Genomic DNA, 71,149 nt, shown 5'->3' with positions numbered 1-71,149 from the left:
AACTAACACATTGTAAATCCACTATCCTTCAATTAGAATAAAATAAAATGAATGCGAAAAAAAGATAAGAAATATCTAAATAGACACTGTCCATAGAAATTCATTGAACTGTAGGAAAAAAAAGTATGACTAAAAATATGTGTGCCAATTTGGCAAGATTGAAAAAAAAAAGAGAAGAATCAAAAAGAGAAGCACAGAAGCATAGAAATGCACATAGCCGGGCAGGCTTGTCTGGGTCCCGCTTCTCTCACCTTCCCCTCCAAGAGCCGTGGGAAGAGCCTAGGTTCAAGTGGGGAGGATCTGTGTTCATGTCCTGCCCCACCACCAGCTGCAGTGTGATCTAGAGAAAGTTCCTCAACCGGTTTGTTTGTTTCTCATTGACAAAAGCCACCTGAAACCGCAGGGCAGTGGGCCAGGGCTCTGCTCTTTCTCTGTCCCCAGGTGTCCTTGTGCAAATGGCCCCCATCCTCACACCACTGTTGTCCAACTTAGAGTTGAGCTCCTCGGCCAGACCCTTTCCAAGGGCATTCCCATGTTCAAACTCCCTTACCTCCGTGTATACTTAGATTTTACCTCTGAAAGTTCAACCCAGCAACGAACCTCTCTCCCAGAGGAAGGAGGTGATGACTTTTCACCTGGCTGTCCTACACCCACAAGATGGCACAACCCTGCCCACCTGGAGGAGCAATTATAGAAGCTGTTTATGCAGATGGAACAGCCCGCACCATAGGGCTGCTTGGGAATTACGTTGACTCTGGGTGCCTAGACAGGAAGAGCTGATAGGACCCACAGCTGATAAAAAAAAAAAAAACAACAAACCACAATTTTCATGCAAAGCTTATCTCTTTCAGCTTCACAACAGCTCTGGGTTGGGGGTGGGGGGGATGGTCTTGAGTAGAGGGTGGGCTGCCAACCTGGAGCCACAGGAAGAGCTGATGCTGTGGATCAAGTTCAGAGGTTGCCTGCTGCAGAATGCCTTCTTGCTCAGAGAAGGGCAATCTTGCCTTCCACTCAGGTCTTCAACTGATTGAATGAGGGCCGTGTCCCTGCCATATTATGGAGGGCAGTCTGTTTCACTCAAGTCCATAGATTTAAGTGTAAATCTCATCCAAAAACAGCCCTATAGAAACACCCAGAATAATGTTTGTCTGCATGTCTGGGCACCAGGGTCTAAACACAGTGACATATCACATTAACCATCACAGGGGCTTTCTGTTTAATCCCTACAACCTGGGAGGTAGGTCTTGGGGTCTCCACTGATGGTAAGGTAAGGGAGGCTCAGAGCAGTGATGAGGTTGACTCAGGGCTGTAGTGCATGCCATCACCAATGGGCATCTTCCACAACTACACAGAGAGTGCTCCCTGGGTATTACTCAAAAACCAGCACCCAAGGGCCCAAAGCAGGGACTTATGAGGTTATGCTCAGAACTCGATAGAAACAGATAGCCATTTCAGTTTTTATTCATAGCTCTGTTACTTCTAGGATTCACAAGGGTCTGGGCTTGGGAATCATGAAGCATCTAGACAACATATTGATAAAGATAATCTCTCCACCTTACTTTGCTTTGATGCTTTATAGTGTTATAACTTCATAGTGCATTAAAGCTGAGCATCCTCAGTGAAGAGGGGAAAAGAGCGTTTTGTGTTGCAGGCTCCCCTGGTGGCTGAGTGGTAAAGAATCCACCTGTCAATGCGGGAGTCACAGGAGATGTGGGTTTGATCCCTGGGTCGGGAAGATTCCCCTGGGAAGGAGATGGCAACCCATTTTGGTATTCCTGACTGGAGAATCCCATGAACGGAGGAGCCTGGCGGGCTATAGTCTGTGGGGTCGCAAAGAGCAGAACATGGCTGAGCACACAGGGTTCGTGTTATCCTTCATCGGAAGGACTCTGCATATCAGAAAGCTAAGCACATCAAGACCACTTACACTGCTGGAAATATTCCTAGTGGAAATAACAATGAATCCTGCTTATTTATGTGTCAAGTTTTTCCAGGCTTCATTGGCTTGTGGGTACTAGAGACAGTCACAATTAAGTTAGTCACTAAAGAAAAAAAAAAAAAGAACAGAAGGGAGACGCTGGGCAGCTGGGAGCGCACAACTCTCACCATTTAGCTAAGATTGCCTCATTTCTTCATACTTCACTGTGGAAAGTCTAACATCTTCCTCCCCGTGCTTCTCTTGGTCAACTGGCCCTGACTTCCTGCTTCGGGCCAACAGCAATCTTATCACCACTCTCCGCGACGATCCTGTTTGCCAACCTAGCAAGCTTCTCCTTTACTTCAAAATCAACCTCCTCTCCCCCCACCGAGAGGCATCCGTGCTTGTGGCCGGCTTTCCAGGTGCCTGGCGGGGGTGATGGAGGGAATGCACAATGAGGGCTCCAGGCTGGACAGGTGCCCACCTGTTCTTTCCAAATGAACTTCTTGAGGTCTTTCTGCAGCCTGGTTCCAGCTCCCGGTTGCTTGTCCCTCCCTATTTCCTCACCTTCCTTCCTCTGCCTTCTCATCACTATCTTCTTTCTCTCAGAAAAGAACGTTAAGTTCCTCCCGGTTTCCTTGGTGGGGAAATTCCATCTTTTGTCACCCAGAGCATTTGTCTTGGCTCTGGGCCTCGCCCTGGCTGTCCTGGGAGTGGGCAGAGGCCTTCTGAGAATTCTTCATGAGAGAAGTGGGCCTCCTCCCTCCCCAGTCTGACTCCTGCCGCCGGCCAGTTGAGACCGACACAGATCCCCATCGATCCCAGCTGGAGGACCCCCAGCTCTGACCTACACGGCTTTGTGATTCATCCACCCCTGTGGCTTGTCCACAGTGATTGGGCACCCTGAGCTGATGGCAGAAGGGTCTGGTCTGGAAATCGCCCTTGACTTTCTGGTGTCTGGAAAACTCTGTGCTCAGGTGGACACCCGGCATGGTGTTCACAGGATCCACATCCCCCCACCTCTGCCCGCCTCATTGCAAATACTCCGGGCTCTGGTTTTCAGGGACCCTCCTCTGCCTCGCAGGAATCTACATACCCTGTTCTCTACTGTGGGTGTCGAAGGCTGGACATCCAGCTCCAGGGAGTTCTGATGCCCAGGCTCTGGAGTCCTCTGCAATCCTGAGATGTTCTATGTTGCTGAAGCAGTTCCCTGTTGCTCAGTTGAACCCTGGGGGTCCTGAAAGCTCATTCATGCAAATCAAGATGCTCTGTTTCCCTGAATAATGCCTCCAGATGACCCAACCTTGGGCTCACAGGGACACCCACTACTGTTCTCAGAGACTTCCTTTCTGTGTGACCTGGTAAATTGCATGCTGAGGTGGACAGCCTTTGTTTAAGTGAATTCTTGTGGTCTCTTAGCCAGAACTTGGACAGGAAAGGACTGAAAAAGGAAAAAAAAAGGTCAAGCTCAGTGTATTTTCACAATAATTTTTCGTGATCCCTTCTGTGTGTGAGGCAGTGTTACCTTTAGAACGGAGCTGGGTCCCCATTTTCCCACCCCTCGCTCAGTGGATCTCTGATCCTGTACCCTTTGCCTGAAGTTGACCCCAGGAGCTCTGGGCCCTGTGGCCTGGCCTCAGTTCCAGGAGTCAGCTTGTACTGCCGCCTGGTGTGGGATCACGGGAGACTGAGCTGTGGGAGTGACACTGACATGATGATTTAATGTGTCTGCAATCGTCCACCTAGACAGGAGACCAGAAAAAGAATATCTGGGCAGAGGCTTGGCCACCCTGGAGGTGGCCCTGGTGGCAGGACAACTGAACAATGTTTGGCCACCTGATGCGAAAGGCCAACTCAGTGGGAAAGACCCTGATGCTGGGAAAGGTTGAAGGTAGGAGAAGGAGATGACAGAGGATGAGACGGTTGGATGGCATCACTGACTCAATGGACATGAGTTTGAGCAAGCTCCGGGAGTTGGTGATGGACAGGGAAAGCTGGCATGCTGCAGTCCATGGGGTTGCAAAGGGTCGGACACGACTCAGCAACTGAACAACAACTGCCCTCCAGGAGCCTGTGTTCTCCTTGGGGGAGACAAATTGGGGTGATCTGGCTGGGAAAGAAGGCAAGCAGGTGAAGGGGGTAGACAGCAATGAGGAGGTCAGTTGGGGAGTCCTCACTGATAGGATGGCACCTTAAGAGCAGTAAGAAACATATCTGGGTGTATATGGGGGAGGGTTTCTCAGACAGGAGAACAGGAAGGTGGCTGCCTGCTTGGCCTCGGCCACAAGGAAAACCATGAGGACAGAGAGTTCATTGAGACCAGATCGGGCGGAGAGCTTGCAAGCCCTTGTAAAGACTGGCTTTCAGGGACTTCTCTGGTGGTCCCGTGGTTAAGAATCTGCTTGGCAATGCAGGAGACACGGGTTCGATCCCTGGTCCAGGAAGATTCCACATGCTTCAGAGCAACTAAGCCTCTGTGGCACAACTACTGAAGCCTGCGTGCTTTAGAGCCTGGGCACCGCATCTAGAGAGCTGCCCTGGCTCGCCGCAACTAAAGCCTGCACGTAGCAGTGAAGATCCGGCACAGCCGTAAATACATAAAAAATTTAAAAAGTAACATTAAAAAAAAAAAAGACTGGTTTTCCATCCAAGGAAGATACAAAGCCCTTGAGGGGGTTGAGCAGAGGAGTACATGATCTGACTTACCCTTTTACAAGGATGAAAGTGAAGGTGTTAGTTACTCAGTTGTGTCCAACTCTTGGCAGCCCCATGGACTATAGCCCATCAGGCTCCTCTGTCCATGGGATTCTCCAGGCAGGAACACTGAGTGGATTGCCATTTCCCAACCCGGGGATCCAATCTGGGTCTCCTGCATTGCAAGCAGATTCTTTACCATCTGAGCCACCAGGGAAGCCCTTTTAAAAACATGACTCAGACCTATATGTGTTCAGTGCTATATAGTACTTCATCGTGTGTGTGGGGTGGGGGGGAGGGGAATAAACAAAAATTTACTTGTCCACTCTCCTTCCATAAGCTCCTGGCATGCTGTTTGCAATAATAAGCTGTTATGAACAGCTGTTACAAACACAGTTTTCACATCTCCTAGTGTTCTTAGATAAGCATTTCCATTGGGTGGGGGTTTCCATTTCCATACCTACGAGATGAATCACTGGGATGAACATCATCTTAAACTTCTGACCACGTATTGGATTTCCACCTTCACTTGGATTTCTGACTGATGGATGTAAAATCTGACTTCTGATTTCCTCACTAGCAAAGTCTCTTCCTAAAGTCTCCACATATCAGTAAAAGGCAACTCCATACTTTCTGCTGCTCAGGCCAACAGCTTTGTTGACTCTGAACTGTCACCGAATCCTATTAGACTGACCTGACCCTTCCTAATTAGATCCTCCTTGCCTACTACCCCGGTCTAAAGCACCGTCATCTCTCACCAGGAATAATCCAATAGTCTCTTTTAAAAAGTTTTTATTTATTTATTTTTGGCTGCCCTGGGTCTTTGCTGTGCGAGGCCTTTCTCTAGTTGCAGAGAGCGGGGGCTACTCTTCAGTCACTGTGCTTGATCTTCTCGTTTTGGTGGCTTCTCTTGTTTTGGAGCACAGGTTCCAGAGCTGTGGCATGCAGGTTTCACTGCCCTGAAGCATGTGGAATCTTCCCGGAGCAGGGATTGAACCTGTGTCCCTTGCATGGGCAGGTAGGACTCCTACCACAGGACCACCAGGGAAGACTTAAACTGCATCCTCTTCCTTGGTTTCCCTACAGAGGGAGCTTTTGGAGACCCAAGTCAGGTCAGGACACTTCCTCTCCCCACACCCTGCAATGGCAGCACCTCCTTCAGAGGAAAACCCTTGGAACGTCCTTGGAATGGCCTATGAGACCATCTGTCTCTTGTTTCCTGTCTGACTCCCTCTCTGTGACTCTCTTGCTCTCACTGGCCTCTGCTCTGTCCCTGGGACCTGCCGACACCCTGCTGCCTCAGGCCTTTGCACTGGTTGCTATACTAAAATAGCTTCAGTGTTCGGCTTTATTCAGTGTTTATTGTCTGTTGCCCTTAATAAAAAGCGCTTCACAAGCAGGGCATTTGTATCTTCAGCACCTAGAATGGTGCTTGGCACAGTATGGGTCCTGGGTGGCTGTTTATTGGATGAATCAATGAGCGGATGAGCGTTCTGAGCTGTGTAACCTAAGCCAGACAAAGAGGAGGTGATGTCAGGAGGGGTGAGAAGCAGGGAGCAGATGGCGGGGTCAAGGGACAGAAGTCCCTGGGTAAGGTGGGAAGGTGGTTGGGTTTGGGGTTCTAGAGGAAGGAGAGACAGGAGGGGATGAGAGGGTGCATACCTGGGTCAAGTGATGCAGAGGCTTTCTGTTCTCCTGCCTCATTGGCTGCTTCTTCTCAGGCACCTTTGCTGGTTCCTCCTCTCTAGAACTGGAGTCATGAAGACTTGTAAAATTAAGTTAGTGAAAGTGTTATTTTCTCAGTCGTGTTTGACTCTTTGCGACCACACAGACTGCAGTCTGCCAGGCTCCTCTGTCCTTGGAATTCTCCAGGCAAGAGTACTGGAGTGGATAGCCATTCCTTTCTCCAGGGGATCTTCCCAACCAGGAGTTGGACCTGGGCCTCCCGCATTGCAGGCAGATTCTTTACCATCTGAGCCGCCAGGGAAGGTCCCAAACTAAGTTAGTACATCTATAAAAATGAAGTAGAACAGAATAGGAAATAGCAGAGTTCAACGTGTGTAGGAAGGGTAAGTGTCACGATAAAGCTTTATTTCATTGAAGGTTGTATACATGGTGCATGTGTGTCCTGAGTCATATACATGGTTGGGTCAAAGATAAACAAATTTAAAGCCACTGGTTCTGACTGTGGGTGAGGAGGTGGAAGAGCTCAGGGGCCAGGTGACTAGAAGGATTTTGTTGTGAATCTTGAAATCATCAATGCTTCCTAGGGGGGTAGTGCTGGAGAGAAGGATAGTTAACCCAGGTCAAAACTCTTCAAGAAATGCCCATGAGTCTGAAAGTGGTCTTTCCTCCTTGCCCAAGACTTCTTGTTCTAAATTTTTCAGTGGTCCTCCAGCCCAGAGCAGCTCGTGGCTCCTTGCCCACCAGTGATTCCAACCTGCCTCGGTATCCTAGCAACCTGCCTCCGATGCTGGGTCATGGTCCTGGGCTGGGTTTCCTCACTCATACTTCTCACTCTTTCCGAGTGTGCTTATCAGGAAAACAGCAGCACAATGTTGAAACGGAGCAGGATCCTACGGCTCTTACCAACCCCCCCACCCCATATCCTCTGCCTGCCTTTTGTCTATGGAAAAACTTTAGCCAAACAATAAGTTTAATCGGAGAAGTGAGAAGATGCAAACACAGGAAAACAATCAAAGGAGACCAAATAACAATAATTTAGTCATTGAGCGTAGTCAAAGGATCTTAGTTCCTCCTCCCGGTTTAAAGATAATATTCTGAGCCATATCCTGTGAGCTGTCTTGTAGACACTGAAATCCCCACGGGGTGGAATAATTTAACTACATGATGACCAGACTGTTGCCATGGACCTAAGCTGCCACAATTCTGAGAACTGGCCTCAAGGAAATGAAAACAAACTGACTATGGAACTGAAGATTGACTGTACTTAAAACAATCTAGATGACGCGGGTCGGACCACTGATGACCAATTTCAAGATGACGGTCAGAGCTGACTATGCTGTTTCTGCATGGAGTCCCCTCCCTCTGTCTATAAAAGCTCTAGCCCCTTGACTGTCAGAGTGGGGAGTCACCTTTACACAGGAGTCTGCTCTCCCCCAACTGCCTCAGGTTGCTGGCATCCAAAATAAAGCAAACTTCCCTTTTGCTTTTGAGTGGTGAGCGGGCCCCACCTTTGGTTACAGTGTCAGGGTCAGTCACCATCCTGGAGCCCTTCTATGTGCCCTTCTTGCAACCCCACAAGGCACACATTACCTCTTGTTTTATAGAGGAGAGGTAGGAGTCCAGAGGTTGAGAGCCTTGTCCAAGGTCACTTAGCATCAGAGGCAGGGTTTATACTCAGGTCCTTCTCACTCCCAGGTGTAGCCATTGCCAAGCACCTTCCAACCTCCCCTACCAGCTGACTGATGCACTCTCATGGACCATCCCCACAGCATGAGGTTCAGATTTCATGCTTCAGTACAACTACGAAGCACTCATTTCAGGGATGTTGTGTTCTATAGCTCTGACACCAGTTCTCCAGCAGCAGCTGGGTGTCCTACAGTTTAACTCTGTTCTGACACCACCTACTCAGAGATAGGGCCATATTTCACAGGTTGGTGGCTCAATCCCACGAGACGGCCCACCCCACTTCAGATGTCAGTGCATGTCCGGTGCTCTGACCAACTATACATGAGAGGTTCCCACGACCCCATCGTGGGTCCCATTAACTTGCTAGAGTGGCTCAGATAACTCAGGGAACCAGTTTACTTACTAGATTATGGGTTTATTACAAAAGGCATGAAAGGATATGAGTCAACGGCCAGATGAAGAGATACATGGAGTGAGGCCTCCAAGGCAGGAGCTTCTGCTCCTGGGGAGTCTTGAGGCCAGCACAGTACCCATGGATGTGTTATTCTGGTTCACCAGGCTGGAAGCCCTCCAAACCCCACCCTTTTTGGGTGTTTATGGAGGCTTCATTATGTAAACATAGTTGATTAAAACATTGGCTATTGGTAGATTCAACCTCTAAACCATTTCCTCTTCTCAGAGGTGAAGGGGTGGGGCTTAACTGTCCAAACTTCCAGTCATCTGGTTGGTTGCCCTGACAACCAGCCCCATCCTTAGGTACTTTCCAAAAGTCACTTCATTTTAACCTCAAGTGTGGCTGAAAGAAATAGGCTAAGATAGTGGCGCCTTTATTGTTCTTATCACTGAGGAAATTCCAAGGGTTTTCAGAGCTCTGTGCCAGAAACAGGATGAAAATCAAGTACATTTCTTATTATAATTCACAATATAATTCACAATATCACCAGTTCTCCCACAGTGCTGAGGCATAAACTTTAAAATTCTTGAATGACTGGTCATCCCTGGTGGTCCAGTGGCTAGGACTCCATGCTCCCAATGCAGGGGGTCCAGGTTCAAAATAACAATTCCACTTAGTGTGTGTCTACTGTGGGGCTGGCGCCTTAGGTTTGCACCTAGTAGGTGAACCAGGCCTGTGGGTGGCAGTGTCAAAGCTGTCTCAGGAAGGGGGACCCCTTCCAGGACCTGAAAGCAGACTCTCGTCTTAGCACTCAGAAATGAATTGTCCCAGGAGACACACATGCTGACCAAGCATGATACTTTATTGGGAAGGGGCGCTGGGGCGGAGAGCAGGAGGCTAAGGGAACCCAGAGGACTGCTCTGCCACGTGGCTCCGTCTCAAGTCTTATGGTGATGGGGTTAGTTTCTGGGTTGTCTCTGGCAAATTATTCTGACTCAGGGTCCTTCCTGGTGGCGCAAGCATTGCTCAGCCAAGATGGACTCAAGCAAGAAGGATTCTGGGAGGTGGAAGGACATGCGGTGTCTCCTTTTGACGTTTCCTGAATTTCTCCTGTTCGCGGTGGCTTGTTAGTTCCATGTTCCTTATCAGGACCTCCTGTCGTAAAATAACTCACGCAAATGGTGACCATGGTTCCTGGCCAGGGTGGATGGTTTCAGGCAGTGTGCTTCCCCTAACAAAGAGACCCTCTGTTGTTGGCCCTGTTCCTGACCTGTGCTCCGTGGGGCAGTTCTCCCTGGCCCTGCGGTGCTGGGTGGCAGCCCCTACACTTCCCTGGCGACTCTCAGGGGAAAGTCTACAGTAACTTCCAGGTATAGAAGGACCTTCATTCGAGAAGGATACGTTCAGTCTCAGATATTAGCCAAGGCTTCCAACTGCAAAGTTACAACCATTTTCCTTGTGCCTCGAGGGGCCTGCTCCTGGGAAGCTGTGTGGCCAGCTCACCTCTGCTCCCTCAAGTTCTGCCCCTGAGCTCCCACGTAGTGTAGGTTCAGGGATGCCATGCCGACAGTCACATGCATAGGATGAGGTTCTCACGGAACCAGCCTCTTGGCCGGGGGCAGAGGTGCCGGTGGCAGTGGGGATTCGGCCCCTCCTCTGAGCTTCCAGGGCCCGGGAACCCCACCTCCACCCTCTGTCTCCAGCTTTAGGACTGAGAGCTGTTTCCTGTGGTTATTATTTCTGCATTTCCTCGTTCTTCTGATTTTTCAGTCCTCCAAAATTTGTTTAACCAATTCCCTGTATTAAATTCTCTCTGGTGAATTACCTATTTTGGATTCTGTCTTCTTGACCAGATCATGGTTGTATATTGGTTATTTAACACTTTCCAACCTACCACAATTGGGAGCAGATGTAGTGGCTGTAGGTGTGGAGTGGTGGTGACTCAGTGCTAAAGAATCTGCCTGCCAATGCAGGGGACACGGGTTTGATCGCTGGTCTGGGAAGATTGCACGTGCTGTGGGGTAAAAAAGCCCATGTGCCACAACTACTGAGGCCTGAGCTCTAGAGCCTGAGAGCTGCAATAAGTAAAAGAAAGCGGATATAAAATATACTAAATATAACAGCCAGTGATTTATGAAGGAAATGATGAAATATTTGCTTATGTCAGCCAGGGTTGGATAAACTACTACTTTTCCTGGGAGAGAGATTTGTACTTAATTGAAGTGCCTTGACCATCCTTCTCTGCTTTTGCTTAAACCAAAATGTGCCCAGAATGTCATTCATGGGCCAAACTACTACTGGACAAGAGCTGACTCCAAGTATCAAAACATCCTAAGGCACCCACACTCTCACCCCATTACTAAAGCACCCCGCAGGTCAGAGGTGTTATCTGTAGGGGTGGTTAAGGAGTCAAAAGATAATTGAATGGGGGACTTCCCTGGTGGTCTAGTGGTTAACAAGCCACCTTGCAAGGCAAGGGACATGGGTTCCATCCGTGATCAGGGAAATAAGATCTTACATGCCACGGGGATCTTAGAGAACCCCAAACTAGGGAGTCTGTGTGCTACAACGAAGAGCCCAGGTTCCCCAACTAAGACCTGATGTGGCCAAAAAAAAAAAAAAAAGTAACTGAAGGCAAATTACAGCCTGAGAGCTTTTTTTTTTTAAACTATCTGTTCCCTTATCTGGTGTTCTGTAAGATAAGCTCAAGAATTTCTCTCTCTCTTTTTTTTCTTTCTTAAGAATTTCTCTTAGTTACCAGTTTCTGTTGACCCTGTGGGGCAATTTTCTTTTCCAGAACATCATGTAGTTGGAATTATATAATTGATAACCCTTTTTGGATTGGCTTCTTTCACTTGGTAATATGCATTTAAGTTTCCTCCAGGTCTTTCCGCAGCTTGATAAGCTTTCTTTCTCTCTCTTTTTAAATTTGGCTGCACCTTGTCTTAATTGCAACATTTGCGCTGTTTAGCTGCAGCATGTTGGATCTTTAGTTGAGCTATGTAGGATCTAGTTCCCTGACCTGGGACTGAACCCAGGGCACCTGCATTGGGAGGGCAGAGTCTTAACCACTGGAATACCAGGGAAGCCCCTCATTTCTTTTTAATTTTCAAAATTACTCTCTGAAATACATTTTATCATCTCCAACTTACACAGGAAGAAATTAAGACCCAGGGCCCTGTTAATCAAATGCCAGGGTCCGGCCTTTTTAATGTAGATCAGTTTCAAAGTCTCTGGCCAGTGGGGGACCAGAATTTGCCACCCTCAAATGTGTTTCATTGGCATGTTAATTATTTTAAGCTTGTTATTTTCTAAGAAACCGGAGACCTGAAAGAAATGCTGCAAACCAAAGGAAGGGTCATTCTTTTGTAAGAAACACTGACATTTGTAAGGGAAATCTCCATTTGTAAGGGTGTCTTTCTCATAATACCAGGAAGAGAATGACCAGATCTCTAGAAACTCTTTGGAGAAGCAAAGACTTTAATCTGCATCGCAACATTTAACCTTGTTTGCTGAGCTTTTTTCCTCTGGTTCCCTTCTACAACTGGCTCTCCCCGACCTTAGCACCCTGTTTTACCTTTCTGCTAAGGATGGTATTTGAGGCAAAGGTTAGTTAAGTTTCCTGGGTCTTTCCTGCATAGACAAGTTAGAAACTTTTGTTTGATTTTCTCCTGCTAACCTGTCTCATGCCAATTTAATTCTTATATCATCCAGATGAGCCTGGAGGGTAAGAACAAGGTTTTCCTCCCTGACACCCCCTCCCCATGGTTGTGGGGCTTCTCTAGGCCTGCCTGGACTTTGTGTCCTGGGCAAGTTCACACCTCTTTTCTTGGCCCGTTGAGTTCCCCATGTTGAGAATGTAGAATAATCTATGTGTCTCTTTGTAGACTGAAAAGAAAGAAAAAAAAAAACACAATGGGCTCAAGAGTGAGGGGATGTATGTATACTTATGACTGATCCATGTTGATGTATGGCAGAAACCAACACAATATTGTAATTATCCTTCAGTTAAAAATAAATAAATTAAGGGGAAAAAAAGCAAAACCAAAAAGTTGAGATTCATGTTTTATTTGGTGGATTTTCTGAGGACTTACACTCAGAAGGCAGCCTCTCAGGTAGCTCTGAGGGACTGCTCTGAAGGGGTGAGTGAGGAGACAGGATAGCTAAGCTTTTGCAAAAAAAAAAAAAAAAAACACCAACGAAAAACCCAGGTAGTCAGAACTTCAGGCTTCCCTTGTGGTAAAGAATCCACCTGCCAATGAAGGAGATGTGGATTTGGTCCCTGGTCTGAGAAGATCCCCTGGAAAGGAAATGGCAACCCACTCCAGTATTCTTGCGTGGGAAATCCTACAGACAGAAGAGCCTAGAGGGTTACAGTCCATGTGGTCACAAAGAGTCGGACACGACTTAGCTACCAAAAAACAACAAAGTTGGACTATCAAAGGATCACTGTTCATTAAAGAAAAACCAGTCATCTCAAGTTAATGAATTTAGCACTTTTCTACGTCTGGGAAGATGCAAGAGTCTGGGCTTATTGAAATCATTGTTTTGACATGCACCTCAGCTATCTGGGGCCAAGATCCTGCTTTCTCCATCCTGAATTCCCTCAGGGTGCACAGTTTGGGGCATCTGCAGTGGCTGATGGCTTGTTAGCCTCAATTTTCTTTGTTTACTGATATAGCAGGCAGCATTTTTCATCCACAGCCCCAGATGAGAACTATAACTGGGAGACAGCCTCGCAGCTCAGAGGAACTGCTCTGAAGAGGCAGGGGGCAGGAGGCAGGAGATAAGATGGCCCCAGGCTAAACAGCTGTTTTCTCCCCTGTGGACAGAAAATCCAAGATAAAAGATCTTATCTGGGATTAAGGACCACATATTCCTCATTCTTGAAGTCACCTAGACCTTCCTGACTACACATGTGCAGAAAGGCTCCTTGGAGATCCAAAGGGGAGTGATGTCAACCTACCCATAAGCCTCTTTGCTAGAATCCATCTTGGCTAAGAGATGCGAGTGCATACTTGGTAGAACCCAGAGATAAAGCAAATACAGACTCAGAACCAGGCAAAGCAAGAGGACTGGTCAAAGGAAACCTGGAAGAAATGTCCCATAAAAGTGATTCAAACCACCACGAGGGCGTGACTCTCTTAGCCAGCCCATGAGTCTATCTACACATACTCTTTACCTCCTAATAAACACTTTACTGGTTTACTACTTTCCGTTTCTGTGTGGAAATTCACTTCTACACAGTTAGTGGGCCAGGGCATTGTCTTTGACCACTGGTTCCTGGCGGTCTAGTGGCCAGAATTTGGTACTCTCACTGTCTAGGCCTGACCTCAATCTCTGGTTGGGAATCAAAATCTTGCTTCAAGTCACTGCAGGCTGAGGCCACCCGAGATCAGGGAGGTCAGTACATTTAAGATTTTATTTATTTAGTGTGTAATTGCTTTACAATGTCATGTTAGTTCCTATTGTAAGATGAAGTGAATCAGCTATATGCATATAAATATGCCCTCCCTCTTGGAACAGCCTCCTATCTCCACCCTTCATCCCACCCGTCTAGGTCATCACAATGGGCTGGAACGGGTGAATTTAACTCAGATGACCATTATATCTACTACTGTGGGCAAGAATCCCTTAGAAGAAACGGAATAGCCATCATAGTCAACAAAAGAGTCCGAGATGCAGCACTTGGATGCAATCTCAAAAACGACAGAATGATCTGTTTGTTTCCAAGGCAAACCATTCAATAACACAGTAATTCAAGTCTATGCCTTGACCAGTACTATGCTGAAGAAGCTGAGGTTGGACAGTTCTATGAAGACCTACAAGACCTTCTAGAACTAGCACTCCAAAAAGATGTCCTTTTCATTATAGGGGACTGGAATGCAAAAGTAGGAAGTCAAGAAACACCTGGAATAATAGGCAAATTTGGCCTTGGAGTACAGAATGAAACTGGGCAAAGGCTAATAATAGAGCTTTGCCAAGAGAATGCACTGGTCATAGCAAACAACCTCGTCCAACAACACAAGAGAAGACTCTACACATGGACATCATCAGATGGTCAATACCAAAATCAGATTGATTATATTCTTTGCAGCCAAACATGGAGAAGCTCTATACAGTCAGCAAAAACAAGACTGGGAGCTGACTGTGGCTCAGATCATGAACTCCTTATTGCCAAGTTCAGGCTTAAATTGAAGAAAGTAGGGAAAACCACTAGATCATTCAGTTATGACCTAAATCAAATCCCTTACTGTTGCAGGAAGGGGGACCCCTTCCAGGGCCCGAAACTGCGCTCTTGTCTAACACTCGGAAATGAATTGTCCAAGGAGACACATGCTCACAAAGCAAGAGATTTTATTGGGAAAGGGCACCCGAGTGGAGAGCAGTGGGTAAGGGAACCCAGGAGAATTGTTCTGCCGCGTGGCTCTCAGTCTTGAGTTTTATGGTGATGGGATTAGTTTCCAGGTGGTCTTTGGCCAATCATTCTAATTCAGAGTCTTTCCTGGTGGCGCACGCATCGCTTAGCCAAGATGGATGCTAGCAAGAGGGATTCTGGGAGGTGGACGGACACGCAGTGTCTCCTCTAGACCTTTCCCGAACTCTTCCGGCTGGTGGTGGCTTATTAGTTCCGTATTCCTTATCAGGATCTCCTGTCATAAAACAACTCATGCAAATGGTTACTATGGTGCCTGGCCAGGGTGGGCGGTTTCAATCAGTGTGCTTCCCCTAATGTTATGATTATACAGTGGAAGTGAGAAATAGATTCAAGGGATTAGATCTGATAGAGTGCCTGAAGAAGTATGGATGGAGGTTTGTGACATTGTACAGGAGGCAGTGATCAAGACCATACCCAAGAAAAAGAAATGCAAAATGGCAAAATGGTTGTCTGAGGAGACCTTACAAATAGCTGTGAAAAGAAGAGAAGTGAAAGGCAAAGGAGAAAAAGAAAGATATACCCATCTGAATGCAGAGTTCCAAAGAATAGCAAGGACAGATAAGAAAGCCTTTCTCAGTGATCAGTGCAAAGAAATAGAGGAAAACAATAGAAGGGGAAAGACTAGAGATCTCTTCAAGAAAATTAGAGATACCAAGGGAATATTTCATGCAAAGATGGGCACAATAAAGGACAGAACCAAAAATGGACCTAACAGAAGCAATCCCTTGGACTGCAAGGAGATCCAACCAGTCCATCCTAAAGGAGATCAGTCCTGGGTGTTCATTGGAAGGACTGATGTTGAAGCTGAAACTCCAATACTTTGGCCACCTGATATGAAGAGCTGACTCATTTGAAAAGACCCTGATACTGGGAAAGATTGAAGGCAGGAGGAGAAGGGGACGACAGAGAATGAGATGGTTAAATGGCATCACTGACTCAATGGACATGAGTTTGAGTAAACTTTGGGAGTTGGTGATGGATAGGGTGGCCTGGCGTGCTTTGGTTCATGGGGTCACAAAGAGTTGGACACGACTGAGTGACTGAACTGAACTGAACTGAAGCAGAAATATTAAGCAGAGGTGGCAAGAATACACAGAAGAGCTATGCAAAAAAGATCTTCAAGACCCAGATAATCATAATGGTGTGATCACTCACCTAGAGCCAGACATCCTGGAATGCGAAGTCAAGTGGGCCTTAGGAAGCATCACTACAAACAAAGCTAGTGGAGGTGATGGAATTCCAGTTGAGCTATTTCAAATCCTAAAAGATGATGCTGTCAAAGTGCTGCACTAAATATGCCAGTAAATTTGGAAAACTTGGCAGTTGCCACAGGACTGGAAAAGGTCAGCTTTCATTCCAATCCCAAAGAAAGGCCATGCCAAAGAATGCTCAAACTACCACACAATTGCACTCATCTCACACGCTAGCAAAGTAATGCTCAAAATTCTCCAAGCCAGGCTTTAACAATATGTGAACCATGAACTTCCAGATATTCAAGCTGGATTTAGAAAAGGCAGAGGAACCAGAGGTCAAATTGCCAACATCCGTTGGATCATCAAAAAAACAAGAGAGCTCCAGAAAAACATCTATTTCTTCTTTATTGACTACGCCAAAGCCTTTGACTGTGTGGATCACAACAAACTGTGGAAAATTCTTAAAGAGATATGATTACCAGACCACCTGACCTGCTTCCTGAGAAATCTGTATGCAGGTGAGGAAGCAACAGTTAGAACTGGACATGGAACAACAGACTGGTTCTAAAGTGGGAAAGGAGTACGTCAAGGTTGTATATTGTCACCCTGCTTATTTAACTTATATGCAGAGTACATCACGAGAAATGCTGGCCTGGATGAAACACAAGCTGGAATCAAGATTGCCAGGAGAAATGTCAATAACCTCAGATATGCAGATGACACTACCCTTATGGCAGAAAGGGAAGAACTTAAAGAGTCTCTTGATGAAAATGAAAGAGGAGAGTGAAAATGTTGGCTTAAAACTCAACATTCAGAAAACTAAGATCATGGCCTCTGGTCCCATCACTTAATAGCAAATAGATGGGGAAACAGTGGAAACAATGACAGACTTTGTTTTCTTGGGCTCCAAAATCGCTGCAGATGGTGACTGCAGCCTTGAAATTAAAAGATGCTTACACCTTGGCTGAAAAGTTATGATCATCCTAGACAGCATTTTAAAAAGCGGGGACATTTGCCAACAAAGTTCCATCTAGTCAAAGCTATGGTTTTTCCAGTAGTCATGTATGGAGCTGAGTGCCAAAGAATTGATGCTTTTGAACTGTGGTGTTGGAGAAGACTCTTGAGAGTCTCTTGGACTGCAAGGAGATCCAACCAGTCCATCCTAAAGGAAATCAGTCATGAATATTCATTGGAAGGACTAATGCGGAAGCTTAAACTCCAATACTTTGGCCACCTAAGTGGCCAAAAAACTGACTCATTTGAAAAGACCCTGATATTGGGAAAGATTGAAGGTGGGAGGAGAAGGGGACGACAGAGAATGAGATGGTTGAATGGCATCACCGACTGAATGGACATGAGTTTGAGCAAACTCCGGGAGTTGGTGATGGACAGGGAGGTCTAGCGTGTTGCAGTCCATGGGGTCTCAAAGAGTTGGACCCGACTGAGTGACTGAACTGAACCGAACTGATCCTCTCCCTCTTGGACCTCCCTCCCATCTCCACCCCTCAAGGTCATCACAGAGTACAGAGCTGAGCTTCCTGTGCTTTATAGCCGGTCCCCACTAGCTATATATTTTAAACAGAGTAGTGTGTACATGTACACAATGTGATTTTGGTGGAGGGAGCTCTGTGCCATCAAGCACACATTTTGGCAGCGGGTTTTTTTTTTTTAAGGTTAAACTCTAAGAACACTTTATTATTAAGTACATTAACAAACTAATTCCCAACATTCACTTGTTTATTTGTAAACAAAAAGTTTTTTTTTTCCAAGATAAAAACAATTTTTGTTAAACTATGATACAGTGGAAGTAAAAAATAAACCAAGAATCTGTTTCTGCTGTGTCAGCAAAGGCAGCACCCACAAAAAACAATATTTGTTAATGATTTTAGTGCTTTTCTAGATATGAGAAGATGCAAGAAGTTGGGCTTATATCTTCTCCTGCAAATATCTGTCTGAAGTCCTGCTCTGCCAGTTTTGCCCCAGACCATGGAGTGCCTCATTCCTGATCTTCACCTTGTACCCTTTTTAAGATGTGTTGAAGGTCACCGACTGCAGTGGCTCGTGACTTCATCCTTGTAGAATCAGATGGTTAGTGACAGTTTTTGGCTGGAATCCCTGATTCTCAGGGCAGTCCTGGGGGCCAGTTGGACAGCCCAACCTCTGCCAAGATCTATGGGTCGTTAGATATCAGGGTGTATAGAACAGCTCTGGGTCCCTCACTGCCTGGCTTGGCCAACTCTGATTCCGTTAGGGCATTGCAGAGTGGTGGGGATTCTACTTTGGGATAAGTCCTGATCCTGTCTGCATCACCACAGGGGAAGCAGATGGTTTGGGGAAATCCAATTTAAAAGGAAAGAAATCAAATTAGTTCTCCAAGGGCCTGCCAGCCAATACTTGAGTGAAAACTATTGCATTAGCTGCTCAGGCTTCTCTAAGACACCATTAAAACTGAGGGTGAGGTGGGCTGAGCGGGAGAGTAGAGAACTTAGGTTGGTGGAATAAAGTCCTAAGATCCCGATGAGCCCTGGCTTGGGAACCATGAACCCGCAGCTGACTCTGACATTGACTTTGCATGGCTCTTAGACCCTCCCTGAACTTCCCTTTCCCAAACACCCACAGGAATAATCCCAGCCCTCTAGGAGTATGGTCACTTATTCAAGGAAATCACCCCTCCATAGCTTAGTTACTGAGATTTCCACTGCCGATCCCCATGGGGTGTGAACGTGATGAGGCAGGCTCGTCTAGGGAGGCTGTCCCAGGTGGTCCACGAGCCAGTCTGCTCTAACAGGGGAAGGTATCTCAGGAAGTTCTTTTTGCCTAATCTCCTGTGCTTGGAAGGCCATGGGGCCATGGGGTGCCCTGAACGGGGACACTGCCCCCTTTGCCATGACCCCTAGGACCAGGGGTCAGCATCCTGACAAGAGGTGCTGGTAGGGTTTTTTCTTATTGGACAGTGCCGGCCACCTGTTTAGACCCTTTCTGTAAAGAGATGCCCTTTCTGTAAAGAGATGCCACATGCAGAGCTGGGATGAGCCACTGTCTTGGGCCTCTGCCAGGTCTGTTGTGCAGTCCAGGGTACAAGTTCCAGTGTGGCTACTGAGATGCTGAATATCTGCTCCCAAATTCCATTGTTTAAGGGTGCTCTTTTCTTTGCATTTTTGTTACCCCCAAACTGGGTTGCCTTCTGGTGGGTGTCAAACCAGAGAGGGAGAAGTGAGGCAGGAGGTAGATGGGGCCCCCAGGGTAAAGTGATTGAAGATTCATGCCCTGTGCACTGAAACTCGAAGATGAGAATAGCAAGATAATCTGATGTTGAAGCTGAAGCTCCAGTACTTTGGCCACCTGATGTGAAAAGCTGACTCAGTGGGAAAGACCCTGTGCTGGGAAAAATTGAGAGCAGGAGGAGAAAGGGATGACAGAGGATGACATGGTTGGATGGCATGGCATCACCGACTCTATGGACGTGAGTTTGAGCAAGCTCTGGGAGATGGTGATGAACAGGGAAGCCTGGCATGCTGCAGCCCATGGGGTCGCAAAGAAGTGGACATGACTGAGCCACTGAACAGCACAAGGCGGGAAGGGGGCCCTGCCCAGAGTATATATTTCTTATTCTTAAAGTCTGGAGACCTCCCTGACCACATGTGTGCAGAAGGGGTCCTTGGAGGTCAAAGGGGAATGATGCTAACTAATGGCGGTCTACCCAGAGGCCTTTGTGGTAGAATCCAGCTTGACAGAGAGATGTGTGCATACATCCGGGAGGATCCTGAGATATACGAAATGTGGTCTGTGAACCAGGCAAATCAAAATGATTAGCCAAAGGAAACCTGGAAGAAATACACCAAAAAAGTGATTCAAACTGCCAGGAGGGTGCGACTCGGTGACTTGCTCTTCCGCCTGAGCCCGACTGTGCACCTATCCACACGTACTGTACACTTTGTCCTCTTAATACAATTTTACTTACTTCAAAACTTTCTGTCTTTGTGTAAATTCTTTTCTGCAAAGCCAAAGGGCCTGGGCCTTGTCACTGACCACTGGTCTAGTGGTTAGGATCGGGTGTGCTTACTGTCTAGACCTGGCCTCAGTCTCGGGCTGGGAATCCAAGCCCTGCTTCAAGGCATTGCAGGCCAAGGTCACCTAAGATCGTATCAAAGGATTTATTACTTGCTGAAACTAATGAGAACACTGGGGGTCTTTTTCAAAGTGGGGTCGTTTGGTCAGATGGTAAAGAATCTGTCTGCAATGCAGGGGACCTGGGTTTGATCCCTGAGCAGGGAAGATGCCCTGGAGCAGGGAATGGCAACCCACTCCAGTATTCTTGCCTGGGAAATCCCATGGACAGAGGAGCCTGGCGGATTATAGCCCATAGGGTCGCAAAGAGTTGGACACGGCTGAAGCGATTTAGCACATTCCCCAAAGAGCAAAATCAGGGAAGATTTAAACTAAGAGTCCATGCATATTGATGAAGAGGCTTGAGGAGAGGAGAGTTCAGCATAGAATTGGGGCAAAAGTTGACAGTATTTGTTCTTTCCTATCTGGCTTATTTTGCTTGGTAACACGTCTTCAACGCTCATCCTTATTGCACCCTGTGTTCAAACTTCATTTCTTTTGAAGGCGAAATAATATTCCATTTTAAGGATCTGCTATATTTTTGTGTATCCCTTCATCTGTTGACTGACATGTGGGTTGTTCCCACCTTTTGGTTATTGTGAATAATGTTGCTCATCGGTGTTCTGAATTCTTATTGTAATGGCTTTCAGGGCTATTTTGATTCTCTTCCTTTTTTTAAAAATGTGAAGATAGAGCCCAAACAGAATCAAGAAGTGGAAAATAAAGACAGGTTTCCTACGCTTCTGTACTCTCCCCTGCCCCCAACCTCATGTTGTTTATCTCACTCTGTCATAATTGCTGGCTTGATGCTCAACAGCTTGCTAGATTGCAGACTTTCTGAGTGAAGACTGTCTCCCACCTGGTGGCCTGGTGAGACCGAGTGACACCCCCAGCATCCCCTTACCCCTCCTTTCTGGTTAGCATGGAGCACCACTAAGGGTGGGGGTGGAGGAGCAGGGGTTGTTGGCTATCTCACACAAATTGCTACTGCTTTCCTGGCTCACTCAGCTTCTCCACGTCCCAGCCTGTGTGTATTTGGCTCCATCACATCAGATCCTGGCCTCTGTAGGACCCACACCACCAATATCAAGCACCAGAACGTGTGTGTGTGTGTGTGTGTGCGTGCGTGCGTGTGTGTGCGCACGCACTTCTGTGGTGGTGGTGGAGTGTGTGTGTGTGTGTGTGTGTGTGTGCGCGCGCGTGCGCGCGCACTTCTGTGGTGGTCCAGCGGCTAAGACTCTGTGCTCCCCATGCAGGGGGTCTGGGTTTGATTCCTGGTTGGGAAATTAGTCCCACATGCTGCAACTAAGAGTTCACATGCCATGACTAAGACCTGGCGCAGAAAAATTAATAAATAAAAGAACAAGAGGAGATTCAGATTTGTTGTCCTCATGGGCTCCACGAGTTCCCTTTCACCCACGTTACATCTATTTGTGTTTCCTGACTCTCTGCCCGTGGGCGTTGAGTTCCAACGATGGGGCAAAGACAATAGTCTTACAGAGGCTGCTTAACCAGCTCTTGTGGTTGGGTGAGGTCAAATCCCTTAGAAAAGTATTTAATATTCTGCATCTCTGTTTAAACCCTGGTGGGTATATCCTCATGTATTCAACCAACAAATTTTGAGTACCTACCATGGACTAGACAATGGGTCCTGAGGGTAGGGCGGGGAGTAAAACAAAGACTCTTGCCATCAGGGAGCTCATGTTTATAGTTGTATCCTCCAGACACATTGTGTTGCTGCAAGAAAAACCCTGGGCCAGGTTCCAGGGTTCATGTGTGAACAATGGTGAGATCTGGACCAAAATTCCTTCATCTCTCAGTGTCCTGATATCTTCACAAGTAAAACAGGGAGACCAGCCTTCTCACCTACTTCTCATCCAAGCACAGAGCCAGGACTTCCCTGATGGTTCAGTGGTTAAGAATCTGCCTTCCAATGCAGGAGACGTGGGTTTCATACCTGGCCGGGGAACTAAGATCCCATGTACCTTGGGACAACTAAGCCTGTGGTGAGCTGCAATGAAAGATCTGGCATGTGGAAATTAAGACCCAGTGCAGTCAAGTAAATAAACAAATATTGCAACAAAACAAGGGACTTCCCTGGTGGACCCGTGGCTTAGATTCTGTGCTCGAAATGCAGAGGGCTCAGGTTCAATCCCTGGTCCAGCAACTAGCTCCCACATGCCACAACTAACGCCTGGCACAGCCAAATAAATAAATAAATATTAAAACAAAACACAGAGCAAAGAGCAGGTGAAAGACGCCTGAAAAAATAAGCAGCTCTAAAAAATCATAAGAGGCAAAACTCCAAAACCAGTTTGGAATGTTGTCATCATCTTTTATTATGTATCAAATTGTCTTTAACATTAAGTTACAACCTGATTAAACTTGATAGACATTTTTATCTATTTAAAGACACACACAAAAAATCTCGCTATGTACAATATCTTTTGTCTAGAGTCTAGCAAACATAGTACCTTTCATTGCAGGATTTCTGCTTAATATAATAAGCAAAAACAAATGACCAAAAAATATATATATTTATATAAAACCAAAGCAAACCCAAATCCCCAAGTCCCTTAACTACAAACATTAAAGTTGAATAAAGCATTAAAAACACAAACATCGAATAACTTTCTTTGTTTAGAAATGCAGAATGAATACTAAAGTTAGTGGCAAAGGGTTAAAAAAAACAAAACACCCCATAAAAACAGAACCCCGGAAAAATAACCAGCGGTCTTCACGGGTGAACTTTCCTGCTCAGGGCACAAAGCTTGACTCTAGACCATGTCTCGGTTTCTGCGGATGGCACAACATAGAATCATGCTGAAAACCATGCCGAATATCTGAAAGACAGGAAGCGGTGTGAGGGACTGCCTGACTTTCTGAGGGAAGGTGGAGGGACGGGGGGAGACGGGAGCCACTGAGGCCATGACAAACGACAGGGAGGCAGGACATAGGGGGGTTCCGGTGCTCCAGTGGTTCAGACTCCGCACTTCCACTGCACAAGCCAGCTCTTGTGAACGCTCAGTGTGAGACGGACCCACAGCAAAATTTAATGCTCAAATTCCAACTATTCCAATATCCCTCACGAAACTTTCACTTTCCTCTTTGTGCCTGTGTTTCATATTCTAGTTTTACTTTTATTTTTTTTTTAAATTCTTAAAAAAAATTTTTTGGCTACATCACGTGACCTGTGGGATCTTAGTTCCCCGACCAGGGAAATGAACCCGTGACCCCAGCAATGGAAGTGTGGAGGAGTCTTAAACCACCAGACTACCAGGAAGCCCTTATATTTCAGTTTTAAAGATACTTTTGTGCTTTTTACTGAAAGTGGCTTCAAGGCTTTCCTAGATGCAGAGGAGGGATGCCAATTACCACTAAGAGAGGAAGTGGTTCTCTCTCTTGGAGAGTCTTTGCAACGGGCAGAGGAGGGCTGTGTTTCCTACTGAATCTCATCACTCCCTCGTGGGGGCTCCCCTGGGGAACCTGATTGGCCCCTGATGGCTTCTGGGGACTGACTGGCAAGAGAGAGATGGTTGGAAACTTTCAGGCCCTTTCTAGTTGTTCACCTTTGGGTGTCTTTCCGACCATAGCAGGACGTGAGACAGTTCACATCCACGTTGCTTTTACTGAAACTGCTTTCATAGGACAAAGAAAAGCAGGTGCTTTTTGTGAAAACATGTCCTGAAGATTATCTGGGGATCACTAACAGGGTGTCTGGGTGACCTACATCCTTGCTGCTCCAAGTGTGGCCCGTGGACCAAACACAATGGAATCACCTTGCATTTATTCCTGAAACCTTTCAGGTAGTGGGAATGGATTCTGGAGAAACACTGAGTTCAAGTCTCAGAAGCTTCGCTCCTGACCTCAGAGACTCTGATCAATGTACTTAACCTCTCTCTCTCTGGAATCTGTAAAATGGGAATATGAATAGTTCCCACCTCATGAGTATGGCAAGGGTTAAATACATTGATAAATTAATGGTGAGTGAAAACAGTGTCTGGTCAGAGTAAGAGCTTCATAAATTGTAATTACTAAGATGTTTTCCCAAAGCCCCTGACACTCACCATCACCACGGCGATCCCAATACCCACAGCGCCGATGATGTGGAATTTGCTTCGGAAGATCTCGTCGATGGCTTCAGGGCAGGGCTTAGTGGGGAAACGAAGACCCAGATAAACACACAGTCCTACTCCAGGCTCACCCCCTCCCTCCATGGCACTCATCTGACTCCTGGGGTGTTGTGATTCCAAAGCGAGGGATGGGGACTGGCTGATGGGTGGAAAGGAGAACCAGGAAAGGGTCCCTCAAGTTTGGGCAAGAAACCACGGAAGAAAGAGGGCTGAGCCCCTGCTTTGGGATCCGTGTCTTATCTGGCCATAGGGTTTTTATTATTGTTGGTCGTCAAGTTGTGTCCAACTTTTTTGCGAACCCATGGACTGTAGCCTGCCAGGCTCCTCTGTCCATGAAATCTTCCAGACAAGAATGCTGGAATGGGTTGCCATTTCCTTCTCCAGAGGATGTTCCCAACCCAGGGATTGAACCCGTGTCTCCCGCATTGGCAGGCAGATTCTTTACCACTGAGCCACCAGGGTAGCCTGGCCATAGAGTTACTTCCTATTACTATTATGGAAGTTTGTACATTTGCTCCAGCTCACACACACGAGCTGCTCACAAGTCTAGAAGGCAAGAGTCCAGGGCTGGGAGCACCCCCTGTGCACGAGGGCTGGATGGAGGCCCAGTGGCTGCAGGCAGGTAGAAGGCTTTGCCACTTCTCTGCTCTCTGATTTGCTGCCCTGGAGGAATCAGAGACCCAGGGCAGGGGAGAAAGGAGACAGCCACCCTGGGTGCTTCCCACGGGGAAGAGGTGTTTAGGAAGCACCACAGTGCTGTCCTCACAGATCAAGGGGGCTGAACGCATGTCCTCTTTGGTGGGATTTACCCAGCCAGCTGGGCAAGGCACAGGGTCTTGTGCTAAGCTTACCTTCATTTTCAAGCTGCCAACTAAATCCTTTGAGGGGCAGGTGTCGGTGAAAAATTGTTCTACCACCCCGGTCAAACCACAGCAGTCCAGCTGCAGAGAGAAGGACAGGGTTGGGGGTTAGAGAGACAGATAACGAGGACTGAGGCAGAGATGCACATGAGTTCGGAAGAAAGTCAGGCAGGACGGGAAGCTGGTGTACCGCAGTGTGGATGGCCCTCAGCGTCTCTCGCTGAGGCTCGTCCTTGTTCTTCAGCTTATTGTAGGTGTCCTCGTAAAATTTCTGGACTTCCTTGATCACCTGGGAAGCACAGACAAGAGATGAGCAGGGATGGATTCTTTATGAACAAATGTTACCTGTTCCATCTTGCTCACATGCAGCCACAAATTCTCTTGCTCTGAAATGTCACAGGGCAGAGGCACCACTGGGCTAGGACAGCCCCCTCAGGGTCTCTGGGGTCCCCCATCTCCTCCCACATCCTCTAGGAACCCCTCTGGCCATCTCCCTTTCTGCTTGAACCTTTGGTTGGCCCCTATAGCCCCACTTGGCTCTTTCCCTTCTACCGAGAAAAAGAAAATTAAATTGCCTCAATATAAGGAATTAAAAGCAAAAATCCTACTCCTGATCCAGCTAGTTCTTTTTCCTTCTAGCTTCCATCTTTTTCCTTCACTTTGAGACTGTGTGACTCTTGGTAAATTACCAAACCTCTCTGCACATGAGTTTCTGCGTATGTAGAATGGAGATCATAATGGTTCTAACCTCAGAGGTTATCTTGAAGAGTTACTGGCGATATTGCGTTAAGCCTGTAGCACAGTGTCTGGTGCAGAGTACATATGGGATAAGAACTGGCTATTATATTATAACATGATGGAGATACTCTTATCCTCCTGCACCTGGGCACATCTCCATTTAACAAATGCTTGTCCCTTGCTCCCCACCCCCAAAACCAGAATTGATCAACATCCAGCATTTCCCGTAGCAGCTTTCATAATTAGCCTTTCCTATTTCCATGGCCGTGGGCTTCATCATCCAGATAATTAAATCTTTTCCTCCCCCCCTTCCCCACCTCCACTGTCTCTCTTCTTTCGCCCCTCCTGCTAAATATGACATGACATCCCTCCCTAAAACACTGCTCTGATGGAGCCCCACCCTGGTCCCCCACCCAGCCCACACCCAGCTGTGCTCAGACCCTTTCTTTGCCAGGAAGCCCCTGCCTCCACCAACTTTCCTCCTGACATTCCCTTTCTCCATCAAGGTTTTGGTCAATGCCTCCCTCTCCACAAAGCCAGAAGAGACACCCCTCGCCTACCTACGCCAGCTTTTCAAATCCTAGGGGGTTTCTGGAATATAAAAATGACTTTTGTAACACCAGTCAGTCCTTATCCCACATGAAGTGGCAAACTTCCTTGAAACGGGGAGCACAGCTCATCCATCTCTGGACCCCGCAGAGAGTGTGGCCTAGCTCTTGGCTGCTGGTGGCATGTGTTTATAAACTAGGGGAGGGGGCTAGGCCACACAAAGCACTCTTTTCCCAAGCTGTGTACCAGGGAAGTTGCGGGAATGCTGCAGAGGTGTGAGAGGCAGACACCGACCCTACCATACTGCCCGAACCCTTCTCTACGACAGCGCCCGGGAGGCTGGTGCTCACTCCCATCCCCTGCTCTGGGGAGCCCCTGTTAGAGGCACGTTTGATGGCTGAAGGCTGACCCAAGTGACCAGCTGGGATACCCTTCTGCCGCCATCACCCCTATGCCCCCGACTCCTAAGAGGTCTTACGGGAAAACCTACCTCCTCCTTGTGGGAATATCCCCAGATGGCTGCAGCTACTTCAATGGCAAATATCACCAAGAGGAAGCCGAAGAACTGGAAGAGAAAGGGCTGGAGTTAGGCGCAGGCCCAGCCAGCTGGCCAAAACAAGCAGAGGGCATTTTGGAGACCAGGCTTCTGGGGACCTGGCATCGGGGGCTGGAAGGGGCAGGAGGAGGTTCAGAGCTGCCAGCGCTTGGCCAAGGTCAGAAGCAGGGAAAAGCCACAGGGGGAAAGCATCAGAGACCCCAGACTAGTATTTCTTTTTTTCTCACAAAGCAAGAGACTTGACTGGGAAGGGGCGCCGTGGGGGAGAGCAGGAGGGTAAGGGAACGCAGGAGGACTGCTCTGCCACGTGGCTGAAAGTCTTTGGTTTTAAGGTGATGGGATTAGTTTCTGGGTCAGAACCAGTATTTCTAAAGGTGTTAATGAAGAGGCAGGGATTAAAAAAAACACCTCACCCGCTCACAAAACCCACAGAGATTTGAGGAAAGAAGGAAGTGAATACACTCTGGAGTATGAGGAGAACTGTAACACAAACTTTGAAATAAGAAGAGGAGGTGAAGGTACCTGTGGATTCAGGGAAAAAAGGCAAACGTGGTCCTCGAAAAAGGGATAAACAAAGTCCTGGCATTTAGTTGCCTAAGGGAAGTGACAAGACAGTGGCTCCAGGAAGGAAGAGGGGCTAGCGTGTCACCACATAGGGGAGGAGACACTTGGGGTTAGGGCCCTGGGGACCCGCCCCACCCCTCCCCACCCCCTGGTCTATGGGACCCCGGGAGGGGGACCTGGGAGGCCAGGGGCGGTGGGCATGCAGGGGACACTCACCAATCCCAGCATGCACTGGGACTCCTGCACGGCTCCGCAGCAGCCCAGGAAGCCCACCAGCATCATGAGTGCACCGGCTCCGATCAGAATATAGACTCCTGGGGGACAGGGCAGGGTTAGCGGGGAGGCCCAGTTGCTTCTTAATGCCCTTCCTCTCCCGTGTCCTCGCGGGCCCTGCATCCAAGCCCATCAGCCTTCTCCACCTCTGTGGGCAGGTCTTCTCCCACCTCCATGACCCGCCCATCAAGCCCCCGCTCCCACCAGACCCTCAGCCCTCCTGCAAGGTGCCCACCGCCCCCCTGACCCAGGACAGACTGGTCCAGTCGATCAGCTGTTTCCAGTTGGGATGGATCCACTCCTGCTAAATTAGACCCTCCGAACTAGGGACTAACTTCCCGGGGACTCTGACAAGCGTCGTGCTGACCTCTCTACCTGACAGAGGAGGCTGTCAGAGCAAGCCTTCATCAGGAAGGGGCTGCACACACGCAGACAACCACGCTCTGGGAGGGCAGCTCGACCAGGTTCCCAGAGGGGATGCTTGATGGCAGGTGGGGGCCAGGCACGTGCAGTTAACAACGTCCAAGGGCAAGAGAACCCTGCTTCAGTACCAGCTCTGCTTCTAACTGCTGTGTGATCTTGGGTAAGACACTTTCCCTCCCTGGGTGTCAATCTCCTTACAAGTAAAATGAGAAGTTGGTTGCTAGGAAATTTCAAAAGATGCCTTATAGCACACCAATGGGATCTTACAGCTGCAATTCAGTCACCCCAGTTTAAGTGTGCAAAGGATCCTCCTTGGTAAAGGGAGGTTGAGTGACATGGTTTCTAAACACTCAGTTGGGTGTCTGATGGAGAAGGGTGGTGAGAGGCTGTTCTACAACTCTGGCCTGGGATGGGGAACACAGGCTCGGGCCTGGTCATTCCACACTCCCCCCAGGGAACACCCAGAGAGGGCCAGCATGCAGTTATCTTCTTGAGAAGCACAGCTGTCTTGCAGTGACCATCCTCTTAACCCAGCCCCCCCCCCATCCCCCATGGCCCTGTGGGAAAACTGGCAAAAATGTCCCAGGCCTCCCCAGCTTGCAGGCATGTTCTGTCCACTCCTGGGAGGGGCGATTGTCACATGTGAGAACACCAGCTCTGAAGACCAAATGCCTGGGTTTGAAAGCCGGCTCTGTGACCCAGGGAAATCCACTTCACTGTCTGTGCAATAGCTTTTCATCTGCAATCCAGAGGTGAGAAAAATGCCTGCCTCCAGGACTGCCTTGAGGGTCAGGGGATGTGCTCCAAGTGCACACGAGTGCTAGCTACTGTTGATTTTTCTAACTTAAATTTAAAAAGTTGGTATCGGGCCCCGCCCCGCCCCCGCCGGCCGGGGTGCTCTAGGTGCCGCGATGCGACCCTCTGCACCCGTGCGAACATGGCGCTGCAAGCGGTGCGGAGCGTGCGCGCCGCGGTCGGCAGCCTGCGCGCCATCTCGGCACCCAGCGCGCCCTGCTCGCCGCGGCCATGGGGACTGCGGGAGGTGCCGTCCGGGCACTGCGCACCGGCCCTGCTCTGCTGTCCGTGCGGAAATTCACAGAAAAACACGAATGGGTAACAACAGAAAACAGTGTTGGAACAGTGGGAATCAGCAATTTTGCACAGGAAGCTTTGGGAGATGTTGTTTACTGTAGTCTGCCTGAAGTTGGGACAAAGTTGAACAAACAAGAGGAGTTTGGTGCTTTGGAAAGTGTGAAAGCTGCTAGTGAACTCTATTCCCCTCTATCAGGAGAAGTAACTGAAATTAATACAGCTCTAGCAGAAAATCCAGGACTTGTCAACAAGTCTTGTTATGAAGATGGTTGGCTGATCAAGATGACATTCAGTAACCCTTCAGAACTAGATGAACTAATGAGTGAAGAAGCATATGAAAAATACATAAAATCTATTGAGGAATGAAAATGGAACCCCTAAATAAACTACTTTGAAACAACTTAAAAAAAAAATTGGTATCTTTTCATTAAGGTATAGATGTGGTACAATCAGGGCTTCCTTGGTGGCTCAGACAATAAAGAATCTGCCTGCAATGCAGGATACCTGGGTTTAATCCCTGGGTCAGGAAGATTCCCTGGAGAAGGGAATGGCAACCCACTCCAGTATTCTTGCCTGGAGAATCCCCATGGACAAAGGAGCCTGGTGGGCTACAGTCCACACGGTTGCAAGAGTCGGACAAAACTGAGCGACTAAATAACAGCAACAAAAGATGTACAATCAACAACTGTCAATCTTAACAATAGCAAGGGTGGACGACAATTGTGAATAATCACGATTGTGACGATGACTTTCACAGGCGTCCCTGGTGTCCTCTCCCTGGGATCAGGGAGACTGCCCCGAAGTGGGGATGTTCCCCACAATACACAACAGGATGCTGCGATGAGAACCCTCTCCTGCCGGCAGGTGTCACAGTGATTTCACCGCCCCCATCTGTGCCCTCCGCTTCGCCAGAGCTGTGCAGGCAGCAAACCACGCAGCAGGCCCGCAGCTGAGGCTCACCGGCAGCGCAGCGCGGAGTGCACACAAGGGAGCATTTGTCCTCCGCTCATCCCCCCACATCTGCTGTGATGTCAGGTCACGTGGGCTGGCTGGCAAACCCTGATGAATGTGGGTATTGTTCCCGTGCACGTCCAGCCAGACTGGGCAAGGGGACAAATGCAGCTTGTCCTCGAGTCAAGTCCACCCTTCTAGTCCTCCACTCCGAGGCCCACAGGCCAGACCGCCCCGCCCACACACAGGGCAGTGCTTTTGGGTCTGGACTCCAAGGTTGGGACCCCAGCAAGCGGGGGCAGTAAACTGGGCCTCTGTCTCTCCCCATGCCTTCTCTCTCCCCATCAGGGCATGACAACGAAGGATGAGGTCACCCCTTTGAGCCCTATTGCAGGGGCTGGAAAAATAGGGCATATTAAGAGATCAAACTAGTCAGTCCTAAAGGAAATCAACCCTGAATATTCATTGGAAGGACTGATGCTGAAGTTGAAGCTCCAGTACTTTGGCCACCTGATGCAAAGAGCTGATTTGTTGTTAAAGACCCTGATCCTGGGAAAGATTGAAGGCATGAGGAGGATGAGATGGTTGGATGGCATCATCGACTCACTGGACATAAATTTGAGCAAACTTTTGGAGATAGTGGAGAACAGAGGAGCCTGGCATGCTGTAGTCCATTGAGTTGCAAAGAGTCGGACATGACTTAGTGACTGATTTACTAGCCCATAATATAGAGTCGAGTGGGGATGATCAGACAATTTTCTTTCTGTCCAGCTCCCACTCCACAAGCCCGGGTGACCCTGGCAGAAGGTGGGGCGCTGGATTGGTGGCCTCAGAGAGCCACTAAAGGCAAAAGCATTTCCCATGCAGAGAGAACATTTCCCTAATGGGCCTGACGGTTAATATTAAATATTCATTTCTGGGCTCAGCAAAGATTTTAGGACCAAGTGTCCTGGTTTTCAATCTTGCTCAGACAGTTTGCAGATCTCAGGTGTCTTGGCTTTACCCTCTCCGGGTGGGGATGAAGAGGAGCAATTCCCTGGTAGCTATCTATGGGGGTTTTGGCAACGGCCATCCAGCCATAGAGGCTCAGTGGTTAAAAAAATCCACCTGCCAATGCAGGATACATAAGGGACACGGGTTCGATCCCTGGGTCAGGAAGGTCCCCTGGAAAAGGAAGTGGCAACCCACTCCAGTATTCTTGCCTGGAAAATCCCATGAAGAGAGGAGCCTGGTGGGCTACAGTCCATGGGGTTGCAAAGGACATGACTGAGCATACACAACATCAAGCCACAGGGCAGCTCAGATGTGAGCAGCAAGCCCTGAAACCCTTGATCCACTGCAGGGCAAGGCTGCTGCTCCAAAAGGCCATCTGGGGCTTCCCCTTTGGACAGGCTCCTCCTAGTCTGCACCCAGAGCTTGTTAGCAGAGGCTGCCGGTAATAAATGACAAAGCATTCCCCTTTATAAAGCAAGTGGATGTTAGCCTTCGGTCTGACTCATGGAAAGTTATTCGTCACGGAGCCTTCTCTAGGATTACTGTGTTCATTTGCTTAAGGGCTGTTTATTCTGCTTGTTTCAGGCTGACATAGGCCTAGTGCAAAAAAATAAATAAGTAAAAATAAAGCTTCTCATGAAGCTGTAGCATCTGCCAGAGGGTCCTTTAGACAAGAACCTTCTTTTTTCACCTGTTTACTGGGGCTCTGGGCCTAGGGAAGGGAGGGGACAATCAGCTTCCTGTCATCACCCCAACCCCATCATGAAAACAGCGCTCAGCACACCTGTTTGTGTGCAGGATAACACTGGGCAGAGCCTCTGACCTCCACCTGCTGGTAACACATTGTGAGTGTGTGTGTGTGTGTGTGTGTGCGCGCGCGAGTGTGCATGTGTTTGTTCAGTCGTATGCCACTCTTTGCGACCCCACGGACTGTTGCTCACCAGGCTCCTCTGTCCGTGGGATTTCCCACAGCAAGAATACTGGAGTGGGTTGCCATTCCCTTCTCCAGGGGATCTTCCCCATCCAGGGATGGAACCTAGGTCTCCTGCATTGCAGGTGGATTCTTTACCAACTGAGCTACCAGGGAAGCCTGAAGACACTTTATCATCTCCAATAATTCAAGCAGGGGTTCCGAGGAACCCTAAGTCGGCTCCTCAGTGGCTCTCTCTTCATCCCTCTCCATCCCACCAATGGCTTTTCCCATTCATGAGGCCATAGTGAACTCCGGTTGTCAAGCAGGTAGCTCTCTGCCTGGAGAGGTGTGTGTATAGGCCCTGCCAGTGTCAGGATGGGGAAACCAGGTGCAGAGTGACAAAACAAACCACCCCAGACCACGAGCTGGACTGGGGAAGCCAGCTCAGCCCATCTTGGGGACAGTCCTTGCAGGGTGGGCATGCCTAGCCTCTGGTTAGAGCCCCCCCAGATGCCCTCATTCAGTGATTCTGGTTCTGGAAGGGACACCAAGGAGTTAAGAAGGGCAGCTGGCCTGGGACCAAGAAAAAGCCATTCCCAAATTTGTCTGCAGCAGGGATTACAGGTCCTGCTGACAGGCTGATCTCCAGGGCCTGAACTGGAGAGAAGGCCCATATAAGGCCGTCAGCTGTTCGGGATCCACTAGAGACTGCTCTGAATGTGGCAAAGTCTCTTCTCTCGCTTCTCAGCCTCCTTCTGCATTCTTTCTCAACTTTGAGCACTGTGACTCTGCTGGAGAAAAGACATTCCTGGGTCCCTCAGGTTTCCTGAAGGGTGAGTTCCATGGCCAGGCTGGCCTGCGGGTTGCCCTGCAGATAGTCTGTGCCCCAGTGCAAGGATAGTCACCCCATGATGTCAGAAGAGTGGCTGGGTGGGGCTGGTGGTGCTCTAGGCTGGAAGAGGGGCTGTGGGTCAAGGCAAAGGCTGACATCACAGCCTGAGGGGGAAGGGGACACAGAGAATGGAGCCTCCTTGGCCATTTGCCCGGAGATGACAATTATTCAGTTGCCCACAGCGCTCAGTTAAGTACCGGGCCCGGGCAGACCCAGGTGGTTAGTCGCTGACTGTGTTCTATGTGATGTCACTTGTATCCCCTCCAGGTCCCAGGCTTCTGCCAGCAGAACGAAGTCTTCAGAGCTGAGTTCTGCCCAGAAGAGGATCCAGCGCAGGAGGTTCGTATTTGTCCATCAGAGCTCAGGGGACAGTGGCCGCTGGCCCCTGAGTGAGGACAACTATGTCTCTCTGGGATGTGCCTTCAGACCAGCTCCTGGTCACTTCAGCTAGGACACGGGTCATCAGAAGGGCCCTGCAATAACCTGGGGGACCCAAGCCCCGGGAGGTCCCCGGAGCAAGCCTGGCCCCTCCAGCTGTATGCTCAGCACTGTCCCACCACCTGCCTGACTTTCCCACCTGGCACCTGCCGGGGTGCTAGGGCTGGGGGCCTGCCTCCCGAGCACAGTTTGGGGTGAACTCAAAATGCCCAAAGAGGGACTTCTCTGGTCCAGTGGTTAGGACTCTGTTCTTTCACTGAGGAAGTTCAATTCTGGGTTGGGGAACAAAGATCCTGAAAGCCTTGCAGGCAGAAAAAAAAAAAAAATCAACTTAAAAGGAAAAAACAATTAAAAAGTTTTTTAAAAAAAGAGCAGATATATGTATATATGTAACTAATATACATATATCACTTTGTTATACCCCTGAAACTAACACAACATTGTAAATCAACTATACATTCCTCCCTCACCAAAAAAAAAAAAATACACAAAATGAGCCAGAGTCCTAAATAACAAGACAGAAACAATTGCTGGGCATGATGGTTTGTGCAGAGCACCGGGGTGGGGTTGGGGGGTCAGGGGGCTCCCTCGGTCCTTGCCAACTGCTTGCACATGTCTGTCCCAAGACCCGCTCTCCCCCCCCAGAGGGTCCCCAGCTCCCTGTTGTGACATGACATGCACAGCTCAAGACCTGCTCTCACCCTCCCACCCCCACTCCCACCCTGCAGCCCCACTGCCCCAGCTCAAGGGGTGGCATTCCAGGCCTGCCGCAGCCACCAAAAAACTTACCAAAAAACCCTGCTCTGGCGAAAACAAGTCAGGGCACTATGGAAATCTGCTTTCAAAAACTCTGCGTGTGTGTAATTTTTAAAAAAAACACATGTTGTGCTTTCTCTTCTCTCATTTTCTTTCTGACAACAGGGAGGCACGCCCTAAAAAACCCAACTAACGCCACCACCAAAAAAGCCAAGAAAGTAGGGAAACCAGGCGCCTGCTGGGCCATCAGCTCAAGGCTGGCGCTGGGAGACGGGTGGGGGTCATGGGCCTCCGGCCACCGCGTTCTTCCTGAAGGTCCGGGTGATAACGCTCTTTAGACTGCTTGCTCCGTCTTTTTTTTTTAAAAATAACTTCTTTGGTGGGTGGAAAGGAAGTGACCAAACTTACACTTTGAGACTGATGACATGACAGTATGCTCCTAAAATAGGGGGCTGCTTTTGTTTCTCGCAAATGAAGTGTTTGTTTCCTATCCCCCAGCCAGGTGAGGGGAGAGCTTCAGGTTCTATGAGGCAACTCAGAAACTGGGGAACTGCCGTGGACAGGCCGGGGCTCTCTCGCTCCTGTGAGAGGCGCTTTCACGGCAAACTGCAGGTGAAAGTGACAGAACAGTGCCAGAAAAAGATGCCAAAGGACCTATGTGCAGAAAGAAACCTGCTAAATCTATTCATGTTCCAACTGGATGCCTTTGCCCTGAAGCAAAAGCACTTTAGAAAACTAGTAAGACTTAACATGCATGGCCTGTGCCCCAGTGCAGGGGGTCGAAAAAGCTGGTGCCTCTTCTAGTCTCTCACGTTAATCTGACAATTGTGCAGGAGACAGGACCTCGGGCCTCTTGAGTCCCTGTCTGAACCATGGGGAGATGTTCCCTCTGCTTCTCCTGGCACCGTGGGTCCCCAGGACCAAGTTTTCTAAATTAAGGAGATGAATGAACCTTCTCAGACATGAAATTCAGAGAGAAATCCAGGGATGAGAACAGAAGCTCTGTAGCCCTCTGGGAGTGGCAGCAGCTTTGGCAGAGCCAATTTCACATCAGAGAACGGTCCAAGTGCCAGGCTCGGTCAGCTTGGAAAAAGAAACCACATCAGTCAAATGCAAATTCATGGGCGCAACTACACAAAAGCAGGGCTGGAAGTGGACCTGACTGGCAATGTGGGCCAGAGCAAAAGTCCTCCCCTGCCCAAGTCCCTGGATCAACACGGACTCTCTCTCTGATGCTGGATGGAGGGAACAGCAAGGCCCCCCACTCACCTGTGTAGAAGCTGGAATCATTAGTTTCTTGCTCGAAGATGCTCTTGGTCTGCGAGTCGAATCGGAGCCACAGGCCGACGGAAAGGACCGCGATCCCGGCAAGCTGCAAGACACACAGGACGTCGGTGTAAGCCTGGCTGCCGGGGACATGGTGGTATCCCGGGGAGCCGCCCTTGGCCTCTGCCCCTCACCAGGGACCTGGCAGCAGCAGCAGCCAGGCTGGGGTGGGGACAGGGGATCATGTCATTTGCTAAAAATAACAACCAGTGGGGAATAAACAGTTATCTACCAGCAGTACAGGGATGGTTATTGTGTGGACAGAATATTATAAAGCAGTGAACATGAGCCAGCTGTGACACTGTGAATGCATCTCACCATGTTAAACAGAAGCAGGGACTTCCCGGGCTGTCCAATGGTTCCAATGCAGGGGACACAGGTTTGATGTCTTGTCGGGGAACTAAGATCCCATGTGCCTCTGGGCAACTAAGCCCATGCATCACAACTACAGAGCCTACCAATGACAGAGCCTATGAGCTCTGGACCCTGAGTGCGACAACAAAGATTCCACATCCTACAACCAAGACCAGACACAGCCAACAATAAATAAATAAATAAACAAATATTAAAAAACAAAAACACAGAAGAAGCAAAAAGCAACAAACAAACACAATAGGATTCCAAACAGTTAAAAATGAATATTTAAGGGTGCATATAAATCATAACAGAAAAAGAAGAAAGTGACGATCGTAAAATCAAGTGAGTGGTGGTCAATAGGGAGGCGGGGTTTCTGATGAGGGAACAGCAGTGGGGGTGGGGTGGGGTGGATAGGTCTATAGCACTGGCAATGTTCTAGCTTTGACTTGAGCGGTGGTGGTCCAGATATTCACCTCACAATTATTCTTTAGTCTGTTTTCTGCACTCTTCTGTACATATACCATACAATAAAAAAACAAAGAAAAAAATCACCCAAAGAGCAGGCACATCCCCGGCTCTTCAGGCAGCTGTGATTCCTGAGCCAGGTCGCCCAGTGAAGCCTCCCCCATATCTGGTCCCATCCTGTTCACACAGGGAAGCCTCACAACCTGACCCACCCGACTCTAGGGTTAGCTGGACACTTCATTATGAGTGATCCTCATAAACATTAGACAAGAAGCCTTCAAGGGATCATTCGAACCTACAATTTAGTGAAAAGTTCCCTGCAGCAGGAAATGGCAACCCACTCAGGTATTCTTGCCTGGAAAATTCCATGGACAGAGGAGCCTGGTGGGCTACAGTCCATGGGGTCACAAAGGGTTGGACATGACTAACATGCACATGCCCATTTCAGAGGTGGGCAAGTTGAGATACTAGACCTGAAAGGGCAGATTTCCCCAATGAGGAAAGCCTGAGGCATCAGTCCTGGCCTCAGGCACTGCTGAACTCGGTGCCAGGAGGAGGCTCCCTGCCCAGCCCCCCAGCTGACTGGGCTCCCCTCCCCATAGCTGGCCTGTACCAGGGCTTGCCTGGGTGACTCACAGGCTGTGGGTGGTGGCCGGCTAGATGAGGGCGTGTGGGCTTGGGGCCAACACCCAGCCCCAAGTTTTACCGGCCCACCCTCTTCAACAGAGACAGGCGCCCTGTGTCAGAGCCCTACTCAGGGAGCTGGGTTCTCTGCCCCAGGGGCCAGGACACCCTGCGGTGTAGACAGGCTTCTTCTCTCTCTCTCTGCTTCTCTCTTTTTCAACATGACTTGGCAGCATTTGGGTATGTTCAGTGGAGCATGTAGATGGCTACAGTGGGAGGGGTGACCCAAGACTTCAGACTGCAGTAGAAACAAAACCTTGTCTATACCCACAGCGGTGTCCACAGTGAGGGTCTGGAATTCCTTAGAATTCTATCTCTTTGGTTCTCCCATCTGGCAAACAGGAGTAGTGAGCCCAGGTCCTTTGACTCAGTCTGGGTTCTCCCAACTCTCAGGACTGCCCAGAATAGGGGCCCAGCTAGAAAATGTCCATGTACTGGGGACTAAGGCCCAAGATCCTGGCCTTGGAGTTACAAGAAAGAAGGTAAGACTTTCCCCTTCTCCACTTCCAACACAAGGAGACCCAATTGGGCCCCTGGCTTCTTTTGGGATGTGAAAGCGTTAACCTGAAAAGCCTGGAGGCTGGAACTTTGAGTGCACTTGCAGGTAGTCCTAGACAGTGGTTAGCACTGAGAACAAACCCTGGCCTCCGTATCTCCTCTTGCCCTCATCCTGGCAGGGATGTTGCTGAGAACACCTGGGCCTGACAGGCCTGTCCTTTCCCGTCCTTTCTGCTCCAGGCTGCCTGCTCTCATCCAAGAATTATCCTCCAGTCATTCTCCCTGTGGATAAATGTACTCATCCACCCTTTATTCTGCCGGGAAAATTCTTAAATGAGTCAGCACACACACACACAAAATAAAAACAATCCCATTTGAAAGAACTAAGCTACAAAAGATGGTGATGGCTACACTCTGTCCAGAAGCTTCACAGGGCAGGAGCTGGGTCTCTTGGGGAATGATTCCATGCATGGGTAATGACACACAAATGAAACTCCCATTCTGTAATTTCAAGGACACACGCACAGGTGGCAAGGTGACAACTGGACCCAGAAGGTCCCAACCTGGCCAAGGACAAGGCCAGACACAGGAGACAGTCCAGGGTCCTGCCATATCTGGACCCCATCCCAAACCTAACATCAAGAGGAAGGAAAAGACTGGTTCTACAGAAGTGGAAAAAGCAGTAATAGATCTCAGTTTCTGATGCCTAAAAACTCACCATGAGCAAGGAAGAAGGCTCAGCCTTCCAGGAGGCAAGGATATCAGGGACAGGACTGAGAGGCTCAGTTCCCACTCACTCTTTTTTATGGCTGAGTAATATTCCATTGTATATATGCTCACCAAAATCACAGACAAATGAGCCCTGCTGCCTGCTTTGATTGAATTGTTGAGCTAACTGGCTTGAGGGGATGCTGCCAACAACTGCCTTGTTTTCTATAGTGCTGTTGGAGAAACAGCTGGAACTAGCTAGAGGTCACAGGGCCATCCATGATGGGCTTCCCTGGTGGCTCAGATGGTAAAGAATCCAGCTGCAATGTGGGAGACCTGGGTTTGATCCTGGGGTTGGGAAGATTTCCTGGAGGAGGGCATGGCAATCCACTCCAGTATTCTGGCCTGGAGAATCTCCACGGACAGAGGAGCCTGGCAGGCTACAGTCCATGGGGTCACAAAGAGTCAGACACGACTGAGCGACTAAGCACAGCTCAGGGCCATGACACCACTTAACAGTAGCCTCCCTGGGTGTGCAGACAGTGCTATCCAGAGAGTTCAAAGCACTTCTCAGGAGGGCCCACTGTTTGGTGTGCACAGAGGGTTCCCTAGCCCCCAACCTGGCTTTCGCCCCTAGCTACCTGAGTCCTAGGAGAAACCAAACGGAAACGACCAGCAAGAACCAAAAAGAGCTTTACTGTTTAAAAAACAGTGTCACCCAAGGTTCATAGCAGCACTTTTTACAATAGCCAAGACAACCTAAGTGTCCAGCAACAGATGAATGGATAAAGATGTGGTACATATATACAATGGAATATTACTCAGGCACAAAAAAAGAATGAAACAATGCTATTTTCAGCAACATGGATGGATCTAGAAATTATTAAGTGAGGTGAGCAAGTCAGAAAGAGAAAGACAAACACCACATGATATCACTTATATGTGCAATCTAAGAAAATGATACAAATTAGGAGTTTGGGATTAACATTTACAGACTACTATATATAAAATATATAAACAACAGATCTTACTGGATAGCACAGGGAACTATATTCAATATCCTGTAATAAACCATGATGGAAAAGAATATGAAAAAGAATAGGCATATATCTGTATCACAGAGTCCCTTTGCTATACACCGGAAACGGATAACATTGTAAATCAACAATACTTCAATTAAAAGGGTGTCAGCAAGTTATGGAAGGACTCCATAAAATAAGGAAGTAGGGGTCTGGGGTGGGGGTGGGGCATGAAATAGATGGTTTCCTCCTGGGTTAATGCACAGCACGTGGCAGGAATGTCGGCCACACCGATGCTGCTGCTCTCGCCTCTCACCAGTTATGGCAGGACTCGAGCACATGGATCATGGATGCTGACGATTCCCTGCTCACAGTGTCTTGGAATGGGAGCAGCAACCTGCCTGCCATCACCAACCTGTCTGGTGGGGATGAAGTAGAAAGTACAGCCCTTCCACTCTCAGCCCCAGGCCCCAGTCACCTATAACAAAAGCCCATGGGACAGATTCTACCTTTAGGCCAGAAATAGTCCTACACATTTGATACACTGGGGCAAGAGTATAATTTTTTCCATTGTTTTATTGGAGATTTCTTTATTTCTTCAAGAATGTTCATTTTCTAAGAGGATGGGCCAGGTGAGAGAAACACCAGACAAACCTAGCAAAATAATTGACCAGAACATCTCAAAACTGTCAGGGTCATGAAAAATGAGGACAATGAGGTCAGAGAGATGCTGTCACAGACCAGAGGAGATAGAGGAGACTGCACACCCATCACCTGGTATCTTGGGTGGGATCCTGGACCAGAAAGGTGACAGGACCGGAAAAACAGGTGAAATCTGAGGAAGTCTCGTTTAATTAAGGGTAATATAGCAATGTTGGTTTCTGCGCTGTGACAACTGTACCCAGGGAAGATGAACTGTGGATGAGAAAGAAGATGGGGGTGGTGGGGAGTACAAGGGAACTTTCTGTAGTATCTTTGCAACTTTTCTGTAGATCAAAAGCTGTCATAAAACTCTGTGTGTGTGTGTATGTGTATGGTGGGGCCTCTCTTTTAAAACTTCCTGTCTCCTTCAAGAACCTGCTCCATTAATCCACCTCCTTCCTGCCTCTGTGGCCTGTCTCAGCCGCTGTTTCACTTTTTGCCAACATACAGAGGAAGGTTTGTCTGTCCTAAAAAAACCCATCAGAAAATAAGCCCTCTCTTCCTCCAACTGCATTGCTCCTCCTGGCTGCTCGGTGCTTTAACCCCAGAGTTTGTAGCTAAACCATCTCCGAGTACTCACTCAGTTAGGAATCCCTGTGAGGTCCCCTGTCCTCTCCCTGTCCCCCATCCTTCACACAGGATGGTGGCTGTTCAAAGGATCAGATGGCTTGGGTCATGACCAAGGGTGAAGGCTTCTACTGTGTCCTCACACTTCTGGATCTCTGAGCAATGACTCCGTGGAACCCTGCTGCTGCCTCCTCTTCTGTCCCTTAGATGGAATCGCTCAAACAAGCCCTTCCTCCTGGCCAGCTGCCCTGGCCATCCAGGCCAGCTGCTTCCCCACCAAGATGTCCACCCCAGGAAACAGGACCCCTACTCCACACTGGTCTCCCCAGCACCCTCGCCCCCTCCCTTTCTGTCCACAGTTTCCTGGAGGGCAGGGTGACTTCTTAAGTCATTTGAGAAGCTCCCCTGCCCCATCCACCACACTTGTGACCAAACAGTTCTTGGTAAATTATTATTCAGTGAGTGAGGTCTGAGCACCAAAGAATTGATGCTTTCAAACTGTGGTGATAGAGAAGACTCTTGAGAGTTCCTTGGACAGCAAAGAGATCAAATCAGTCAGTCCTGAAGGAAATCAACCTTGAATACTCACTGGAAGGACTGATGCTGAAGCTGAAGTTCCAATACTTTGGCCGCTTGATGCCAAGGGCTGACTCATTGGAAAAGACCTTGATGCTGGGAAAGTTTGAAGGCAGGAGAAGAAGGGGGTGACAGAGGATGAGATGGTTGGATGGGATCACTGACTCAATGTACATGAGTTTGAGCAAACTCCGAGAGATAGTGAAGGACAGGGAAGTCTGATGTGCTGCAGTCCATGGAGTCTCAAAGAGTTGGACATGACTTAGTGATTGAACAACAAGTGAGGGACGACTTCAATGAAAGAGAATCTCTGGGACTTCCTTGGTCATCTAGTGGCTAGGACTCCATGCTCCCAGTGCAGGGGCCCGGGGTTCAATCCCTGGTCAGGGTACTAGATTTCACATACCACAACTAAAATCAGAGATCCCGTGTACCTAAACTAAGACCTGGCTTGGCTAAATAAATAAATAGAAGAAATGAACAAATAAATATTAAAAAGAGAGAGAATCTCTGAGGCCCACCAGAATTTCCTCTCCTGGGTTCTCTTCCCTTGGACAAACCTCCTTTCCCACTGGCTGGTCATCCAGACTCATTTCCCAACATCTCACAGCAAGAGTCAGAAACTACAAAGAACAATTACTTGCCCAGAATAAACACCGAGAAAGAGTCTTAAGGGTATACAAGGAGATTTAGGGGCAGATCCACATCAGTTCTTTTGGAAAATGAGAGTTTTTATAAAAAGGCCATGCCCCGCTGTCCTCACCATCCAGGGAGGTCCAGCCAGACCCTGCGATCCTTGCTGAGAACACAGGTGCCCCAGGCTCTGGGGGCGTGTGCCAGCTCTCCCCCCAGAGACATGAAAGCCGCGCCCCACCCCAGGCCCAGGCCCTCAGCCAGCACTGAATGCACCATGCATCTAAGATGCCCACGTGGCGATGGGGATCTCAGCAAGTCACCCCCAAAGGGACAGTGCCAGATCCGCAAATCTCGTTTCAAGGGGGGAACTGAAAACAAATCCAAAAGCAGTGCTGCTCAGAGGCTCCTGGCTACCCTGGACCCACTACCAAGTCTGCAAGGCTGCTTGCTTCCAGCCAGAGCCTGAGGAGGGGTGGACGATCAGGGGCCTGACCCACCAGCAAGAACACCTGAAGTCTGAGAAATGGGACGTGAGGAGGAGGAGAAGAGCAGCTGGCTGACTGAAGAGGTTTAATGTGTGTGTGTATGTGTGTGCATGTGTGTATATGCGTGTATGCGGCCTTGCGCCCCATCTGTCAGGTAGAAGGAACCATGTCTCCCCATGGGATAACCCCCCACTCCGGCCAACACACTGGGTGGTCTCAGCTCTACCCTCTCTCCACATGGTCCCCTCTGTCTTCTGTAATACTAGCTGACTAGTCACACATTTTTAAAAAAAAATTCTTTGCCTGCACCGGGTCTTAGCAGCAGCATGAGGGCCTTTCGATATTCTTTGTGGCATGTAGAATCTTTAGTTGTGGCACAAGGAATCTAGTTCCCTGACCAGGGATGGTACTCGGTCCCCCAGTGCCTTGGGAGTGTGGGATCTTAGCCACTGGACCACCAGCGAAGCCCCTGGTCACATACTCTTGACTCTTTCTCCACCCAGCAGTCCCAGCCTGGGGGGTGCAGGGCAGATCATTCTTCACGAGCCGGATCTCTGGGCCGACCACAGATGGCAGGGGTCCCAGCTGCCACCCTGGGAGCGGCTGGAGGTGACAGTGGTGACAGGAGCAGGTGGGGGAGAAGGCAGGGCTTTCTTTCTCCTTCATCCCACCATCCTACAAAGCCCTGGCTATCTGGTGACTTCAGTGAGCCTGTGGTCCCTAAGGAATGCGGCAGACTTTTCAGTGAGGGGACAGGTGGCGGGACAGAATGAAGGGCAAGGAGCAGGGGCCCTGGCTCTGTCCCTGTCACTTGCCGGCCACAGGGCAATGTGAGAGTCACCTGGCAGAGCTCTATGCAAGCCCCTGCTACAGCTCCACCCCAGGGCATCCAGGTGCTGCCAGGGGAATGCACACCTCTGCTGAGAAGGGTTGCATGCGTGATGGCATGGCCTCGGGGTCTGATTCCAAGGAGCTGCCTCCAAGGAGCTGTGTGACACTCAGCACTTTCCTTAGCGTCTCTGAACCTCAGAGTGCCCATGTGTAAAAAAGGCATTTGATACCTTCCTGCCTTTGACCCTGGTTGAAGGTGAAGATTAAATGCAGTGATGCATGTAAAACACTCTGAAAACTGTGAGTGCTAGAGCTAACCAGACTCTGTGGGGAAAACAATGATGATGACAATAATAATAAATGTCCATCGGCAGAGGAATGGATAAAGACGTAGTGCCTATATACACGATGGAATATTACTCAGTCATTAAAAGAATGAAATGCCATTGGCAGCAACATGGATGGACCTAGAGACTCATACCGAGTGAAGTCAGTCAGACAGAGAAGGAGAAATATCATGCGACATCCCTTATATACGGAATCTCAAAAGAAATCAGACAAATGATTACAGAACAGAAACAGGCTCACACTTAGGTAATGAACTTAGTTGCCGGAGTTGGGGGGAAGGATGAGGAGAGAGGGAGTTTGGGATGGACATGTACACACTGCTATATTTAAAATGGACCACTAGCAAGGACCAACTGAGTAACACAGGGAACTCTGCCCAAAGTTATGTGGCAGCCTGGATGGGATGGGAGTTTGGGAGAGAATGGATACATGTATATATATGGCTGAGTTCTTTGGCTATTCACCTGAAACTATCCTAACGCTGTTAATTGGCTATACCCCAATACAAAATAAAGGAGTTTTTGTTTTAAGAAATAAACCTTGAAAATGACATGAAGACAACAGTGAGGAAACGTACGACCTCAGCGGTGTGTCCTTCCCTGATCTGAGAAGGTGGCCGGGTGGGCACAAGGCAACAGGACAGAGCGGGTCTGTCTTCTGTGAGTCTGTGTGGTGGCTGGGGACATGCCTCCCAGGGCTCCACAGGGACCAGCTGGAATGAGCCGGAGAGAGGTGGGATGGGGAGGGCTAGGGAGACAGTTGGCTGAGAGTGGAGGCCTTTGTCCTTCCTGGGATCCAGGCTGCTTCCGTCTGAGAGCAAAGTCACTCTGCAGAAGGCAGTTATTAAAGGGGCAGATCACAGAGAGGAAGAGGATTTGACCTCTTGACTTTCCTCCTTGGATAAGATCTGTATCAGCCCTGGAATTTTTTTGTTAACTTACTGGGCTTGGGAGATCTTGGCATAGCTGCCCGAGGCACCCAGGGAGCCCCAGGAGGCTAACAAGAGGATGCAAGCAGCCCCACCGCCCATGCCTGATGGAAGCCTTGGGAGTGCAGATAAGCGGCTCGGTGTTCATGAGGCCTTTAAAAACCAGTCGGGCCACCTAGGCCTGTGGGCTCTGGCCTCACCCATCTCCATGGCAACCTGGGCTCAGGGCGGCTTGCCAAGCCTCAAAGCCTCGACGGGCTGGATGGGCTGATTCACAGTCAGAAGTCTGGGCTGGGCGCTGCTGGCAGGAGGAAACAGGAGCAACCAGCAGCCGGATCCCCACCTCCTCTCTCACCCTCTCCCGGTGCCCACTTCCCCCGAGCTGCTGTCTCTGGAAGGAGGAAGCCCTTTGGCAACAGCAGACATCTTGGGGTTCTGCCTTCTCCAGGTCTGCCAGACAAGATAACAAGAACAGAAACCAAATTCCACTCTGATAAAAAAAAACAAAACAAAACTGTCATAACTCGCTTTCTGCAACATTCACAAGTAAACTGTTAGTTATGGCAGAATGGAAAGAGGCCAACCAGGGCCTATTACTGACCTTAGTTTTATTAGAGATGATGGAAAAGCCCCAGAGACCACAGTCCTGGGGAATGACCGATCCCCACTTTCTCCTTCCTCGTGGATATGATCATCCCAGGGGCCATCTTGTTCCCTTGGGGCTTCTGCTGAGCTGAGGATCTACAGAAACCAGTACCCTCAAAGGCCACGGGGAGACTTCTTTCCAGGCCAGCAGTTCTCAATGTGTGGTCCCTGAATCAGCTATAGTGACAATAGCATCACCTGGGAACTTGTTGGATGTGCAAACTTGCTGTACCCACCCTGGACTTATTTGATTAGAAACCCAAGTAAGGTGGGCTTCCCTGATGGCTCAAGTGGTAGAGAATCCACCTGCAATGCAGGAGATGCAGGTTGAAACCCTGAGTTGGAGAAGGGAATGGCAACCTACCCCAGTATTCTTGCCTGGAGAATTCCATGGACAGAGGAGCCTGGCAGGTTCCAGTCCACAGTCCATGGAGTTGCAAAGTCGGACACGACTGAGCAGCTGAGCACACCAACTAAGGTGAAACCCAGCAAACTGTGCTGTTTTTTTTGGCCACACCATGTGGCATGTCCGATCTTCGTTCCCCGCAGTGGAAGCACAGTCTTAACCCCTGGACCACCAGGGAAGTTCCAGCAAGCTATGTTTTAACAAGCACCCCCAGATGGTTCTGCTGCCCACTCGAGTTTGAGAACCACTGCTCCGAGATTTTCATTTAAACACCGAACAACTGGAGGATATGGTGAAGCTCTCTCGGCAGGGGGGTGGTTCTGAACCCAGAGACCAGCTTTCGAAATGCCAGTGCCAAAGGGCACAAAGTCACAGAATGGGGGCTGAGCGTCCCCTGGGCGCACGGCTGCTCTGCTGGCACTGGAAAGCCAGGGGGCCTGAGCCCGAGGGCCACCTCGGTGGCTACACGGTGACAGGTAAGGGGGAGGATGTAGGGCACGTAGGCAGGAAGGAAGAGGTAAGAGAGATACATACTGGCTGGACAACACTCTCTTGAACCCATTGAGCAGGGAAGAAGTCATAGTAAATGCTCAAGTCAGAACCTGCATTTGGCTTCCCCACATGCCTCCACCCACAGACTCACCTGGTGAACCTTCCTCCCTGAGATGCCAAAACGACCTGGGCATCCTTGGCAGAAACATCCCTAATGTTTGCAGCCTGCGATTTCCCTAGGACAGGCTGTGCTGTGTATGGAAGGCGTTGTTGTTTGTTGTTTAGTCAGCGACCCCATGGACTGTAGCCTGCCAGGCTCCCCTGTAAATAGAATTCTCCAAGAATACTGGAGTGGGTCGGCATTCCTTTCTCCAGGGAATCTTCCCAACCCAGGGACTGGACCCACCTCTCCTGCACCGGCAGGCAGATTCTTCACCACTGGGCCACCGGGGAAGCCCCGTATGGAAGTGAACTCTTCCTCAGATTTTCCTCTGGGACAGATTCCACAAGAGGGGCTCCTGCCAACCTGGCCTTCTGATGTGCCCCCAACTGACACCTCCCTCCCCTGCCTTTCCCAAACTGGGGAAATCTCTGAAATGGGCATTTTGCAGTCAGATGGAAAGATAATTTCTCTATTTCACCTTCTGAAAGGGATGAAGCCTATGGCAAAATTTCAGCTTTGAGCTATGCCGGGGGATGGGGGTTGACAGAGCTGAAGGAATGACGCGGCTGAACATGAAAGCTCAGGGCAACCTCAACCTCTGAAAACTTCTAAGGAGAGGCAGCTTACATAATAGCAACTACAGAGAGCTGCAGAAGTTGAGCTCTGGCTAATATGTCACAATAGGAGTTTTACATTAAATATCCTGTTACTGCTCCCAATGACCTTGAATTATTGTAGGAAGGTTGCCACATTACCTTCATTCCCCACCTAAGTGAAGTGAGGCCTAAGGAGAGTCACCCACTGGCTGTCCACCCCACCCAGGAATCTGCATTTCTAACAAGTCATTTCCTCCCTTCCCCCAATAATCTCCTGGGTCACAGACGCCCCCTGCGGCTCAGCTCTCAGTTGCTCTTTTACACAATGTGGCACCTTGAGGTGCTGTCAACAGCAACAAAACCAAAATCCAACCATCCCCTGCCCCCCTTCCCCCAAGCCAGGACCCGGGGAGGCAAGACTTCTGCTTCCTATGGCCAAGTGTGTGTGCGTGTGCGTGTGTGCGCTCAGTCGTGTCCGGCTCTTTGTGACCCCATGGACTGCAGCACACCAGGCTCCTCTGTCCATGGGATTTACCAGGCAAGCATAGTGGAGTGGAATGCCATTTCCTCCTCCAGGTGATCTTCCTGACCCAGGGATCAAAACTGGGAAGCCCTTCTTATGGCTATTTTGTGCCCTTAACATGATTCCCTGATGGCTCAGATAGTAAAGAATTCACCAGCAATGCAGGAGACTCAGGTTTGATCCCTGGGTCAGGAAGATCCCCTGGAGAAGGGAATGGCAACCCACTCCAGTATTCTTGCCTGGAGAATCCCATGAACAGAGGAACCTGGCGGGCTACTGTTCATGGGGTCACAAAGAGTCACACACGACTTAATGACTAACACACACACTGAGAAGAAGATCATGGCACCTACCCCACCACCTAGATAATTCAACTTTAAAAACAAAAAAATCAAAATTGAAATGTAAGTCTAAAGAAGTAACCTTCCCCACGGTTCCTTGAGCACAGGCTCAGCCTGCCTAAGGACCCTTCACCTCCCTTTCCTGGGATATTAAAACACCTGAGGGCCTCCTGGGTGGAGGAAGGGAGGTGGCTTAATAGCTACCTTTCTTGGGATATTAAAACACCTGAGGGCCTCCTGGGTGGAGGAGGGGAGGTGGCTTAATAGCTACAGCCAGTGGCTGCCACCATCTTGCTCTGCTGGTCTCTCCTGGGCAATTGTGTTCAGCTTGCTAACAGGAGAACAGTCCCTGGAGGCGCACAGTGAACGGATTTCCAGGGGAGAAGAGGAACAATGGGAAACTAGAGTCCTACTGTTGGGTCCTGCTGCTCCTGGGTTGGGAAGATCCCCTGGAGAAGGAAATGACTATCCACTTCAATATTCTTGCCTGGAGAATCCCATGGACGGAGAAGCCTGGTGGGCTACAGTAAGTCCATGGAGTCGCAAAGAGTTGGGCTGAGCGACTGAGCATGCATGCACACCCCTTCTGAACCTGAGGATGCGGGTGGGACTGCCTTCTTCGAGGTAGTTCCCATCATCCCAGCTTGAGATGAGGAAACAGGCTCAAGAGAGGTAAAGTAACTTGCCCACGGTCACAGAGCAGACATGCAGTGCCTTGGCAGACAGCTCTCTCCCTCTGTTGTATGCACAGCATGTGCCAGGCACAGGTCAGCTACTTGACTGCCTGTCTCATCCTTGGTGGAACGGAGGGAGCTTGGTCCCCTCTCTGGGGTGTGGTGGAGAATGAAGGACCTATAAAAGCCTTTTCTTTTATATAGCACATCTTTATGGGAATTCTGCAGTGACTACGTTTGAACAAGTTCGAGACTTGAGAAAGCCTCCCTTCTGAGGGCTGAGCCAGCATCGTTTAAAAAACCAGAGCCCTGGGACTTTCCTGGTGGTCCAGTGACTAAGACTCCATGCTCCCACTGCAGGGGGCCCAGGTTCGATCCCTGGTCAGGGAACTAGATCCCACATGCTGCAACTAAGAGTTCACATGCCGAACTAAAAGATCTCATGTGCCACAGTTAAAACCTGGTGCAGCCATATAGATTAAAAGAACAGCAACAACAAAAATCAGAGCCTTATTCTGTCTAAGAGGAGAAAAGTTTCAGTTCCTATGAGGTGCTGGTGTTAAGTGGTTTAGGGCTGAGGGAATGGGAGGGAGGCCTCTGCCCAAGGTAACTTCCTTCTAAACAAGAAATCTCATTTCAAGTTTCCACTGCCTGTTTGCCAGACTTGTAGCAGACGTCAGCCAGCCCATAAATCCATTTTCTGCTGAAAGCAGGCATTCTGATCTTAACCAAAATCATCTGATGTGGGAGATTGTTTTGGGGCTGTTTGGCTTTAAATTCCAGAATACTATTGTGTTTTCCATTGTGTACGCCTCACTAAGATGCCTGGTGATCACACACACACACATTCTTGCTGACATACTTTAGCCATGAGGACCTGGTTCTCATTCCATCTGTAGAACCAGTTACCACTTGCTTGCACAACCCTGAGTAGTGGGAGATGTACCTGTCCTATTCGTTTGCCAGGATGCCCCCTTCATTTTAGTCCCAACATTCAGACAACAAGCTGTCTGCTATCTGCCAGGTTCCTAGTCCCACCCGAAGCACTTCACCTGAATCATTATACTTTCTCAATGAACTCTCCAGGTAGGTAATATTAACTTCCAGTTTTGAGATGAGAAACTTCAGGCACAGAAGTTCAATAGCTTGTCTTGGGATCACATAGGTATCTGAGTTACAATGTGGACCCAGTACAGACTGACTACAGGGCCTAAATTCTCATGTTGCTAAGTCTTGCGGATCCATTTTATTAATTTCAGGGTCAGAAGTTCTCAGTTTTGTCTTTTCTCCTTCCTAGTCACGTCTGATTCTATTTCAAAAGTGGCATCTTCTCACCGTAAAGGCCCTAAGAGAGAGCCCCTGTGTATGAATAGAGCATCTACCTTCTCAAGACAGGAAGGGACCTGCCACTCCACCTGGCCTGCAGGTGCCATGGGAGCCTGGCCTCTCTCTAGGGGAGCTGCCTGACGGATGGAGGCTTGATTCCTTTTCCTGACCTCTGGCAGGAAAGCTCTGCCCATGCTTTTGCTGAACTGGCCAGAAACTGAGTGTGGACACAGCCCTGCTCTGGGAAACAGATTCTCCAGAGTAACCTAGTACATTTCCTTCTTGTCCTAGCTTTGCCACTGCTGCAAGCCTGGCAGGCAGACACTGGTGCAGCTGCCCACCGTCCTTCTATCCCTTACAGGCATGGCCCCACGGTGGGACCCAGAGCCTCTGCCCTTCCCCCACAGCCCATCCTGCCAGCAGATGCCTGCGTTACAGCCCTGGGCATGGGACCCTGGGAGACACCTGTGACATGAGGGTCATGTCACAGCCCCCTAGCCTAAGGGTTCCTCCCCAGCATTGGAAGAGCATCTAAATGCCTAGTTGAAATGAGTTTTCTGGTCTCTTAAGGGTTACCTGTCTTGGGGAATCAGGGCTATAATGTGATTGAAGTGGGGGAAAGTAGGCTGGCAGAAAGGAGGCTTTAAAAAGTTTGAGCACAATAGTAAAACAGGATGAAATCCACAGCCCCACATCAGAAGAAGGCGCTTATAAGTGCATCAGGATGAGCAGGAGGAAGAGCCTTACGGGGACAGTTTCCTGACCTGGAGGGCACATTCTGCTGGGGTAGCTTCCCACCCATCAGAGGGAGACATGGATAGGAGGACTGCAAGCAAACGGGCACACTACAATTGTTCATCTAGAAGGGAAGAGGTGTTCTCGATTGGGACCTTTAAATAACTACATCTTAGTCCTTTCAGGCTGTTATAACAAAGTACCATGGACCTGTGGAAAAGTCCAAGATCAAGGCACCATCCTCATGAGCTCATCACCCCAAAGGCCATGCCTCCAAATACCACTGCATTAGACCTTAGGATTTAACATATGAATGTGAAGAGACACAGTCTATAGCAACCTATCTTTTTAAACGAATGCTTTGGCTATGCCCCCATGGCATGTGGAATCTTTGTTCCCCAACCAGGGATCAAACCGATGCCCCCTGCAGAGGAAGTGAGGAGTCTTAACCACTGGACAGCCGGAGAAGTCCCTATAGCCAACTATCTCTTAAAAACACCAAACCTCCCAAAGAAGACATTCTGATGGCCAACATGCACATGAGAAGATGCACATAGTCACTAATCGTTAGGGAAATGCAAATCAAAACCACAATGAGATATATTACACCTGTCACAAAGGCTATTATCCAAAGGACAACAAGTAACAGGCGTTGACGAGGATGTGGGGAAAGGGATCCTTGTGCAGTCTTGGTGGACATGTAAACTGGTGCAGCCAGTATTGCGGTTCCTCAGAAGATTAAAAATGGAAGTGATCCAGCAATTTCACTTGCAGTTACGTATCCGAGGAACATAAAAACACTAATCTGAAAAGTTACATGCACCCCGATGTTCACTGCAGCACTAGTTACTATTGTAAATAGTATTTCCTATTGTAAACAGCTATTGCCAAGATATGGTAACAATGTAAATGTAAATGGATAAAGAAGATGTGGTGTGTATATATATATATACAAAGTATATATACACACACGTACATATACACAACAGAATATTATTCAGCCATAAAGAAAAGACAGAAACTGTGCCATTTGTGACAACACGGATGGAACTGGAAAGTATTATGTTAGGTGAAATCTGAAAAACAACACAAATGAACAAACCAAACCCACAGACACAGAGAACAGATGGGTGGCTGCCAGAGGGGAAGAAGGCTCGGGGATGGGGCGCGAAATGGGTGAAGGGGATCCAGAGGTACAAAATCTTCAGTTATAAAATAAATGAGTCATGGGGATGTGATATATAGCATGGCAACTGTAGTCAGTGATACTGTTTTGCAAATTTGAAAGTCGCTCTCATTTCAAGAAAAAGACACGTGCACCCTGATGTTCATTGCGGCACTGTTTACAACAGCCAAGGTATGGAAACAGCCTAAATGTAAATGGATAAAAAGATGTGGTATATATATATTCAAGAAAAACAAATGCTGTGATTTTGGTGAGAGATGGTACCTTCATTTTTCAGGGTATACAAATGTCAAATCACTATGATTTTGGAGGCAAGTCCTACTGATTTCATGGGATTCCCCGCCCCCCCAAATTCAGACCTGCCAGTCAAGGATGACAGCATGCAGTATTTAAAAACTATCCAGAAGTCAGTGTTTTTTTGGTGGCGGGGAAGAATTACTGGATGGATGTAATTAAAATAAAATTATCTCATCTGGACACAGGATGTTGCTTTCCACAGCTGCCTGCCATCGTCTGACGGAAAACGAACATGTCCCTGGACCAGTGTTACTTTTTCCACAGAACGAAGCAGGCAAGTATCTGCAGTTAAGACTTGGAAAACATAAATTTAAAAAAAAAAATGTATTGTTTAGCGCTTTTGATCTCCTGAATTCCCTTAGTTGCAAATGATGATCTCTGGGTGAACCCGGGTTCGACAGTCTCTTCCCCAGATTTTCAAGTTCCTGAACCATGAAGTCAGTGCTCTTCTGTAGGTTAGAGGGAATGATGGTTTCTGCAAGACTTTGGTTGAAAAGACCCGCAGCGGTTCCCCTGATCCTACTCTGGGGGCGGCAGGAACACTATATATAAACTATATATATGCAGCTTCCAGAAACTTCTCCAAGCTCCTCTGCCCAGACTATCCACCAAGAAGGCTACAGGACCACAGAAGCCATGGTGACCTGTGACTTCAGGTCCCTAACCTCACAGCCAGAGGTACCCAAGAAAGCCAGTCAAGGCTGTGTTCTTCAGTAGAAAAGGTGCTTGTGTTAAGTCCCAGGGGTATTAAGCTCCAGACTGTGCAATGGATCCCAAAGGGCAGGCCTCCTTGCAAAATGGAATTGAACAGGAAAACAGACACATCAAACACGGACACACAGTTCTGAGTGTAAGAGGGAAGATTCGCCTCGGACACAGAAAGGAAAAGCGTGAGAACTCTGATGGGTGAGGTCTAAAACCGCAGAAGGCTTCATTTAGCAGAGTAAGCATTCCGGTGAGGACAGCCCTCCGAAGGGCTGTCTATCGAAATGGTTCTGAACCAGCAGTGGTTTCGTTTGAGCACAAAGAGGAAGGTGTGGAATGGTGCTGTGGGCCACTTTGAAAAGAAAGAGTTGAGTGTGTGCGCCTGTGTAGGAATCCTGTCCCCCGCCCCCAGGCCCCCCATCAGGAGTCAGACCTGTTGTTGACAACCACTGGAGGGCAAAGTGGAGGGGCTAAAAGCCATCAGGAGCCAGGCAGGGAGAAGTCCTATTTTCCGGAGCAGAGGCAGACACCTGGCCTCCCCTCCCCTCTCCCCTAACCTGCCAGGCTCTGTGCAAACACAGCCGGCTCTTGCCGGGCTCCGGCTGTCTGGGTGCCAAAGGGTGGAAGCCATTTCATGCAAGAGCCCAGTGGCCTGCCGAGCCCCGCACAGAAGGCAAACATCCTCTGCGGGGAAGACGCAGGTTAGGTCGGAGGGGCACCAGTCAGCGCCACCCCTGCTGGTCCATCCCCCACCCAGACCCCGAATACCGGCGCCTCTGCAGTTTTATTTCCAGAGGTGGGGCCACCCATGAAATGGAGTCAGTGTCCTGAAGTGGGGATTGCAGAGGTGGGTGGAGGAATGAGGCTGGCAGTGACGCAGGAGGAGGAGGAGGAGGAGGAGGAGGAGAAGCCCGGACGTGTGTGGACGAGGGGTGTGCACCTGGCTATCTCTCTGGTTTCAACTGCCACACTTCTCAGGCGGTGGCTCCCACCCTCCCTACCTCCTTTCCCCACAGGGATAAGAGCTACAGTTGGAAGCTTAGTCAGCACCTAGGACTAAGCTCCTGGGCCAAGTGCATCATGAGCACGTGCTGGCAGGCACCAGCTCCACGTGATGATGGGGAAATCGAACCCAGAGCTGCTGGTGCTCTAACCATTGGGAAGCACTGCCATGAAAGGCTCACCCAGGGGGAGACCTCACCCAGGGGTAGTGGAGGCAACTCTAGGGTTAACAGGAGAGGCAATACTCAGGTCCCAGAAATAAAGGTCAAATGAAGCCACTCTCTGAGCCAAGCCTGGGTACCCACTGTACACTTCCATTTCCGGACTCCTATTTTGGGTTGTGTGGCAAAGTCCTTTGCTGTAAGGTCACGGGGATGGGGCTGGTTTCTTAGGCTGAACTTTTGGGACCATTTGCTCTGACTCACTGGTCTTACAGATGAGGAAGCTGAGCTATGGAGTTCAAAAGTGACCTGCTTGGTTACTGTATAGCACAGGGAACTATAAGTCACTATCTTCTAATAACCTATAATGGAAAATAACTTCAAAAATAATAAATGTGTATGTGTATAACTGAATCATCTTGCTGTGTGCCTGAAACACTGTAAGTCAACTATATTTCAATAAAATGTATATATTAAGAAGAAAAAAAAGTGACCTGCTTGGGACTTCGCTAGTGGTCCAGTGGTTAAGACTGTGCTCACACAATGCAGGGGGCATGGGTTCGAGCCCTGGTCAAGGAACTAGATTCTACATGCCACAACTAAGAGCTGGCGCAGCTAAATAAAACACACACACAAAAACAAAAGTGACATGCTCAAAGTGGGCTGAGGGCAGAGCTGACTAATACCCAGGCCCCTGAACTCTGGTTTCCATGAAGCCAGAGTTAGGCCCAGGAGATACCGTTTCTTGGGAAAGAGAAATTCCCTGCTCTTCCCATCAGTGAGGGAGGGGACAGGGATGAGGTGGGGGGACACAATGAGCAAAGGGGCAGAGGGAGGTGAGGGTAGAATGGGAACACCTGGCCTGGCCCAGCTCTGGTTCCCCACTAAACAGCGGAGGTTGCCACTCTGGCATCATAACAGGTTTCCCCTCTCAACCTTTTCTGGAGGGTGGTTGGGCAAGCAGGTCGAAGGAAACCCAAAAACAACTGAAATGGAACTGGGAAGTTAAGAGTCCTGGGGCCACTGGAAGTACAGACTGACTGCTGACTTGGCTGCAGGCACCGGGGGTCTTACTTGGAGGTGAGGGGGCAGGTGGTGCAGGCTCTGCTGTCACCGAGGGGTCCCTCAGGAATGAGAATGGGGGCCAGGGAAGAGGTACACCCTCCCTCCTTGATTGCCCCTGCCACTGAGGTGGGCCTCTCCTCTCTGGATCCCTGCTGGACCACTCCTCTCAGCAACCCCGTCCATGAGGTATAGGTGACTCCTACCCTCCCAACTCCTGCTCTTCGAGGCCCATATCAGGTCCCAAACACTGAATTTATAAATTCTGGGTCTCAAGAGAGAAAGGGAAGTGATGACATCATAATGATCAAAGCAAACAGTTCCCTCAGGTCACAGCTTCCCTTAAAAACCATTTTTTGAGGGCTTGTTGCCACCCTCCTGTCATTCTCATCCAGCTGGGTATGGTGGCTAGCAGTGACATAAAGTGCATCGGGTACACTGCAGCCCACCAGACCTGTTTACAAACTTACCCCTGACACTCTCCAGCCACCTGACCCTGGCTAGGTTACGGAACCTCTCTGGGGACTGGTTTCCTGGTCATTGGTAAAAAAGGGGATTATGTTTTCTGCTCTGACTGTATTGGGGAACTTGGAAAAGGACTTTGCAGGCTGTACTGTGCTGCACAAGGGATCACAGTGTTCCTTTACTCCATCACCTCCTAGGAGATGAGGGCTTCATATACAGGAGTACCGAACAACGGGCTTCCCTGGTGGCTCAGTGGTAAAGAATCCTCCTGCTAATGCAGGAGATGTGGGTTTGATCACTGGGTTGGGAGGATCCCCTGGAGAAGGAAATGGCAATCCACTCCAGTATTCTTGTCAGGGAAATCCCACGGACAGAGGAGCCTGGTGGGCTACAGTCCATGGGGTCAGAAAAGAGCTGGACACAACTTAGCGACGAAACAACAACAACGACCACAACTTAACAATAACTGATTCAGATTCATGTAGCTACTGCTTACCCCCCACGCCACCTGTTACCAGGTCCCCTTGTTGATTTTGCGATGGAGACAGAAGAGGACAGGACCTAAAGGATCTAGGAGCCGAGGTATTGGCTTGGTTCCCGTGATGCTGATCAATCAGCCCAGTTCCGGTTCCCACTTCTTTACTGTGAAGAAGTGGGACAGGATGACCCTGAAAGTCATTCCTAATTCTACACCCAACAGTTCCCAGAGTGAGTCATCTCTGTTTCAGGTGACACTGCCCATCAGCAGCAGTGAGCCCAGGTGAGGGCAGCTCTGGACATGGGTGGCTCTGCCAGGCTCCTCTGTCCATGGCATTCTCCGAGGAAGAATACTGGAGTGGCTTGCCATGCCCTCCTCCTCCAGGGGATTTTCCCGACCCAGGGATCAAACCCATCTCTTGCATCTCCTGGACTGGCAGGTGGGTTCTTTACCACTAGCGCCACCTGGGAAGCCAAGGAGTCACCAGGGGACTAGCAGGGGAGAGAAGGTGCTAGGGAGGGGCTAGAGGAAAACTCCTTAAAGGACTAGGGTGGGGCAAGGCGGGGCTAGCCGGCCTTCCACATTCTTTTCTGGTGCCTCTGTTGGGGTGAGGAGGAAGCGAGGCTGGCAGCTAGCTGGCTGGCTGCTGGGACTGGTGGGAAAAGCAGGAGGAAGGGGTGCCCAGCGCAGGAGGGTCTCCCTAGAGGAGGCCCTGGGCTGGGCAGGGCACATCTATGCTCCACCTTCACTAGGGCAGGTGTTTGGTGTGATGAATTGTGCAAGGGGAGGTCCGTCTCATACCCAGTCAGCTCCAGGGAGAGGAGTAAATCTTAGGAGACTTTTCCCTGGGGCTCATGGGGAAACAGATCCCGGTGAATAAGTACAGTTTTGCTACAAGCCTCCTGTGGCATGTCCCTGCTTCTACAGCCATCTCCCTCTGGAGAGCGGCACAGGGCCTGCCTTTCCAAATACCTTCCTGATGGCAAAGGGGCAAAAATCATCCACCTGTGAGCGGGGGATGTGGCCCTGGAACCAGGACACCAAGTCCCCTACTCCTTGCCTCTTTCTCTGGGTGGCCCCTTAATCCCCCTAGGGAGGGCTCCGAGGGAAATCTCCCCTTTCCTGCTGCCCGCCTCAGGTTGCCGTAGGCTGAGAGGCTGCCCGTGACCGGCAGCGGGAGTCCTGGAACCCCCAGGCCTGCGTCCTCCCCAGGTGACAGTCAACTCCCGGGGGCCCCACCCGGCTTCTGGGTGGGCTGGCGGGGGAGGAGGTGGGGCGGCCACCTGATCCCTCACGGAAATGGAGAAACACGGGACTCATCCCACACTGGCGCCGATAAGCATCGGCCCCAACTCTCCCCAACTGTCCCGGAGTTCTCTCAAGTCCAGATACTTATCGCCCTTGGGGGAAAAAGAAAATCAAGACAAGCTAGTCTTTCAGGTTGTTTCGAGGGAGCTCGGACTTTCTCACGCCGGCTCAGAATCAGTCTGAGAGCTCGGGGGTGCAGGAGGGACCCCGACTTTCATTTACGGGTGGGGTCCCGGGACGCCAACATCCGCGGTCGGCGCGTCCCTTCCCCTCTCGCGCAAACGTGCCCAACAGCTCTTGGCTGAGCGCCCCCGGCGGGACATAAGTCCCTTTTCGCGTCCGCATCCTTCCCCTCCTCGCGGCCCCGGACACTCGGGGGACCCCGCCAGAGTCACAAGCCGCACAGTCCGCCACAGCCCCTCACGACCAGGGCCTTGAGTCCCTAGCAGAGGGCTGCTCTGATTCTTCCTCCTGCACTCGGAAGGACTCGGGGTGGGAGCAGACACCAACCCCACCCGCAACTCATCAGGGCCGCGCGTCGGCCGCCCGCCTCGCTTCGGACGCGCCCCGGACCAACCCGCCCGCCCCGCCCGTCTCGGCTCGGGCCGAGGAGTTAGCTGGCGGCCGCAGCGCCCTCTCCTCCCCGCCAGGAGTCTTCCCCGCGCAGGCAGTGCGGCTGCCCGCAACCCCGATCGCGGACAGAATGCGCGGGGCGGACAGGTGGCCCCCGAGAGGCGCGCGCGGCGGTCGCACTCACTCACCCAGAAGATGAAGTTAAATCCGAAGAGCAGGTATTTGATGCACTTGGTGCCTCCTTTGACCGGCATGATGCGAGCTAGAGTGGCCTGGGTTGGACTGATGTGAAACGGGGCCGCGTGAGGCCGGGACGGGCGGGACCGGGCTGTGGGACCGAGGTGCGCGCGGCTGCGGGCTGGCCTCCGGGCTGCACTTTTAAAAAGTGCCACTCCTCGGGCGCGCGCCGCCGCGGTGCGCATGTGCCGGGCCCCGCCCCCGCCCGCCCCGCAGGCCCCGCCCCTGGCCCACCTGCCCCGCCCCGCCTAGGTCCGTGGGTCCGCCGCCGGTCCCACGTCTGGCTGGTGCTCCCCACCTAGTCGGCTGGACCTGACTTCCCGCCTTGCCTTCCCTTTCCTCTCAACCGTCCTGGGGTCTTTCCAGGCCGTCATCCCTGGCCGATTTCATCCTGGAATTATGTGAAGGCCTCGCCCTTTCGGTTCTCTCCTGGATTCTGCCCCTCCCCAGCCCTCTCCTCTGGGGAGAACTTCCCGGGTGGGTGGTGAGGGCAGAGGCCCCTTACCCAAGGTGGCCCGCAGAATGAGGGCTCTTCTTGCTTGGGGCCCGATTTGAAGAGAAGCTGCCCGATTTCTGTCTCCCTGGGCGGCTCCTTGCACACCTCCACTCTGAAGCACACGCTTCACTCGGCACACGGAGGCTTGCCTTCCGGATGGGAGGATCGGTAGGGGCTTATGGAAGTAATCCTGAAATACCATCATTGAATAGTAATAAGTCTGAGAGCTGGGCAATGTGGAATTGCTTCCTGGATTTGTGGTTCAGATGCCCCAGAGAAGAGAAGGGCTGTAGCCTAGCTTCTGTTCCTGCCTCTTCTCATCACCCTCCTTCTTGCCCTTGACACTTCCCACTGCCACATCTTTGGGCTTCTGTGCCAGAGTTCTTAGGGTGTTTCTCCTCTGCTCCAAAATGTCCAGCAAATGACAAATGTTGGCTAGGATGTGGAGAAAAGGGAAGCCTCCAAGACTGTTGTGCCGTGGGTAGTCGCTCAGTCGTGTCCAACTCTTTGCGACCCCCATGGACTGCCGTCCACCAGGCGCCTCTGTCCGTGGGATTCTCCGGGCAAGAATGCTGGCATGGGCTGCCATGCTCTCCTCCAGGGAGATCTTCCCAACCCAGGGATTGAACCCAGGTCTCCCACATTGCAGGCAGATTCTTTACCATCTGAGCCACGGGGGAAGCCCCCTGAACTGTTGAGGGGGAAAACAAATTGATACAACCACTATGGAAAGCAGTATGGAGGTTCTTTAAAAAGTTAAAAATAGAGCTACGCAGCAATTCCACTCCTGGGTATTTGTCCAAAGAAAAGGAAAACACTACTTGGAAATATATTTGCACCCCTATGTTCATTGTAACATTATTTCTAGTAGCCAAGATATGGAAACAACAGAAATGTCCATCAATAGATGAATGGATAAAGAAAAAAATATATATAAATGATGGAATATCACCCATAAAAAGAAGGAAAACTTGCAACTCCATAGATGAACCTAGAGGGTATTTTGCTAAGTGAAATAAATCAGAGAGAGAAAGACAAATGGAATCTAAAAAAACAAAACAAATGTAACTAAACAGAAACAGAGACATACATACAGAGATAAAAACAATTGGTTGCCAAGTGGAGGTGGGTAGGGGGAGGAGAAAAATAGGTGAGGGAGATTAGGAGGTACAACTTTCAGTTACAAAATAAATGAGTCACAGGTATGAAATGTACAGTGTGGGGAATATAGTCAATAATTATGTGATATCTTTGGACAGTGACAGATAAGTAGACTTATTGTGGTGATCATTTTGAAATGTATAGAAATATCAAATCACTATGTTATGTATGTATCAGGGACTAACACAATGTTGTAGGTCAATTATACTTCAAAAACAAGCAAACAAGCTCAGAGATAGAGATTAGTTTTGTGGTTACCAGAGGTGGAGGTGGGGAGGTAGGAGAAGGGAAATTGGATGAAGGTGATCAAAAGATACAAACTTCCAGTTATAAGATAAATAAGTACTAGCGATTTAATGTACAGCTTACATGGTAAATATTATCAACAGTGCTGTAAGTTATAAGGAAAACGGTTAAGAAAACAAATATTATCAACAGTGCTGTAAGTTATAAGGAAAACGGTTAAGAAAACAAATCCTAAGAGTTCTCAGGACAACGAAAATCATGTAAATATTTTTCTGTTTCTTTCATGTATGTATATGAGACATGGACATTCACTAAACCCATTGCTTTCATGTATGTATATGAGACAAGGATAGTCACTAAACCTATTGCGGTAATCATTTCATGATGTATATGAGTCAAATCATTATGTCACACACCTTAAACATATACAGTGCTGTACATCAATTATATCTCTGTCAACTAAAAAAAGATGCACAGTGTGAGAGTTGCGAGTTAAATTTTATTTGGGGCAAAATGAGGACTGTAGCCCAGGAGGCACCACTGCAGATAGCTCCGAGAGACTGCTCCAAAGGGGCAGTGAGAGGAAGGTCAATATATGAGATTTTGGTGAAGGGGGAGTTCGATACCATCAAGCACTCATTTTACAAAAGGTTTTCTGCTCGTCATGAGGATCTGATGTCATCATGAAGGGATTTAGTGCTTTTCTAGATATAAGAAGATGGCAAGGATTGGAATCATAAAATTTGTTCCTGAAAATATCCAACTATCTAAAAACCAGTTCCACCAGGTTCCCTGGAGCACAGAGTGCCTCACTCTCCACCCCGAACCCCCTCGGGGTGTTTAAGGTCAGTAGCTGCAGCAATGCGGGGTTCAGTCTCCACAGAGGCAGATGGCAAATGCCCTTGCTGTTCAGTCGTTTGCAATGCTCTTGGCAAGTGCCAGTTTGTAGTTGACATCTCAAAGAAACTAGAAGAAAAAAATACTTTCCGCAGCTCTCCTACATTCAATGACTTAAGTCAAAATTCCTTATTTTGCCCTCCACAGCACCCCAGCCCTGCATGTGGCATGTGGTATGTTCCCTCTGGCTGGCTAACCTTCCTCTCTTCACTTGTAAAAATTCCATGCCTCCTTAAACATTCCTTTTCTGGTTCTCACCAAAGGATAAGGAGATTCCCCCTACTTTTAAAAACTCAAAACCCTTTCACATTTTTTTTTTCCAAAATAAAGTTTCCTTTTTTTTTAAATGACAAAAGCAAAACTTCTTTGGTTACCAAAACATCAGAAAATACCAATAGGCAAAAAGAACATAACTCAAAATAACACCCACCCGAAACAGCTTGTATTACCACTTTGAAATTATGTTTTGCTCTGTTTATTATCACTGTTACACTTGTCTTATCAATTTGCTCATTCAGACCAAATGTGGTTTCAGTATCCAGGCACATGAGGGTATATTCTTAGAGCAGGAGGGGACTGAGCCTGTTACATGACCTCAAGGAGTGAGGCTTGAAGGCCAGGGGAGCTCAAAGCAGACTTTTGACCCAAACAGGGAAGCAGGCTGCAGAGTGCCTTGAAAAGTGTTGTAATCAAGGGAGAATTGGGCAAAGTTGGGCAGGGGCTGTCTGGAGTCTGGGCTGGAGCTCACAGTAGCGGGGAGGTGTGTGGAGAAGTGAGGCAGGCATCTAGCTAGAGGTGCCTCCTGGCACTGGACTCTGCCCTCGGGGGTGAGGGATCACTGGTGGATTTAAGTGAGGGGAACCTGTGTTTGGGTAGTTGGGTGGTGGGGGAGCAGGAGGGGCAGGCAGAAGGCTCCTTGACTATAAGGACCATTGTCTGTGTCTCCAGACCTTGGCTCAGAGCACTGGGGGCTTAGACTGTGGCTCAGATGGTAAAGAATCTGTCTACAAAGCAGGAGATCCAGGCTCGATCCCTGGGTCAGGAAGATTCCCTGGAGAAGGGAATGGCAACCCACTCCAGTATTCTTGCCTGGAGCATTGCATGGACAGAAGAGCCTGACAGGCTGCAATCCAAGGGGTCGCAAAGAATCAGACACAACTGAGTGACTAACACTGAAAGGTGGGCACAACTGCAGTCGGGGAGTGAGGCAGCTGGAGACGGAGGTGATCTGGGGACCCTCAGAGGGACATCAGGAGGATGTGGGTTCAGGTCAGAGACCCAGGGGGGGACTGAGGTGGGACAGCAGAGTGGAGGCTGGAGAGAAGGTGGCAAATGGGGAGCGGGGATGAGTGTGTGAGGGGGCGGCTGGGGGAGGTCAGAGTCAGGGCAGCTCATTCACTTCTTCTGGTGTTTTTGGGGAGCCTGCTGTGTGTCCTGGACACAGGGGGTGCTGAGAGGACAACGCCCTCTGTCTCACCTGGAAGAATCCCAGTGCAGGCCAGACTAAGCCCCAGGAGTCTTTGTTCGGGGTGTAACTGAGCAGGACCCTATGGGGTCTTCCCCAGGACAGGCCTTCCCCACATCCTCTGCTTTAGCTCCTCTCTGAAATACCCTGTTGTTGCTGTTCAGTTACTAAATCACGTCTGACTCTTTGTGACCTCATGGATGGTAGCCTGCCAGGCTCCTCTGTCCATGGAATTCTCCAGCCAAGAATCCTGGAGTGGGTTGCCATTTCCTTCTCCAGGGGATCTTCCTGACCAAGGGATAGAACCTGCATCTCCTGCTTGGCCAGCGGATTCTTTACCAGTGAGCCAACTGGGAAGCCCTCTAAGGTACCTACATGACAGTATCTGAAGCACATTTTCTGAGTTGTTTCAGAGATGTGAAAACTCCTCATCAAAAGGAAGATGTTAACTACCAGATGACCAAGATCACACAGCCCCAGGCCTCCTGAAGCCTAAGAACTGATAACGTTCACCCCTGTGACACCACCTGCTGCCTCACCAACAGCCCATCAGAGAATTGTGTACAAGCTGCTCACAGACCCTGCGACCCCTCCCACCTCCCTCACCTGGTTTTTAAAAATGCTTTACTGAAACCCTTTGGAGAGCCTGGGTTTTTTTAGGGCACATGGTACCCGCCTCCTTGCATGGCCTTACAATAAATCTTTCTCTGCTCCAAACTCTGACGTTTCAGTTTATTTGGCCTCCCTGTGTGCCAGACGCACGAACTTGTGCTTGTAGAGGGGAGATTTGGCCTAGGAACTCACAGGGGCCCGGGGTGTGCCCGCAGGTCTGCCTGGGAAAGAAGAGGCTTCCAACCTCTGTGGGGGACACGGCAGCCAACTTTGGAAGGCGGGCCAGTAGACAAGGGGTGGGACAGGGGTGGCGGGGTGGCCGGGGAGGAATTCCAGGTAGAGGGAACCACGTGCAAAGGCACAGGGCAGGAAACCACAGGTCGCTGCTGGGGAATCACCACAGTGGGTGAGACAGGGAAGGAAGGAGGAGGGGAAGGAGAAGCAGAGAAAACAGAATTTCCTTCATGTTGCCATGAGCAGCCACGCATAGGAGTTTTCCCTCTGTCACTGCCCCTCACCCACTGGGGTTTAGGATGGTTTGGTCCAGCCACGTGTAGGGCAGGCTTGAGAGAAGGCAGGAAAGCAGACAAGGGCTCATATGCTCAGCCAGAGTCCACCTGTCTTTTGAGAACAGGTCTAAGGAGAGGAAAGATTTTATCTTTTTAATATAACCCTCACCCTGTACTGGACTTCCCTGGTGGCTCAGCAGTCAAGAATTGCTTGCAATGCAGGAAACTTGGGTCTGATCCCTGCATTGGGAAGATCCCCTGGAGAAGGAAATGGCAACCTACTCCAGTATTCTTGCCTGGAGAATCCCATGGGCAGAGGAACCTGGTAGGCTACAGTCCATGAAGTTGCAAAAGAGTAGGCCATGACTTAACCACTAAACAACAAACCCCTGAACAGCTCTCGCTCCCTTGTTCACAAGCCCAGATGGGAGGAGTTCAGGAAACATTTAGTTTCTAACCTAAACTCCTTCTTAGGGTGATTCTGAACACTGACTGTTTTATTTACCTGCCACAGGAGTGCCCAGGAAATGTTGGCGGCAGTTACTATTACTGTTATTATTTGTACTATTACTGATATCATTTGCCCTCAAGAAACCGTGGGAGGGGCCATGGTGAAACATCAAATTACTTATAATCAAGGGGGTCCTTAGAATGTGAATGAGGCCATCCGAGTTCTGTTCTTGGTCCAACTCTTTGGATTATATCCAATGAACCACCTCAGGCTTCTCACCTGCATAATAACATTTTTTAATGTCTTTTTTTTTTTTAAATTGTGGTGAAAGTCACATAATACATGCTCAGTCACTCAGTTACATTCAATTCTTTTGCAACCCCATGGACAATAACCCGCCAGGCTCCTCTATCTATGGGACTTTCCAGGTGAGAATACTAGAGTGGGTTGCCATTTCCTCTTCCAGAGGTCACATAATATAAAACACACCATTTTAATCATATTTCACTGTACCGTTCAGTGGCACTGAGTATATTCACACAGTTGTGCAGCTCTCACTATCATCCGTCTCCCAAATCTTTCAGCTTCCTAAAACTGAAACTCTGTCCCCATGATATGCTAAGTCCCCATCGCCACCACTCCCAGCCCCTGGCATCTACCAATGTACTTTCTGACTCTATGCATTTGACTGTTCTAGGTACCTCATAAGGATCCTGGGATCCTCATAGTGGATTCACTCCAGTATTCTTGCCTGGAAAATCCATGGACAGAGGAGCCTGATGGACTACAGCCCATGGGATTGAAAAGAGATGGAACAACTTAGTGACTGAAGAAGAAGAAGAACAACAAAGTATATTGAAATGCATTTTTAGGATTAAGTTAATATATGTCCTACAAACAGATTATATCTTCTTTTTTCTCCTCCCTGTGCTATATGTAGGCTCTCACCAGCCATCCACTTCAGACATAGTAGCTGTACCATGACTTTTTGAATTAGGAGACAGCAGGTTTCCTCCATTCAAGGGTTCAATTCCTGGATGGTAAAGATCCCCTGGAGGAGAGCATGGCTACTCACTCCAGTATTTTTGCCTGGAGAATCCCATGGACAGAGGAGCCTGGCAGGCTACAGTCCACGGTGTGGAACAGAGTCCGACATTACTGAGCACACACCTTTAGCCTTTAGCTCCATTCCCGGTGCCACGAATCCCTGTTCCAGAGAGTGTTTGTGATGAGTGTTTTGTCCTACAGGCAACCGGGAAATGGAGCGATGGAAAAAACATGGTTTGCTTTAACTGGAAGGGGAAAATCTGGGTAAGCCCCTGAGTCAGAGATCACATGGAGGCAGCGAGGTCTTCCAGGCTCTGCGGTGAAGGGTGAAGGAGTGGGAAGACTTCCTCCCCTCCCTCAGGGGATCCTGTTTCTGGAAAACCCTGCTCCTGGGGCTGAGGGTCCAGGTTGGCTCTTGTGCCCCACCTGCTGGTAAGACATGAACACAGGGCTGGGGCGACGAAGACCAGCCACGCCCATTTGCGTGGGGTGTTTTCACCTCCCGATGCAGAAGGTGGCAGAAAGACCCACTCTCAAGGGCCTTTAAGGCCTCCGAGCCCCCACACCAGTGGCCATTTCTCCTGCTGTAACCCTGCTGACCAGCCCTTCCTTCTAGACACCTCCCACTCACTGTCCCAAGGTGCTGCACCATCTTGGTTCACTCTTTTTCCTTCTAGAAACTTCTTTGCTGTTCCTTGGGCTTCTCTGGCGGCTCCGTGGTAAAGAATTCACCTGTAATGCAGGAGACACTGGAAACCTGGATTGGATCCCTGAGTTGGGAAGATGCCCTGGAGTAGGAAATGGCAACCCACTAAAGCATTCTTGCCTGGAAAATCCCATGGATAGAGGAGCCTCTTGGGTTACAGTCCATGGGCCACAAAAGAGTTTAACACGGCTGACTGCCACACGCACACATGTCTATGTCCATGCTTTGGTGGTGAACTCCTTTAAACACACCTGCATGGTTGATTTCTATGTTCTACAAGCCTCCAGTTCCTCGATGGCCCAGAGGAACCCTCTGCAAACAGGTGGAAAAGCTGCAAAGGGGTGAGTCTTCCTCGGGGCACAGCTCCTGTCCTGTGTTCTCTACTCCCCTCCCTCCCTGGACACGCATCGCTCCCTTTTCCTCCCTCCATTTTTCTTTTGAGTTGACCTCTCCCTAAGTTCATCATGATATTCCTGGGCCTGTTGGCCATTTCTACTCTAATCTTCCCCTCAGTTCAGTTCAGTCAGTCGCTCAGTCATGTCCAACTCCTTGCGATTCCATGAATTGCAGCAGGCCAGGCCTCCCTGTCCATCACCAACTCCTGGAGTCCACCCAAACTCATGTCCATTGAGTCGGTGATACCATCCAACCATCTCATCCTCTGTCGTCCCCCTCTCCTCCTGCCCTCAGTCTTTCCCAGCATCAGGGTCTTTCCCAATGAGTCAGCTCTTCACATCAGGTGGCCAAACTATTGGAGTTTCAACTTCAGCATCAGTCCTTCCAATGAACACCCAGGACTGATCTCCTTTAGGGTGCACTGGTTGGATCTCCTTGCAGTCCAAGGGACTCTCAAGAGTCTTCTCCAACACCACAGTTCAAAAGCATCAATTCTTCAGCACTCAGCTTTCTTTATAGTCCAACTCTCACATTCATACACGACCACTGGAAAAACCATAGCCTTGACTAGACGGACCTTTGTTGACAAAGTAATGTCTCTGCTTTTCAATATGCTGTCTAGGTTGGTCATAACTTTTCTTCCAAGGAGTAAGTGTCTTTTAATTTCATGGCTGCAATCACCATCTGCAGTGATTTTGGAGACCAAAAAAATAAAGTCAGCCACTGTTTCCACTGTTTCCCCATCTATTTGCCATGAAGTGATGGGACCAGATGCCATGATCTTAGTTTTCTAAATGTTGAGCTTTAAGCCAACTTTTTCACTCTCCTCTTTCACTTTCATCAAGAGGCCCTTTAGTAGTTCTTCACTTTCTGCCATAAGGGTGGTGTCATCTGTGTTTCTGAGGTTATTGATATTTCTCCCTGCAGTCTTGATTCCAGCTTGAACTTCATCTAGCCCAGCGTTTCTCATGATGTACTCTGCATAGAAGTTAAATAAGCTGGGTGACAATATACAGCCTTGACATACTCCTTTTCCTATTTGGAACCAGTCTGTTGTTCCATGTCCAATTCTAACCATTGCTTCCCGACTTGCATACAGATTTCTCAAGAGGCAGGTCAGGTACTCTGGTATTCTCATCTCTTTCAGAATTTTCCACAGTTTGTTGTGATCCACACAGTCAAAGGCTTTGGCATAGTCAATAAAGCAGAAATAGATGTTTTTCTGGAACTCTCTTGCTTTTTTGATAATCCAGCGGATGTTGGCAATTTGATCTCTGGTTCCTCTGCCTTTTCTAAAACCAGCTTGAACATCTGAAATTTCATGGTTCACATATTGTTGAAGCCTAGCTTGGAGAATTTTGAGCATTACTTTACTAGCATGTGAGATGAGGGCAGTTTTGTGGTAGTTTGAGCATTCTTTGGCATTGCCTTTCTTTGGGATTGGAATAAAAACTGACCTTTTCCAGTCCTGTGGCCACTGCTGAGTTTTCCAAATTTGCTGGCCTATTGAGTGCAGCAGTTTCACAACATCATCTTTTAGGATTTGAAATAGGGGATTTCTAGGACTAAGATCATGGCATCTGGTCATCACTTCATGGCAAATAGACGGGGAAACAGTGTGAACAGTGGCTGACTTTATTTTTCTGGGCTCCAAACTCACCACAGATGGTGATTGCAGCCATGAAATTAAAAGACACTTACTCCTTGGAAGAAAAGTTATGACCAACCTAGACAGCATATTGAAAAGCAGAGACATTACTTTGTCAACAAAGGTCCGTCTAGTCAAGGCTATGGTTTTTCCAGTGGTCGTGTATGAATGTGAGAGTTGGACTATAAAGAAAGCTGAGTGCTGAAGAATTGATGCTTTTGAACTGTGGTGTTGGAGAAGACTCTTGAGAGTCCCTTGGACTGCAAGGAGATTCAACCAGTGCACCCTAAAGGAGATCAGTCCTGGGTGTTCATTGGAAGGACTGATGCTGAAGTTGAAACTCCAATAGTTTGGCCACCTGATGTGAAGAGCTGACTCATTGGGAAAGACCCTGATGCTGGGAAAGATTGGGAGGAGAGGGGGACGACAGAGGATGAGATGGTTGGATGGCATCACCGACTGGGAGTTGGTGATGGACCAGGAGGCCTGGCGTGCTGCAGTCCATGAGGTCCCAAAGAGTTGGACATGCCTGAGGGACTGAACTGAACTGAACTGAACTGAGATATCCCCACCTGCTAACCCCCAAAAATCTGTGAAGACACCACCTTCCATGTCAGAAGGGATCTTGCACATGTGATTATGTTAGGATCTTGAGGTGAGGAGGTTATCCTGGAGTGTGCTTGTGGGCCCAGTATACTCCCAAGAGTCCTTAGAAGAAGAGGTAGGCGGGTCAGAACCAGAGAAGGAGGCAAGCAGAGATGGGAGGGACATGGGGCCACAAGCCAAGGAATGCAGGCAACAATGGAAATTAGAAACAGCAAGGAAGAAGATTCTCCCCTAGAGCTGCCAGAGGCAAAAAGTAGAGCCTCACTGACTTGTTTTAGGCTTCTGACCTGCAGAGTTTTAAAGTGACATGTGCTATTTAAAAAAAAAGTTTGTTTATTTGGCCATGCTGGGTCTTCGTTGTGTACACAAGATCTTCATTGTGGCATGCAGGATCTTTTTTACTTGAGTCACGCAAACTCTTAGCTGTGGCTTGCAGGATCTAGTTCCCTGACCAGGGATAGAAACCGACCCCCCTGTGTAGGGAGCGTGGAGTCTTAGCCACTAGGCCATCAGGGAAGTCCCAATATGTGCTATTTTAAGCCACTATATCTGTGGTACTTTGTCACAGAAGCAATGGAAAAATGAAAGACTTGTCTTCAAATAAACATCAAGATCAGACTTCGTAATCTCTGAGGGCCTCTCTGTACAAGAGGCTGACTTCCTTTCTCCTTGTCCCCCTCCCCTGACTCCTGTTCTCCCCCAAGTCAGCTCCAATCCTCGCCACCCCCAACCAAGACTCATGTACTCCGACTGGTGCCACACCTGCTCACTGAATGTGGCTCCTGGGTTCTTTGTGTGCGGGTTCGGACATATGCGGGCAGGGGAAATACAGGTAAGATGAACCTGAACGGAAGACGCTGTGGCCCCCTGGGGCCCCATGGAGAGGGAGATGAGAGGGGACATTGCCTTGGAGTGTCGCTTGCAGAAAGATGGAATCTGGACCTCATGGTGTCCCCCAAAAGGTCACCGTAACCTGGTCTCTGTGAATGTCCAGCACCCATTCCCTCTTCTGGCATCTTATCTGCTTTAGCCTTTTTGTACAACTATACTTTTTGTCCTTTTTCCTTCTCTCTCTTTTTTTTTTTTTAAATTAACTTTAATATACAGATATAAAAACAACAAACATAGATTCACAGCGTTTATAAGAAATCATTCAAATCGCATTGTAAATAAATTTTTTAAACAAAATTTCAGAGAGAATACATATTTGCACAAGTGATCTTGTACAACACACATTAGCCATCAACAGCTATGTCTATGTCTATGTCAGGCGGGAAGCTGTCACCTGACCTAGACAGATAACAGTGTCTTAATGTTGATGAGTTAGAATTGAAGGCAAAAGTGAAGGCAAAAGTGTTAGTTGCCCAGTCGTGTCTGACTCTCTGTGACTGCATATTCTGTAGCCTGCCAGGCTCCTCTATCCATGCAATTTCCCAGGAAGAATCCTGGAGTGGGTAGCCATTTCCTTTCCCAGGTCTCTCTTTCTTAATAACTCTTCTATTTTGGAATAATTTTAGGTTTACAGAAAAGTTGCAAAGATAGTACAACATCCCCCTAATGTTCACATCCTTTAAAAAATTTATTTATTTATATATTGGTGGCTGCCCTGGGCCTTCGTTGCTGCCCTTGGGCTTTCTCTTGTTGCAGGGAGCGGGGGTCACTCTAGTTGAGGTGCACAGGCTTCTCATTGCAGTGGCTTCTCTTGTTGTGGAGCACAGACTCTAGGGTGTGTAGGCTTCAGTAGTTGCTGCTTGCAGGCTCTAGAGCACAGGCTCAGTAGTTACAGCACTGGGGCTTAGTTGCTCTGCAGCATGAGGGATCTTCCTGGATGAGGGATCCAACCCGTGTACCCTACATTGGCAGGTGGATTCCCAAGCACTGAACCATCAGGAAAGCAGTAATGTTCACATCTTTTAAAAAAATCATGGTTTATTTGTCAAAACTAAGAAGTTAATGTTGATACAGTACTAGTAACTAAACTGCATATTTTATTCAGATTTCACCCATTTTTCCACTAACATTCCTTTTCTCTCCCAGAGTCCAATCCAACAGACCACAGGGATTTAACACTTTGCATTCCTTTTAATTCTATGAATGAACTGGGCTCCCTCCTGCCTTTCTACCTTTGACCCTGTCATTTACTTCATTACAATAATCCCCCCCAAAAAAAAAACACAATAATACCTTTCCCATTCCCAGTTCCGGTCGAAGTCCTACTTATCCTGCTACAAGCCCTCTTGCCAGCAGGGATACCGTGGGGAGGATGATAGGAGTGGGTTAAGAGATCTGGCTGTAATATTAAATGGGGGGAATTTCCACTCTTCCTTCTATTTGACTCTCATTTGGTTTTTTATTTATTTATTTTTAATTGAAGGATAGCTGCTTTATAGTACCTCATTGGTTTCTCCCAAACATCAACAGGAATCAGCCGTAGGTTTACTCATGTCACCTTCCACTTGAACATCCCTCCCACCTCCCTCTAGGCCGTTATCCAGCCCGTTTGAGTTCCCTGAGTCATATACAGCAAATTCCCATTAGCTATCTATTTTACATATGGTAATGAAAGCTTCCATGTTACTTTCTCCATACCTCCCACTATCTCCTTTTCCCCCACCACCCCAGCCATTCTCATTTGGTTTTGATGTAAGAAAGAAAGAAAGAAAGAAAGTGAAGTTGCTCAGTCATATCTGACTCGTTGCAACCCCATGGACTATAGCCTACCAGGCTTCTCCATCCATGGGATTTTCCAGGCAAGAATACTAGAGTGGGTTGCCATTTCCTTCTCCAGGGGATCTTCCCGACCCAGGGATCGAACCCAGGTCTCCTGCATTACAGGCAGATGCTTTACCTTCTGAGCTACCAGGGAAGCCCTGGTTTTGATGTAAACTTTATGCAAATCCGAGCTAGTGTGTATTACTGCTCACTCCCTGCTCCCCCGTACTCAAGAGCCTGCATCTACAGGTGAGCTTTTCAGGATGGCGCAGGTGGCTGGAAGCAGAGTTGGAACACAGCCCAGGTCTCTGACCTCCGGGAGTTTCCTCGGCTCCTCTGTCGTGTGTGATGATCCACTCCCACGTTCTTGCACTGCCCGGTCTGGGGGTGCTTTGGTGTAACACTTGGCTTGGTTTGGTGGGTGGAGGGTTTCCTGTGGTTTCA

General features: G+C 49.0%; 1 protein-coding gene, 1 long non-coding RNA gene and 1 pseudogene across 3 annotated transcripts; 2 read left to right on the top strand and 1 right to left on the bottom strand.

Annotated features, from left to right (window-relative positions):
* Positions 1-22,427: 22,427 nt before the first annotated feature.
* On the bottom strand, positions 22,428-57,912 carry CD9 (CD9 molecule). The gene is made up of 8 exons (XM_043440378.1): positions 57,705-57,912; positions 35,518-35,620; positions 27,734-27,831; positions 26,888-26,962; positions 25,301-25,399; positions 25,102-25,191; positions 24,185-24,268; positions 22,428-22,960 (listed from the first exon to the last, which is right to left on the bottom strand). The coding sequence occupies exons 1-8, from the start codon at positions 57,768-57,770 to the stop codon at positions 22,895-22,897; spliced, it is 681 nt and encodes a 226-aa protein (XP_043296313.1). The 5' UTR covers positions 57,771-57,912; the 3' UTR covers positions 22,428-22,894.
* Positions 29,151-29,705, top strand: LOC122423380 (annotated as a pseudogene). Its single transcript, XR_006264136.1, has one exon. The product of XR_006264136.1 is annotated as a glycine cleavage system H protein, mitochondrial-like (transcript).
* LOC122423381 lies at positions 32,854-34,910 on the top strand. The gene is made up of 3 exons (XR_006264137.1): positions 32,854-32,995; positions 33,322-33,393; positions 34,747-34,910. It is a non-coding gene; the product is annotated as an uncharacterized LOC122423381 (long non-coding RNA).
* Positions 57,913-71,149: the final 13,237 nt, after the last annotated feature.

Source organism: Cervus canadensis, chromosome 21 (assembly GCF_019320065.1).
Source record: "Cervus canadensis isolate Bull #8, Minnesota chromosome 21, ASM1932006v1, whole genome shotgun sequence".
Lineage (NCBI taxonomy): Eukaryota > Metazoa > Chordata > Mammalia > Artiodactyla > Cervidae > Cervus > Cervus canadensis.
Note: the sequence above shows the minus strand (reverse complement) of the source record. Positions and strands in the feature narration are given on the sequence as shown.

Excerpts from the sequence above, each read along its gene's own strand:
- CD9 (XM_043440378.1), bottom strand. The coding sequence starts at position 57,770 with ATGCCGGTCAAAGGAGGCACCAAGTGCATCAAATACCTGCTCTTCGGA. Across the intron at positions 26,963-27,733 it reads CCCAGTGCATGCTGGGATTG|TTCTTCGGCTTCCTCTTGGT; the intron begins GTGAGTGTCCCC and ends TTTCTCTTCCAG. Across the intron at positions 24,269-25,101 it reads TTGGCAGCTTGAAAATGAAG|CCCTGCCCTGAAGCCATCGA; the intron begins GTAAGCTTAGCA and ends TTCCCCACTAAG.